The sequence below is a fragment of the Pygocentrus nattereri genome, chromosome 1, assembly GCF_015220715.1.
Source record: "Pygocentrus nattereri isolate fPygNat1 chromosome 1, fPygNat1.pri, whole genome shotgun sequence".
In the NCBI taxonomy this organism is placed as follows: domain Eukaryota; kingdom Metazoa; phylum Chordata; class Actinopteri; order Characiformes; family Serrasalmidae; genus Pygocentrus; species Pygocentrus nattereri.
Genome location: NC_051211.1, coordinates 20,590,538 through 20,653,543, shown reverse-complemented (window position 1 = coordinate 20,653,543; position 63,006 = coordinate 20,590,538). Strand labels below are relative to the sequence as shown.

The window sequence follows — 63,006 nt, the reverse complement described above, 5'->3', positions numbered from 1 at the left end:
CTAGAACTCACTGAGCTCCTGAGGGTGACCCATTCTTTCAGAAATGTTTGTAGTAGCAGTCTGCAGGCCTAGGTGCTTGGTTTTATACACCTGTGGAATGAAATGATTGGGACAAATGAATTCAATGATTTGGATGGGTCAGTGAATACCTTTGGCAATATAGTGTATGAAGGTGGTGTATGATTGTGATTTGGAAGACACTCTGACCCTAAGTCCTAATGTCTGTAACTTCTCAGCTGTGATCTGTGGAGATTCTGTCCACTCAAACCATCCTCCTCAGCGTGCTTGGGGTCAATATAGACATATGTCATCTTCCTGGCAGATTCCAAACACCTCTAGTTGGTTTAAACTTCTTAATTATTGCCCTGATGGTGGAAATGTCCATTTTTAACTCTTTAGCCATTTCCTTGTTGTCTGCTTTGTGCCTTTTGACATGCATCTTTGCTGTATTCTTTGGTCTTTCTTGTAACAACAGATGACAAGTACAAGCCCAATTCCAATGAAGTTGGGACATTGTGTGAAACATAAATAAAAACAGAATACGATGATTTGCAAATCCTTTTCAATTGAATACACTACAAAGACAAGATATTTAATGTTCAAATGGATAAACTTTATTGTTTTTTGCAAATATTCACTCATTTTGAATTTGATGCCTGCAACACGTTCCAAAGAAGTTGGGACAGGGGCATGTTTACCACTGTGTTACATCACCTTTCCTTTTAACAACACTCAATAAGCGTTTGGGAACTGAGGACACTAATTGTTGAAGCTTTGTAGGTGGAATTCTTTCCCATTGTTGCTTCTTGTACAACTTCAGTTGCTCAACAGTCTGGGGTCTTCATTGTCATATTTTGCGCCTCATAATGCACCACACATTTTCAACGGGAGACAGGTCTGGACTGTAGGCAGGCCAGTCTAGTACCCGCACTCTTTTCTACAAAGCCACGCTGTTGTAACACATGCAGAATGTGGCTTGGCATTGTCTTGCTGAAATAAACAGGACGTCCCTGAAAAAGACGTTGCTTGGATGGCAGCATATGTTGCTACAAAACCTGTATGTACCTTTCAGCATTAATGGTGCCTTCACAGATGTGCAAGTTACACACGCCATGGGCACTAACACACCCCCACACCATCAGAGATGCTGGCTTTTGAACTTTGTGCTGATAACAATCCGGCGGTCCTTTTCCTCTTTGGCCCGGAGGACACAATGTCCATGATTTCCAAAAACAATTTGAAATGTGGACTCGTCAGACCACAGGACACTTTTCCACTTTGCGTCAGTCCATCTCAGATGAGCTCAGGCCCAGAGAAGCCGGCGGCATTTCTGGGTGTTGTTGATATATGGCTTTCGCTTTGCATGGCAGAGTTTTAACTCGCATTTGTAGATGGAGCGACGAACTGTGTTCACTGACAATGGTTTTCTGAAGTGTTCCTGAGCCCATGTGGTAATATCCGTTACAGAATGATGTCGGTTTTTAATGTAGCGCCGCCTGAGGGATCGAAGGTCACGGGCATTCAGTGTTGGTTTTCTGCCTTGCCACTTACTTGCAGAGATTTCTCCAGATTCTCTGAATCTTTTGATGATATTATGGACTGTAGATGATGAAATCCCTAAATTCCTTGCAATTGCACATTGAGAAACATTTTTCTTAAACTGTTGGACTATTTGCTCACGCAGTTGTTCACAAAGTTTATGTTCCCTTTCAGGGATGCTCCCTTCATATCCAGTCATGACACTCACCTGTTTCTAATGAACCTGTTCACCTGTGGAATGTTCCAAACAGGTGTTTTTTGAGCATTCCTCAACTTTCCCAGTCTTTTGTTGCCCCCGTCCCAACTTCTTTGGAACGTGTTGCAGGCATCAAATTCAAAATGAGTGAATATTTGCAAAAAACAATAAAGTTTATCTGTTTGAACATTAAATATCTTGTCTTTGTAGTGTATTCAATTGAATATAGGTTGAAAAGGATTTGCAAATCATCGTATTCTGTTTTTATTTATGTTTTACCCAACATCCCAACTTCATTGGAATTGGGGTTGTAGATGGAAATTTGGCCTGGGTGTTTATACTGACTCATATTTATACCCCAGTGAAACAGGAAGTCATGACTGAACATGTAAGTGCTCCTACTCACTCGGTTAAACTTTAATACATAAAATATGTAATATACTTAAGTTACGTTTTACTCACAAGGATTTGTAGAGGTTCCAACAAATGTGGCACAGACGGTGATTTAGGGAAAACATTTCATGAGATATATATATATATATATATATATATATATATATATATATATATATATATATATATATATATATATATATATATATATATATATATATATATATATATAGACACTGTACCTTACTAAGCAGAACATTTAAAGACAGTAAACTACAAATTTGAATTAGACTACAATACAAAAGATTCTTTCAGTAATTTCTTCAGTTTATTCTTGTAATGCGCACAATCACAGGAAACACCACACTTAAACATAATAGTTGAATAAATAGCATGAGAAGCATAAGAAACAGGGCAGTGAAGTAAAAAGGATTCTATTTAATTGCATATTCATGAAATGTGGAATGTCAAAACATGAATTTCACCTTTATTCAGGACTAACACTAGAACAACATTACCCAGAATGAAAAATATGATATATTTTACTGTACTTTAGGGTAATATTTAGCTTTTGACTGACATGGGAATAACATGGATATGCAATCAATCAATCAATCAATCAATCAATCAAGCAATAAATAAATAAATAAATAAATAAATAAATAGTTACTTCACTGCCCCACATTCTATTCTGACAAACTAGAATGACACTGAATAGGGATGACTATATTTTCCAGTGAGATTCTGGTTCTTCTGTCCTTTTACAGTCCTTCTCTACGGCAGTGCAAGTTTGGTGCAATGTGAAGAATCTGAATAAGAAAGTAAAATTATGAAACAATGCTGAACACAAGTATAAAACGCATTAATTCAAAGTACACTCAGCAGCCACTTTATTATTTACACCTAACTTTATAGCTGTACCTAACAGGCTGCCACACATCTTACAGTCAGTTGTAAGGTGTGAGTGGGTTTACAAATGTACAAAGACGTCCTCTGTTAAACTCTGATACAGTCAAGTAATGCTGGAATGCAAACCACACAACACGCCACATCTTAAACCTGGTCTCAAATGCCTCTCAAATGTACAATTTCCTGATATAATATTCATATACCTTTTCGTTTCATTTATAAAACACAACTGCACTGCTCAAATAACCTACTATACAAAACATCTGATGAATGCATATAACAGAATACAAGATCACACCACAACAGAAATAACTGACCAAACTCCACCAGCACTCTCAGTTTACCTTTCTTGGATAAATTCAGGATATTCATGCTAGTTTTCCCTGAAAGCTGAGAAAGGATAGATGTAGAGGAGATTGTTCTTATTGATTTTCAAAGCTTTCACACACATACGCCCGCACACACAGACAATAGGCTCTAAGCTGGCATTTTGAAAGTGGATAGGGAATGGGTTTGGGAAGGTGGCCGAAAAACAAAAAGGGACAGAGTTGGATTTCCTAGCTTTAGTGTCCCATATCAATACAGGCTGGAAAGATGGCTCTACAACTTCCACTGGAGGATCGGCTGCATGTTCAATTGGTAAGGGGACATTCCAAATGAGAGGGGTGTGCCTGCATCCCATAAGACACACAAGACATGCCTACATTATAGAATTTACAACCAAATCAGCTTCTTCTTTACTCTCTGCCTTTGTTCATTGTCTGATGTTTGCTAGCTTTTACTAAACGTGTCATTGGTAGAATCCTTCTGGCTCCCTAAAGAACAAATGGTTGATTCTTTTTAATGGCCCAGCATAGTATTTGTCCTCCTAAATGTTATATCATCAAAAAGCCTGTCAATTTATTCATACTTTTGCTTCAGCACATTTATTGTGCACTGACTGTCTTCAAGTATTGTAAGATTTTTTTTTTCCATATCGCCCACCCCTATGTCATACATAACACTGTCTACAGCCAATCACAGACTACACTAATATAGATGGAATGCGACAGCAAGGCGACAGAGAAAAAGGAAAACACTCACTTTTAAGGCAATTTTTGGGAAGGTAATAGAAATATACAGAATTGTCTATGGTTATTTCTTTTTGATAGACATTAAAAAGCAACTGTGCTGGGACTTAAAGAGCGTAAACATGTTGTAATGAGGTTCTTGTAGTCTTATGGGGTGCACATAGACAACCTTGGTCAGGATTCCCCTAGTACTAGACCGTACTATTTAAGCTTGCATGCTGGGGTGATGACAAAGTCAAACTAGAGACTGTGATTCTCCAGATTTCAGATGTCATATGATCCACTTGTGCCCCAAGAGTTGGGTTGAATGATGCAAAAATGCAACAGTCAGAAACATTCTAGGTGAATGGAAATAATAATTGAGAGACACTCAAGCAAATGTACTTGAGAGTTGCTGTTTCTTTTGGTGGACCAGTGTGACCTGGTTATGCAAGGCGCTGGAAAGCCAGAGGAAAGCAAAGGAAAAAGAAACCAGTAGCTGGAGGTTTGAGTGAAGCGAGTGATTAAGTAGGATATACCTAAGGCTGGGTTTTTTTGGTTTTTTTATTGTACCAAATCCAAAACAATTCTAAATGCAATCAGAAAACCCCACAGAGTTCTCTTTTTGGACAAAATGGACTCTTAATAATTAAGATTAATTAATTACAGATGGCCTTTGACCAGTTTGCCAAAGTATTACAAAGCTACAAAGACTGATTGAGTCATTCTTGCAGTTACTGCTGTGTTGCTTGCATGTGGTGTGTTGTGTCTAGCATGATGATGAGGATGGGGACATGGAAGCCATGGTGCTTCTCACAGTCAAAGTCTCTGCAGCTTTTTTAACACAGATGAATTATCTAGTTTTGAAAGCCAAACTTGAGGCCTCTTTGGTTGTTTTTCACTCTCCTTGCTCTGTGTGTCATTAAAGCCTCATAGAGAAACCAGGCTGAAATGACAAAAGGTTTGTTGGAGTAGCAAATTTGCAGTGGCCCACATATTTATCAGAGTGTAAAATCTACTGAAAACAAAACATAATTAAATAAATACATAAATTTATGCATCTTTGTTTTGGTCATACAGATTTGATTTGAATAGGGTCTTTTGAGGACCAAATATCATAACCCAGCCCTAGTTATACCTTTAAAAAAGGATCTACAATGGCTACATTTGCCCACATAATATATAATCTCTATATTTCAAAATTACAGGTTCACAGACACTCATATATAAACGCATAATCTGATATCTGATCCTCTCAGTCACTCCTTCTGGCTCAGTTATTGCCCTGTGCTTTTTCGCCAGAGGACAGAATGGAATTGAGAGACGGCTGTTTTGGTTTGGGTTTGACAGACATGAGCGAATCGAGGTCCACCAATGAGGCTCCTTCCCCAAGGAAACTGCCAGGCTTTTTGCCGTCCCCTGTGGGCACAGCAGAGTCAGCACATATGAGTGAATGAGTAAAAAGATGGACATTTTAAGAGCTGTAAAGCTGGAACAGTGATTTATGAAGCACAAGGACAGACAGAGACATGTTGAAGGAATAGCTGGACCGAAGAGGCTAAAGTGGCCAATAAAAGGAAGTGAATAACCAGTCCTTTAAATAATAAATGAAACAAATAAACTGGACACAGCTAAGTGGACTTCATTAAGTGACATCATTACTCTGGATCGAACTATTAAAAGGCCCTACGCAGACAACATGTAGTAAAGGCAATTAGTAAAAATGCGAGGGAAAGAAACTTGTTCTTACTCTCTGTAGAAGTTCCCCAGGCACTTGAATTTCCTCCATCACCAAAGGGATCGTCTACTGCTGTGCCATGAGGGGGAACTGCTGGAGCACCCCAGGGATCGTTAGCAGGAAGTGGTGAAGCTGAAGGTGGGAAAGGAAAATACTTAATTACTCCAGAAATGTAGCAGTAAAGTATGACTGAGTTTCAATATCATGCAATTGGAAAAGGATAAAATAATTATTTAAAATCAAATGACCTGTTTTGTTGATTTTCTACATGACAATATGATAACACACCCTACAAAGAGCGCAAAACCTTTTCCCATATTGGGGGGAAAAAAAACAGGAAATGTGGCCTTGGCAACAATTTATATTTATTTTTTCCTGATAAACTCAAATGAACACACATTGTACACTAAAATTAACAGGAAAATGCCATATTAATATATAGTATATAACAACATGAAAGCAATCTGCTAGTTATCAGTCACAAAATGTAGGAAGTGGAGTTCAGGCAATTAAACACAGAAAAGGTTGATTTTTTTCAAGCGCTGTAGAGAATCTTGAGCATCGCCATGGGAACACGGCTATTAGGCAGCATTTTTACTTCTATACCGTCATCATAACCATGGAAACAGCAATTTAAAGAATGCTGAACATGACTTGTCATTTACATGCGTCTAACCTGAGGGTCTAGGCTGTTTTCATGCACTAAGAAATAGTTTATAATCACTAAATTCCAATCTGATAACGAACCTTTAGCTGGGTCTGTCAGTCAGCAGGCTTAGCATTATGAAAGCTTACTTTATCAATACGAATACACCTGCTTTTGAAGGCATGCTAAGTGTTTACAATACAAGAAGCTATGCCTTATCTGTATAGTATCTGATCATGTTTATAGTCAGCTCCTGATGTTTTAGAAATCCAGAATTTTGAATATTTTAAAGTTATGGTTACAACTGTTACCAAATTTTGAGGCCTTTGGAAGTATCTGGATCTCTGCATGAATGTCTCCTAAGTATGATCCAATTTAGCCAATAATAATAATAATAATAATAATAATAAATAAAGGCTAGTTTAACAAAAAACACTCACAGCCATCATGTTGGGCCATATTTGTATTGTGATTGTCCTTTTATAAGTCCTTTTATATGACGAGTAATCAAAATGGTGTGTTTCATAAGGCATCAGGGCTCGTATTAACAATGTTATTTTAAAAGAACATTTTGGCGAAAAATGAACATGATTTATCTCTTACCACAAATGCAGTTGATCAGCCAAGACCTGTTTGGTATCTGAAGTTTGCTTCTTTAGTTCACAATGGGAGATGCTAGGCTAATGATCAGGTCACTGACAAACACTGACCAATCTCCATAAATACACACACAAAAAACACCTCCCAACCCACTCGAAACACATCCAGATCTTCAATTGAACAGTTTATTTTCAAAAAAGTAATAAACGTCATCCTCTAATCTCCTAAAAAGCCATCAGACGTCTGGCCCTTTTTTAATACACACGTCTACGGCCCAAGAATCGCCCAGCCAGTTTGCACTCAAGCTACAAAACATGGATATTCTGGTCTCCATGGCCAAAAACATCAAGCCTGGAGCTACAGAAAATAGTTGCCTCTTGAATCTCAGTCACAATATTGTTCAGAAAAATCCTGCTTAGATATTTCCCCAAACCACACCTTTGTGGAACATAAGCAAAAAAGGTGGCTCATGCAGCCCAAAAAGTAAAAAAAAAAAAATAAATAAATAAAACACAAAATTAAATAATCTGTTTTGTAATCTGTGTTTTCTTGTCTTTTGTATTCCATGCCCCCACATCACTCTTAACATCATGTCTTCAAAACATTCTACAGCATTACATTTTCTTTCATACTATGGGACAGCTTACTTAACGGTTGTTAAATGAGCCCTGGGAGGGGCGAGGGATGCCGTAAACACCAGTATCGGACAAAGCTTTTAAGATAATAAGATAAGCTATAAGATACAGCAAAAAACAACTTTAAAATGTTTAATATTTCAAAACCATAACATTCAATTTACTGGACTTAAAGTTACAAACTACATCTGTTATACACAACTACTGATGTAACTTCATTTGCTAGTTGCCTCGTTGGCATGCTAAAGGCTAAAAGGCTGACAAAAACAATAGACAGCATTGCAGCACGGTTCTACTCCAAGCAGCATGGTTCTACGTACGAACGTCTTAAAAACCGGTTGCATTGCAAAGTTGGATAGCTGACTTGGTGAAGGGCGTCTTTTCTCAGGATGCAAGTGACAGTTATCATCTGAGGCTAATCTTGCCTCATCCCCATCCACTGCAAGTGGCCACTTGTGTAACACAGGTGACAGACATTTGAGATGTGAGTTGAAGTGGTTGAAGGCAAGTTAATAAAAATAACAAATAAACAAACAAACAAACAAATAAATAAATAAATCAATCAATCAATCAATCTTATACGGAAGCATGGTTTTGGGCATAAATGGTTTTGAAGTCGTGATTACATATGGGGGAAAAAAAATTTAATATAGGCAGAACTAATAGTCAAGTCAAGCTTTAGCCATTTTATTACTGAATTTCAGGGGAATGTCTTAGACCACATCATATATCTAAGTATTATCATCACACTCAATAAGAAGGTCTGGTTTGATGCTTAGGTCTGAAATGCAAAATTAATATTATACTGATGAAGATATGATGCTAATAGTAGATATGATGATAACCGTCACTTGCATCCTGAGAAGACACGCCCTTCACCAAGTCCTATTTCAACATGCTCACAATCATCCCATTCATCCACTTGAGATGGTCTGAGGCACAGCCACCATTATAAAATGTTCTTCCACACATTGCACACAGTTACACATATCCACCAGGGAGGTCTCCAAATCTCCAACTCCTATATAGTGTAGTTTTGACAAGAAGCATTTACAAGCAGTTCTACAGCAAAAACAACTACAACACAAAGTTATCCTGCAATGGGCCATCATATTGTTTTTAGGCAATAGACAGGGAGCAGGATTGGATGATGGCATATTGCACTTGACTGTTTGTATGGCACTTTTCAGCACAGACTGCTTTTTGAAGCACAATACAAGGCAGTGAATCAGAACAGATGTCATCTACATTTATCAGTCCCAAAGTCAACATGAAGATAAGATAAGAAAACTTTATTGTCCATTAGATTTGCATAAAATGGAAATTTGTCTTTGGCAGTCTGGGACAGAAATACATGCTTAGACACATAAAACACTTAAAAGCACTTATAGCAACAGTGCACATGAACTATGTAGAGTATTACTTATTATGTCCTTCAAAATTCAAAATGTTCACAGCAGTGGGCACAAATGAGTTTTAGTACCCATTCTTCCTGGCTAGTGGGACCTTAAGTCTCCTGCCTGATGGCAAAAACTGGAATGATGAATGAAGGGGGTGGGTGGGGTCCTTGTAAATTTGGGTTGCCTTAATGGTTGCGGATCAGAGGTTTAAGTTCTGGAGTGACTGTTGCTCATCTCCAATAATCTTGCTGGCCTGGTTGACCACCTGGGTCAATTTATTTCTTTGCTTTATTGAGAGGTTCCCAAACCAAGACACGATATTGAAACTGATAATACTCTCTATAGATGATCTGTTGACCATGGTCAGAATGTGTTTGCTGGTGTTCAAACTCATCAGCCTCCTGAGGAGAGAGAGTCTCTGCCTTGCTTTTTTATAAACATAATCTACATTATTCTGAAAAGTGAGTCTGTTGTCGATAATTGTTCCCAGGTATTTAAAGTGATCGACTTACTCCACTTTCTCCCCATTCATGATGATTGGTTTGAAGACAGATCCTATGCTGTCTGCTGCCACCCTTCCTCCAAAACATAGCTCCTTGGTCTTACTGACATTAAGATCAAGGAAGCTACCATCAAACCAAGTGGCTAGATGGCTGATGCACTGAAAGTAGGAGGGGCTGGTAACATCTTGCAGGCAGGAAACAAGGGTCATATCATCAGTGTACTTTACAAGAGAGATGTCTTCACTGTTATATTTAAGCTCATTTGTGTAAATGGAAAATAAAATGGGAGATAAAACACACCCCTGTGGTACATCAATGTTCAAGACAACTCCCTGATCCACGAGACAAGGCTACTACTGACATTCAGGTCACACAGACGTTGCAGAAGGAGATGGTGTTGAACTGTGTTAAAAGCAGGGGAAAAAAAATCCAAGTTGTCCAAGTGGCCAAATACTTTATCCAGAAGAATCAGTGTGGCATCTTTCACTCCTCGACCAGCTCGATAGGCAAACTGCATGGGGTCCATGTGCTTAGCTGTTTGTGATATAATCTCCCTGCTCACCAGGCACTCCATGTATTTGCCTAATAATAATGTAAGAGCAATAGGTCTGAAATCATTCAACGATTTTGTGTGAGCTATTTTTGGCACTGGGATGATTGTTGCCGTTTTCCAGGCTTGGGGAACAAAACTGGTATTGAGGAACATCTGGAATAGCCAGGTTAAAACAGATCCCAGTTGGATGGCACATTCCTTTAAGACCCTTCCCTAAAGCCCATCAGGCCCATTAGCTCTATATGGGCTGACTCGTTGTAGGATTGCAAAGACTTCTTCTACTGTTAGGTGTCATGGGAGCAGGTGTCATTCCAGCACAGGGAGAATCACACTCATCACTAAAATCATGTCTGTCAAATCTAGAATAAAACCTATTTGGGTTGTTTGAGAGGTGAATAGGATCCTCATAGTGAGGGGGTAATCTGTGTTTCCTTCCCATCATTGTGTTTAATCATCTCCAAGCATCTTTTGCATTTCCGTTCCTCAGTTTATGCTCAACCTTGTCTTTATACACTGCTCAAAAAAATAAAGGGAACACTTAAACAACACAATATAACTCCAAGTAAATCAAACTTCTGTGAAATCAAACTGTCCACTTAGGAAGCAACACTGATTGACAATCAATTTCACAGCTGTTGTGCAAATGGAACAGACAACAGGTGGAAATTATTGGCAATTAGCAAGACACACTCAATAAAGGAGTGGTTCTGCAGGTGGGGGCAGGTGGGGACCACAGACCAATTCTCAGTACCTATGCTTTCTGGCTGATGTTTTGGTCACTTTTGAATGTTGGTGGTGCTTTCACACTCGTGGTAGCATGAGACGGCCTGCAACATCCATCAGCATGACTGGTTTGGCAGTGGGTCAGTAATGGTGTGGGGTGGCATTTCTTTGGAGGCCCACACAGCCCTCCATGCGCTCACCAGAGGTAGCCTGACTGCCATTAGGTACCGAGGTGAGATCCTCAGACCCGTTGAGAGACCATATGCTGGTGCGGTTGGCCCTGGGTTCCTCATAATGCAGGACAATGATAGACTTCATGTGGCTGGAGTGTGTCAGCAGTTCCTGCAAGATGAAGGCTTTGAAGCTATGGACTGGCCCGCCCGTTCCCCAGACCTGAATCCGATTGAGCACATCTGGGACATCGTGTCTCGCTCCATCCACCGATGCTTTAGGCAGATGCTTTAGTCCAGGTCTGAGAGGAGATCCCTCAGGAGACCATCCGCCACCTCAAGTGGTACTCAAGAGGTACTGAGCCTCATTTTGACTTGTTTTAAGGACATTACATCAAAGTTGGATCAGCCTGTAGTGTGTTTTTCCACTTTAATTGTGTGTGTGACTCCAAATCCAGGCCTCCATTGGTTAATAAATTTGATTTCCATTGATGATTTCTGTGTAATTTTGTTGTCAGCACATTCAACTTTGTACAGAAGTAAGTATTCAATGAGAATATTTCATTCATTCAGAGCTAGGATGTGTTAGAGTGTTCCCTTTATTTTTTTGCTTTTTTGAACATCCCTCTTATTTCTTTCTCCAGATCTCTCACTTTTTGCTTGTCTCCCTTCAAGAAAGCCATTTTCTTCTGGTTTAAATGATATTTTAGTCCTTTATTGATCCATGGCTTATTATTTGGGTAGATTCTGGTATTTTTAGTTTTAATAATAGAGTCAACACAGAAGTTTACATAGCCTGTAAGAAGAGGAAATCACAGTGCATTTTCTTTCTGTACTGACATATTTCTGAATGAAGCACAGTATCGGGTAAAGGTTCTGAGGTAAAAAGATCCATTTCAGGCTGACTTTTCAGACACAGCAATATACAGTAGTTAGAACATGAATTAAGACATAAAGCCCTTGGCTCCAGTGGCAGCGTCACTGGCAATCGGTGTTGTTCAGCTCCACATGTCTGAGACCCTCAGCAAAAATAGATGTCTAATGGCCATTTTCGATATCGATTTACATTTTCTTTGAGTAACTGACATGTAAATAAGGTTAACTCTGATCTGTACTTTGGCAGATTTGATGTCATCTATGCCAAATTTAGTCCCACCCGAGTCAAACTAAACTGAATTAAACAGCAGAAAAGTCATTTAAAAAATCTCTCAACAAAAACAAACAACATCACCCATCCTCTGCCAGTTGACAGTTAAAACACCACAGCAACTACTGATAATGGTTAGAAGAATATAATGGAAATACCTGTTGTGCCCCATGGGTCGTTATCGGCTTTAGCCCCATCACCGAATGGATCAGTGGGTGACACCGCTGAAGTTCCTACATCGCTACTCCATGGATCTGGCTTGGCAGCAGATGGTTCTGAGCCTGATGGCTCAGAACCAGGAGCAGACTCTTCAGGAAAATCTGTTGGTGAGCCCCAGGGATCCGACTTTTGCGGTTGTGATTCTACTGGCAAGTCATCTGATGCACCCCAAGGGTCGTTACTAGCTTGACCTTTGTCTTCTGTGGGCTCTGAAGATTCTCCCCATGGATCATCCTTGGCAGGGGATGATTGTTTCTCTGCATCTGCTGGACCACCCCATGGATCACTGGAGGCAGCAGCTGAGTCTTTTTTTCCATCTGCTGATCCACCCCAAGGATCATTGTTAGCCAAATCTGAATCTTTGGAATTGTCCGATGGGGCCCCCCAGGGATCGTTGGTGGCAGGGCCTGTATCTTTCAGAGAGTCGGAGGGTGCTCCCCAAGGATCAGAGCCAGATGGAGGGCCAGTGGTTCCTGCTTGTTCCCATAGGTCAGGATCTCTGTCGCCTTCCTTCGCCTGACAGAAATTTGCACATATGTAGTACATACGAAAAACATATAACCAAATGGCAATGTCTTATACTGTATTGTTAATCTCCATCATAGATTTTGAAAGAATACAGGCATATAGTGTAGAAATGTAGTGTTGTCTAAATTTGCCAAATGAAATGTTTTGCCGATTATATAGTCATAGACTTTGGTCCCGTCAACTTGTTTAGCTCTGCTGCCAGAGGAGTCTACATTTTGTGCGCTTCTGTGTTTTCTATCACTGTATAAAAGATGCGTTAGGCTTCTTTCTTTGTTCAATGTACTGTTGGATGGAAGCCAATGGTGGTTTACTGCAGAAAGTAAGTATAGCTTAAAGGCTGATGTTTGAAGTATGTATATAATATATACTTTATTAATTAAGTTGCATTTAGTTAGTAGTTAATTTTACAGGCAACTAACAGCTCCTGCATTAGAGAGCTGTTCCTTTTTGCACATGAACGAAATTTTGGCAAGTTTGTTTGACCAATAACCAACTTATTTCTTAATTAATCGATTATTAATTGTTAACTAACAAAACTAAATCCACAGAGCCGCCCCATGAAAACATCACATGCAATAACGACTTTGAGCTCTACTGAATTAAAAAAAAAAAAAAAAAAAAAAGCAGCCTAACGTCACAGATATGACAGTAATGTAGTCTATATATTTACCACATATTATTGGACCATATTAACAACATTTATGTCCTGACTGTGGCTAGCTTGAAGTTCATATGAATAGTTTAACCAGTCAACATGAAGTTGGTCACTCACAGCTGTGAAGCTTCTTTGTCATGTGACTAACTACACAAGCTAACCGTTAGCTAACAAAAACATTTGCAGTCTATAACACAAGGCTACACTTAAGAGCAACATGACCATTTTTAAAAAAGTCATCTGTACTCAATCTTAGCACTGCATCAGTTCAGAAGTGGAGAATCAGACTTGACTCCAGAAAAACCCAATTATACTTTACTTAGTAGGGCTACTGGAACAAGTAGAGCTGTTGTGCCTTCATGCATAGCAAAAAAAAAAAAAAATCCACTTTCTTGCATTGGCTTTAAAGGGTTAAAGTCTTATGTCTTCTGTTTTGTACTGTATGGTTGATATTTCGGTAACACCTTATTTAGAAACTGAAAAGGTTATGTTGTGGTGTAATAAGTGGTGTTGGAAAGAAGCAAATACCTGACAAAGTGATATTTACACATAGGAAACTTGGGATTTTAAGTGACACACCGGCGGTTACTGGCAGTGAATGTGAAAATTTTGTTTGTTTTTAAATGTAGCAAAGACAAAAGGAAAGTAAGTGTTCTCTGGAGCTCCATTTCTTCTATGTGGGGGACACATCTTTTAACAAGCACCTGATCAGAGAGACCTTGTAAAGTACTAATCAACCTCAGATATCTTTTTCATATAACCTTCTGATGAGCACCCAAATGCTACAGAAATCCCAGTAACAGCGCTGCAAACGTTGTGACGCAAGTGTAGAATCATTATTACTTAAAATAATTTGATAATGCAAATCAATGTTTTCACCATGAAAAGGTCACGTATTAACCAAACCATATAAAACTGACATTCAACTTAAACAATGGTACATTTTTGATTATTTATGCATGCACTCTTTGGATAATTATAGCTGACCAATATAAAAACAAACAAATAAACAAAAAAAACAAAACAACAAAAAAAAGGAAATTGCTAATCTTCATCAAACAACACTCACCCTTCTTTCTTCTTCTTTCCTCTTTTCTTCCAGGCGTCTCTGCTCCTCTTTTTTCTTTGCCATGGAGGCAGTTAAATCAGCCACGGAGGGGATGTTGTCCAAAGACGGCAGCCCCGTATATGGAGGAATCTCAGCCTTTGCTTTCTCATTTGGGTCTACAGAAGCTGGATGAAGATGAAGAGAAGCAACAAAGTTGACAATGAATGAATCAGGACCAAGAAACTCAAAAAAAAAAAAAAAACCCAACAAACAAACAAAAAAAAAATGTTACATTCATGTATAACCTTAACAATTGAAACTCTAAATGGTTGTCAGTTATTTCTTCTGATTTACGATTACAGAGCGATGCATTTAAATATCTGTTTAAATCCGACAGGACCAGAGTGTATTTTTCAAAAATGTGTCGGGTCAGGTTCAAACTTTACATTCAGCTTCTCACAACCTGCCTCTCTTCTTACTTTATTCCTCTTCTCTACTTTCATTATATTAAGCAGATTTTTTAATCTGGCATGGTGGATCCATCCACCCAGCATCGAAGTTCACAAGCCCACAACTTGTAAGAAAACCGAGCACTAGGTAGGTAAACTGATTCAGTAAAGGATAGTTTGGTATAGCCAGAAGCTAAAACCCTGCAGAAGGCTTTTAATTTGAAATAAGCTACAGGAAGTGGACAAACACTGAGCAAACAGTTAGAGCCAAAGTTACGAATTACACAGTTGTCAAAGGAGTGGACTATTCAGATGATTTCAGCAAGATGTATTTAGTGAACTGGCCAAATTAGCACACCCAAAGGCGTTTGACTTCACCTTATTTTGCAATGTTAATAAGTTCAAATGGACATTTTGCGGACTTTTACGAACAGTAGTGGTCTGTAATATGAATAAAGTGGGTCAAAAGGAACCTTACGTGATTGTTGTACTGTATAAATGCTAGCCAGTAGGCGAGCTACTGTTAGGGATGGTATATTTTGTTTGTTTACAACATTACATTGAGAAAATATCCTGAATGAAACGTGAGACTGACAGCCTCAGCCTGACCTTCAATGCCTGATCAGTAAAGAAGCTGAAGGGGGCAGCTAACTTTGGCTATGGTGACCCAGTGTAACCATGAGATCTGATTGTACTTTCCCAGCATATTGTAAAAGATAACAAGGCATTCTGTTAAAAGTAGTCAAACTCCATCTTTGACCACCTCTGATTGTGTTTTGAGTGATCCAATCACTGCTGGGGGTGTTTGAATCTTAAAGCTTTACATATGGTCAAGTGAAATCTGAATGAGATCCAATCACTGACGCATTCACATTAACACAAGACATAAACAGGCCCAGAGTTTTAGGAATAAAGCATAGCAGTAGAATAGTGCCAGAATAATCAAGTTTGAAAGGCTGTTTAAAAGCATTACTTGATGAATAAATGAACTGAATGTAGGATTTATATTAAAGACAGCTGATTATTTAAACAGATGATATTATTTTATGTATTTTTCAATTTTGTTCTATTTTACAGCCATCAGATCAACGAACCTTTAACATGAGGGAGACCCTCATTTACAATGTAGCTGAGAAATTCAGAAATCAGGGATTGAGAAGTTAGTAAATAGAAATAAAATGTTGTAAAACCCTAACTTTAATAATAAGAAGGTACTAATTAACCTTTAAATCATTAAACCCTTAAAATTACAATACAGTAACCTGACAAATCAGGATAAAATAAAAAGAAATAAGATGTAAGACAATAAATTAACAATAATAAAATAAATAAAAAAGTAACAAATATAAAAATAAGTAAGACGAATACTAATAAATTAAATAAAAGGAATAAATAGAATAAATACCTATTATTGTCACTACACAGTGTCCAGCACGATCCTGTCAGGTTTTAGTCAATATTGGGCCACTTCAGGACAGTTTCACACAGAATGTTGACTTGGGTCTGTTTTAGACTGAAAACCTGATGATGCGGTTTGGGCCGGGTCAGGTTTGGCCCGACAGGACATTCTTGGTCTTTATTCAGGGTCGGGCCGAAATATTAGGCCCGATTAAAGCTCTAATGGCAACTGAAAGTTTCTTACCGGTTGCCAGCTTGTCCTTAGTCTTCATGGCAAAATCACGCTCCTCTTTCCGTTTCTCCTCATTCTCAATAAGTACCAGCACTATCTTGGCCTTCTCTCGAACATTCACTCCCTGAACAAAGCAAGCAGCCTTTAAAACTGCACAACTGACACTTGCAATAAATGTTAGCACTTAGCATAAAAGCACTTTCAGATCTGACAAGGTTTGTATTTGAATGCAGGAGTAGTATGATTTTCATCATACCAACAGACTTTCTTTTAAAAAACTTTATATAACTGCAAGTTTGGGCAGACATTATCTATTTGACTGTGATGCATTTTAGTTTAATCACTAGGTAGTTAATCATTAGGTATCCTTTGTATGTCTAGAGTCACAACGTTGTAGGCGAGAAACAGTGGTAAATGAACAATAACACGCAAGCATGATATCCATATCTATGCAGCTTCTATGAGAATCAATGGTTGGTTGAGAACTGCATGTGAAAATGATTGTTGTCACTATCGCAGGGTTTATGTTTGGGAAGGATAACAAATGCAAAACAATCATTTAAAATAATACCAAAAATATAAGTTAGAAAGTACCTGGTCTTTCCCATCCTTGTCCATGAAGCGATACTCTGTTAGAGCTTTCACAGTATGAATGTTCTCCTGACACTGCTTTGGAATACGGTCAGAACCCGTTTTCAATAGATACTCCAGCAGAGTTAAAGACTGCAAGAGAGAGAGAGAGAGAGAGAGAGTGAGAGAGAGAGTGAGAGAGAGTGAGAGAGAGTGAGTGGGAGAGTGAGTGGGAGAGTGAGTGGGAGAGTGAGAGAGTGAGAAAGTGAGTGAGAGAGTGAGAGAGATTTTAAAACATGAACATATCTACACAGTGTTTTTTTTTACTGTATAATACATTTTTATTGTATTTAAATGACCAGTATTCTACATTTTTTTCACTTTCTCTGAGCTCCAGTTTTGTTTTTATGTCCCAAGGAATATTGATATCATTTTACCTGAGAAATTCCTAATCTCCCTATATCCCTTAGACTTAAATAGAGTGCTGTTATTGCTGACTTTTTCACAAGTGAAATTACATTCAAAAACTAGTCAAAGCTGAAATATACATGACAAACTGCTAAGTTCAGATAGAAATCTGCAGGGACATCCAAAAAAAAAAAAACCTTCAGGAACTCCTTTAGGATATCCAAATTGTTTGGAAGGAAGAAATGATGCATGTGCTTGCCAACAGCCATGAACAGCACAACGTTAAATAGTTTTGTTTACATTTTCCAAGCCAATAACTCTGCTGCAGATGGTCTACAATACTTTAACATGAATGGTTGGGCTAAACGGAGGCACTTCAGAAAATTAAGGACGCAAGAGTAAATCAAAGGAAGCACCTCCCCCACCCAGTTTAGCCATTTAACCACACTTATTTCCCCCAGATAAGGACAGTCACCCAAATAAAGATTTACAGGTCTTTAAGCAAGCCTACTTGAGGTTATTTAACAGCTTGACATAAGCTTGAGGCAACTGAGTGATGATTTAGGCATGCAGGTTGGACCATGGTAATTGGTGGGGTATAAGCTTCCATTGCACTAGCTACATTAGCATTATAACTTCTGAAATAAGCTAAACTAAAGAAGCAAATTTAGAACACTAAACACGGCTTCGCTGACTATGTTTGCTATAAGGGCAAATTCGATTTTTGGCCCCTTAAAGATCTCCTGACGGCAGTCAGGCGTGCGCCACCAACACAGAGCTAATTCTCTGCTTTTGGTCTTTAATTTCTCTCTCTTTATTAGCCTTTATTCAGCTCACTCACCTTGTAGACATGCCTCCAATTCTTGTCATCATTGAGGCGCTTCCACAACATGCCCATAATCTCACCGCATGCCACCACATTGTAGGTCAAGTCTGAGATGTCGGACATTTGCGAGCTGGATGGTCCCCAGGGGTCATTGGAGGTCGCCTCCCTTACCTAGGAAATAGGAGCAGACAGGAACCGTAGTGCCCTCACTAAAGCACACAAACTGAGCCCAACAGAACTGTTGACTTAACAGGCAGGAATCCGACAGGCCTTTCAGCCTTAATACGTACAAATATATCCATGTGCATCATGCAAGATATATTTTACATAACATGTATAGAATAATTTTGGTGAAAATTAACTATTGACGTTATGTGGGGGGTTACAGACATCATTCTTCTTTGGCCTTTCTCGATCCAGCGATTTTAGCTGATGATTAACTGCCATATAAATATTTGCAAGTAACAGTTTAAGAGCAAATACAGTCTTAAGACTATAAATAAATATATAAATATGTCCCGTTTTCTTATATTTACATAATTCTACCTCAAGCCAATGGACACAAACATACTGAAAATGCACTTGTCTTGGTTGCAACATAAACATAAGATTGTGACATAACACCTGTGAAAAATACCAGCAATCAGCTCAACTAATTACGATCAGGCGAATTTGTCATGATCGTGACCTCCCTGTTCTCATTGTTTGCTAGCTATGGTTCACCCTGGCTCTGGCTAGTTCTTACTGTAAGCTGTTTATGTGCTTCAACACAGCGACTAAGAGAGAATTCAAACAGCATAGAGAGTCTTGGAGAAATTAACAGACTCTCACACTTAAAAATGATGTTTCTTCAAGGGTTCCTTATTAAAGAAAATGGTTTGCTACAGAACCATGAACACTTAAAAGAACCCTCTGCATTGTGAAAGGGTTCTTCAGATGGATGAAAATGTACTGTAGATGGTTCTATATAGAAACTTTTCAGTAAGGGGTTTGTACAGCACTTCTATTGTAACAAGCCAGAAATCATAACAACAGAAGAGGCCTTGGTGCTACATAGAACCTTTTAAAGAAAGGCTTTTTTTATTTTTCAACCATCTACAGTACATTCTCCATCATGCAAAGTCCAGACCCCGACACTATCCTATTCTGACCTGGACCTATAACCGATAAACTATGGAGAATTGTTTAATTTCGACAGGGTAGTCCTATTTTAATCACTGTAACTTTTCTAGCCTTTACCGTAGCTTCAGCGGCCTGGGAGACTCTCAGACCAATCGCATGCGTTGTACGTATCACATGTGACGCTACTCGGTCAATCAGATCTGTGCATTAAGATGAGCACTGAGACTGTGAGAGACATGACTGAATTGTACTTTTTTAATTTGCCATTCCGTTGTTGACTGCGTAAGATACTAAGCTACTTCAGTATTCATTATATTATATTCATTACGTTATGATGTTCTGGACCTTTGCTTGAGGACACTTTCTCTAATTGGACCTTACTGAGTTCTAATTAAATAGCCCTTGTGTAGACGGTGAAGAGCTACAGAATTAGTAAAGCACAGAGGCCAGAGGCATATAATTACATCTATAGCAATAAGATAGGAAAGTTTTTGTATAGCAAACACAGACAAGTCAGAGCGTGAGGCACAGTAAACATCAGACTGGGTAAAAGTGGAGTGGTGAAGACTGTGGGATGCTTATGCATTGCAGGGTGGGATACGTTCTGCAGCCAACCCAATAGCCATGTTGTAGAAGGTAGAGATAAGCTCAGAAACACCCTGTTTGCTTTACATCCTCTTTATATGAGCAAACATAGATCTCCTTTAGAGGACTCATCTAAGCTATTAGTCTTCAAGCATTACTGGAATTATAGCGCAACAACAAACAGAAAACCAGCAAATGATATTAGAGAGGAATCAGGGCAGCTCCTGTTGAGTTTTCAGGAATAAGGTAGGGCAATGCATTTTGGATCTCACCTTGACCTCAGCTTCAGAGAAATTCTGAACAAGGTTCTTCAGTGTTCTGCGTAGCATTGACTGTGTCATGGTGCTGGATGTGTGGCCTACAAAGAGCTGATTAGAGAAGGCAGAAGGATAATAAGGAAATCATTACAAACACTAACGAAATAGTGCTAACAGGAGTGATCCATTCACAGCACAGGACATGGATTGATGTTTCTGCAACTACAGGCACTTTTAGGTCCCAGGAGTCGCATGCGCTGTGGATTTTCTAAGAGAAAGTAAGTTAAAACATCCTCTATAGAAAAAGAGCAAACTTTGGTGCACAGTCTTTATTTACTGGCCGACCACGCAAATAAATAAATGAGACATTTTATAGCAGGAAGCAGAGAAAATATACAATTACTGTCATAACACAATATCAAACACAACATGGGTGGTAACTGTAATATGTTACATAATATAACGTAATATAACATGTAATGAGCTAATCTATTGTTTATGATACACTTTATATAAAATTGATATACTTTACATAAAAATGTATATAAACATTATCAAAACATTTTTCAACTAAAACTGCACTGTATAAATATTAAATCTTACCCTATTTAAATAAACACTATTGCTAATCAGTAGTCATTTATAGCATCGTTTCTACAAATACTGTCTACATGTTTTTCAAAACCAAACAAACACAATTTAGCAAAAGAGCACAGCCACAAAGTGTGGGAATCCTAATCAAAGTGCCCCTGGATTCACAGAAAAGTACAAATCTTTTTTTTCCTTCTATTATTTTCTGCATGTTCGTAAAGGTGCAGCTTACATCCAATATGTTTGGATTTAGACTTTTACTATGAAATGACTTTCGTATTTATACAAAATGGTGTTTATACTTAGAAAAATGTATAAAAACAGGTACATTTTTCATCCATCAAGGCACCAACAATGTAAATGTATCCTCCAGCTGTGTACCTTAAATTCATTTTTCCCAGATGAAAAGTACATATTTGTGTCTTTTCATAACCCAATGTTTTAAAACAGAGCAATAACATAAAAAGCCTGGAGACGAGACGGGGTGTGTGGAGCCAATACAACTTACATACATGATTTGAGTGGATTATGGTACAACTATGTTTCCTGACTAAAGGTACTGAGATGTACCCTCAAGGGTCCTGCCCCACTGACAGTTTCGTACTGTTATTTCTGAGAGTGTTCAGTAGAGGTTGTTACATTCCTACTCCTTACCTCAACGACTTAAGAGTGTTTATACAACACATTCAGTTCATATGAAATTTTAACGTTAAATTCAATTGACAATTTTAAAATTGATATGCAATTGTGTACAGCCTATAATTTATGTTACAGACCTTCATACGTAAAATACATATCAGGTCCATTTTCAAAAAATCCAGACATTAAAAAGCACCCACAGTTGCAAAAACACCCAGACATAACCACGCTTGTGTGAGTAAATGTATGAATATTACTCCTATTATTGCAAACTATTATGACTCCAAAACTCACGCTGTTCCTCTCACCTGTTAAACAATGTCTTATGGTAATTAAGGCTTGTTCTGGTAGATGGCTGTAGCGGACTAATTCTCCCTCTCTTATAGATGGCTCACTCCATGTGTGTCTCTTTGTTGAAACACCTGCTCTTCACATCAGAGGTGAGAAGCGATGTCCTGCAAAACCACAAAGCTTCCATTACAGTTACACTGTCTGTGGAAACAAATGAAACCAGACAAAAGCTAAAAGCAAAGGTTCAGATCTGTGATAAAAGTAAAGGCAGCTTAAAGGGGAACTCCACTGATTTTTCTAAATTTCTGAATGACTAAACGGTTCAGATGGATACATTTCAGAGAAACTTACACAGTCAGAACTGTTCACAGTGGTGGTGATGGGAACCAGACAGCCAATTTCAATCTATTCATAGTGGAGGGGTGGTCTAAGGCAGAACAGACCCCTGAAAACCAGTCCAGGTTTTTTTTCCCACTGTTTTACCATCATCAGCATTATATATAAAACTTAGGAGACACGTGTAGGTTCACTGATGGTTTTGAATAGTAAATAAAAAGGCTATTAATATGAGACCCTTGCCTGCTACCACTACCACTGTCTGAACACTTCTCTACTGTGAACCACTTCACACCCAACCCCTCTGACTTTGTTTACATCTTAACCACTGCACTACGCAGACGTTTGGAAAAATCGGTGGAACTACCCTTTAATTGGGCATTAGCCATATGCGAAAATAAAAGGCCTATTTTTCAGCCTATGGGCCAAATTAGACTTCCATTCGGCAAATATACAAGCCACCACTTTATCAGCTTCATTCTCCCCTGTGTCCTTTAGACGTGAGCGTATTGAATTACAGGAGGCGGCTGTGCGGGGAGAGTGAGCGCTCATCACGACAGGACTGCGGTACAAAACCGCGCACAGACGGCACCGATCAGTTATTAACACCGCCACCCGTCCCGAATCATCGCCTCAGGAACAAAACCTCAGACTGCTCCTGCATACCACCCAGCATCGCTGAACACTGACATTACCGTGATACCTGCTCAGCTGTGCTCAGCTCAGCTCAGCTAGCAGCTACACAGCACAACAAGCCCCACACTGAGAGAATAACAGGCCAGTTTGCGCGACACACGGACAGCTCGCCTCTTCTACTTCATCTATCTGCTCGCGTCATTCAGTAACAAGACTCAGCGATGACACTGAGGAAAAAACTGCAATAATTCAGTACCGACCTGGGAGAGGAGAGAGAGACGGTGATGGAGAGGCGTGAGAGGAGGAGGAGGAGGCTTTTGCCGAGCCCTGGCGGAAATTTCCGCTTCCGTTACCTGTCAAAACAACCGCCTCCTCATTGTATATGCACGAAGAGGGCGTGGCAGCGGCGCCCACAAGGCGTGGACACAAATTAATATATTGAGGCTACGAGTCATTTCTGGCCTCACTATACTAATTCTTGAACTCAGTCTAGTAAATTGTGGCCTCAATATACCAATTCCTGGACTCAATCTAGTAAATTGTGGCCTCAATATACCAACTGCTGGACTCAGTCTAGTAAATTGTGGCCTCAATATACCAACTGCTGGACTCAGTCTAGTAAATTGTGGCCTCAATATACCAACTGCTGGACTCAGTCTAGTAAATTGTGGTCTCAATTTAGTCATTTGTGACTCAATACATTAATTTGTGGCTTTAATATAATATTTTTTGGCCTCATTATATTGATACATGGTCTCTCATTATATTGTATAGTCTAGTATAGCAATCAGTGGCCTCAAAATATTAATTTGAGGTGACAGTCTATTCATTTTTGACTTCAATATAGTAATATGTGGCCTCACTATAGTAATTTGTGCCCTAAACAAGCTCAGTTTTGGCCTACACCCATTGATTTGTGGTCTCAATATATAAATTTACGGCCTTAATATAGTCATTTGTGGCTTCAAAACAGTAAATAGTGGTCTCAACGTACTGATTTGTGGTCTCAATATTTTAATATGTGGTGTCAGTATATTATTTCGTGGCCCCAGTATAAATTCGTGGCCTCAAAATAGTAAATAGTGGCCTCAACATATTGATTTGTGGTCTCAATATATAAATTGTTGTCTGTTTCTTATTAAAAACATAACCTCCATGTCTCTTTATGGGCTCTGTGGTTTTCTAATATAGCTAAAATGATATAAATGTGGGTTTTGAAGGCGCTGTTGTGGAATTCTCCTCTCCTGTATGAACGCGTGCCTCTCCCGCTGATCTGTATATCACAGGCCGGCCGGAGCTGTGAGCGCCTCTGCCCATCCGCGCGCTGTCAGATCGAGGGAGACGTGCTGCGTAGCTTTTAAGCTTGGAGGTCTCCAGTGTCGTCAGCGTCACTGACGTCGCTGTAAACGGCTGGCCAGCAGAAGCCGAATCGGATGAAGGCTGATAAATGACCCGCGTCGAATAGGCTTCTTTCAAGATGACGACCGAGGGGGAATATGAGTCGGTTCTGTGCGTGAAGCCGGATGTCAACGTTTACCGCATCCCGCCGCGGGCCACGAACCGCGGGTACAGGTAACGTTAGGCTACCTCGTTTACATCAGACGGCAGCGGGCCTCAGTCAACCGACAGCAGGTGTCCGCAGCACTGTCCGCTCAGCGGCTACCAGCCTCCTCTCTGAGGATGTGCGCGGTGCGGCGTGTTGGAGGGCAGCCTGTCTGTCCGCGCTGTGGGCAGTTTTAATGTCGGGAGCAAACCGTTTCAGAGAACCGAGCAGCATCTCGAGCCGCCCGTCTCGTCTCTTCACTCGAGCAGGCTGGGCTGTTTTTCCTGTCAGGGGTTTCTGAATGTAACTGTAATGGAGGCCTCACGCTTCTGGAGTATTGAAGGGAATTTCTCCAATTTTTCACAATTTCTGCATAATTCCGAGGCTGAGAGGTGAACAGAGTCATTCAGAATGTTTTATTGTGAAATGGTTGGTTGTAGAGAAACGTTGGCTCGTTTCTTTCCAGGGGTAGTGACAGGAACCAGGAGTCGCAACGTCTGCAACACACGCACGGCCATTTATAACATGACTAGTGAACCTGCACGTGTCCTATATATGAACTAGTAGTAAATCTGACCAAATGTAAAAAACTATTTTGCCTTAAATGTCCTGCATGTCAGTGCTTTTAGAAATACATATTAGGCCAAAATAAATCAGTCTTAAGCATTATATTAATAACCTATATATATAGATAGATAGATAGATAGATAGATAGATAGATAGATAGATAGATAGATAGATATGTATGTGTTTGGCCATGACTTAGTAAGGCATGGGATTGAGATCCTAATTTGTGGCCACGACTTCGTAAGACATGTGAACGAGATCCTAATGCATAGCCACGACTTAGCAAGGCTTGGGAATGAGATCCTAATTCATGGCCACAACTTAGCAGGGCATGGGAACGAGATCCTAATGCATGGCCACGACTTAGCAAGGCTTGGGAATGAGATCCTAATGCATGGCCATGACTTAGCAAGGCTTGGGAAGAAGATCCTAATGCATGGCCACGACTTCGTAAGACGTGAACGAGATCCTAATGCATAGCCACGACTTAGCAAGGCTTGGGAATGAGATCCTAATGCATGGCCACAACTTAGCAGGGCATGGGAACGAGATCCTAATGCATGGCCACGACTTAGCAAGGCTTGGGAATGAGATCCTAATGCATGGCCATGACTTAGCAAGGCTTGGGAAGAAGATCCTAATGCATAGCCACGACTTCCTAAGACGTGAACGAGATCCTAATGCATAGCCACGACTTAGCAGGGCTTGGGAACGAGATCCTAATTCATGGCCACAACTTAGCAGGGCATGGGAACGAGATCCTAATGCGTGGCCACGACTTCGTAAGACGTGAACGAGATCCTAATGCATAGCCACGACTTAGCAAGGCTTGGGAATGAGATCCTAATGCATGGCCACGACTTAGCAAGGCTTGGGAATGAGATCCTAATGCATGGCCATGACTTAGCAAGGCTTGGGAATGAGATCCTAATGCATGGCTACAACTTAGTAAGGCGCAGGAATGAGATCCTAATGCATGGCCACGATTTAGTAAGGCGCAGGAATGAGATCCTAATGTATGGCCACGATTTAGTAAGGCGCAGGAATGTGTGGTTGCATGATCTCGTTCTTACTCCTTGCTATGTGGTGGCCACAACTTAATTATCTCATTCCCATGCTCTACTAAGTCTTGCATTGTTTTTATTGATATGCGATGTCACCAGCAGGGCTCTGTAAATTTGATCACTTGTCTTTAACTTTAGCTTACTTTTCTAGACTACTTGTCATATTGAGGGGCACAGCTGTATCCTCTGCTTGCCAGTCAGTTGTAGCGGCACAACTGTGCGTCTGGTAAAAAGCATGTTAAACACTAAATAGATTCAGTGATTTAACACTAAAGTGGGTGCTACTCCACCATGGATGAGAAAAGAAAAACAAATGAACACAAACGGTATTTTTTATCATTATTATCATTTTTTTTATCAATGACATTCATTTCTCTGATGCTTGTTTCCCTTTTCCTCTATGTTGTATTCTCTCTTTCTCCTCCCTGTTCTGTTCATCTTATCCCTTCTTCTCCATGCTCTGACTGATCTTTCACTTCATGAGAAAGGGTTATTTTATTGTCTTAATTGTTTACATTTCATTTTATTATATTGTCACAGACATGCAAAAAAAGAAGAAAGAAATTGAGTGTGACTGACGTATTAGCCGTTCAAGCTGCTGGGGCAAGTGTAGTGCAGTAGTGAATTCTGGCGTGTCCTGTAGTTCTGCTTAGCAGTCCAGGATAAAACAGAAAGCTTTGTGGTTTTCTGATTGCCTTCTTACCACCATGACTTTAGTGGGGCACAGCAACATTTGACTGGAGCATGTGTCCTACTAAATTAGGTCTAATGATGCCCCTGAGGCACAATCTCATAATCACAATTTTCTAAGATTGGATACTGGAGCAGACAAAAAGCACTAGTAGACAAAAACACCTTAAAAAAATTGAGTCCATTCATTTTATTTTATTTGGTTAAAGTTTCACACTCTGTGCTTCACTAAAATCTTAAAAGTGCATCATTCAGTTTGCTGAATAGTTTTTGTAAAATGCTATGTTTGTAGATTGCCTGCACCGGACCTCAGCTGGTCCTGGAGAACAACCTCAAATGTGTGGAAAGGAGTTCTAGCTTTAACACACACAGTTTAGCTCAGTAAGGGGTTGTTGATTTGGAAAAATGCTACAATGTGCAGGGCAGCGATTCTCCAGGACCAGGGTTGGGAACCACTGGCTTGTAGAGCGCCACAATATGGACATAAAATGCAAAAAAGCTGTTGGCTATCATGATGGTGATCTTAGAAGTGATAAATAAAGTGATAAAGTTTTTTCCTATGTAAACAGCAGTGTAACCAACCTGTCCTTTAAAGAAAAAGCTAAATAATCCCAAATAACCATTCATTATTGAGCTAAATAATAATAAAACAAAATACCTTTTGGGCATTGTAAGGCTGAGCAAGGACACCGTGTCACACAGCGACGCATTAAAAGCTGTATGACTGCTAAAGACGTGGTGAATTAGTAGAAATTGTGTGTTCCACAAGGTTTTCCGGTGTAAAAACGAAGAGGATTCCCTAAACGGCTTTTCTATTCAGGTTTGCTGTTAGGATACAAACAAATGTGTACTTTTTTTAATATAGGCCTATAAAAATAAATAAACATATATTTAATTTCTTATGATGATGCAGCTTTATTGTGACAGTAGCCAGTTTTGCTTCATCCATTTTACCCTATAGATGCGTCCCAGCTCTGCCACCAGGGCCCCTAGATGGTCCACATTTTTGCTACAACCCAACACGCAACACATGAAGAAGGAATGTGGGCTGTGCGGGGGCCCCTGAGGACCGGGCATTTGACACACAATACTGAGAGTACGAATAGTCCTGATGTTTGAATCCTGGTTAGTAGTTCAGGATGGAGTAGTTTTTGGGGTGTGCTCGAGTGCTTTGTAATTGGCTGTTTAGCTAAATGGTTAAGTTTCTTGCTCTTCTTGCTGGAAAGCTGGCTTTAAGCCCAGTGCAGGGAAGTGCTCGCTGAGCTTCTGAAGCCACGTTTCTGCAAACCTAATTACATCACTTTAGCACTGTGCGTGTGGTAATTTGATTTGTTCATTGCAGCACTTAAAAATGTATTTATTTATTGCATTTATTTATTAATGAAATGAATCATGGCCAGTGAATAGAAATATAGATTATATATCAGATATATAGAAAGATTTTTGATGTGTGAGGAAACAAATAAGATGCACCAGCAATGTGTGCCGAGCCATTACTGGCCTTGTCAGCCTGAACTCTGGTGTTATGTTTTTGGCAGGGCAGCTGACTGGAAGTTGGATGCTCCTGATTGGACAGGCCGCATGCGGATAACAGCGAAGGGGAAGGTGGCATATATCAAACTGGAAGACAAAGTCTCAGGTAAGGGAAGAACTGTTCTGTAATAGAACAATCTATTGTGGCACTGTCTTTGTAGCACCAAATTAGTCTTCTTCAGGTTGAATAAGCTTAAGAAAATATATTCTATGAGGCATCAGCAATTTTAAGAATAACTGTCCCAGAAAGGTGTTTTTGCGTGATCCCATGGACAAAGCACTTTTTAGTTCCCTACAAATCATTGCAGTGGATGGGGCTTAAAAGAATCATTCTTGTAAATGAGATATGTGTGTGTGAAGAACTCCTGCTGCCGCAGGTTTTCATTTAAATGGCAATATAATCATCAGTCTAATGTGTGGCTGTATGAAGTTCTCTCACATCCGGTCCTCCTAGGCTGGTCGATTGAGCCTGCTTTAAGCCCTTTGAAAGTTCTTCATATTCTTCTTCACAAAAGTTTTTTTTTTTTTTTTTTTTTAAACTAAGAACTAATTGTGGCGCCTTCTTTTTTAAAGAATGAGTGAAATGAACAAACAAAAAATAAATACATAGAATACATATCCCACTTGCTCGTTTTTAAAGTCTGTACGACTGCATTTGACAAATTGACCATTAAATCCAGATATTTAAGCCTTGTTCTTCTCCTGTTCTTCAGGTGAGCTGTTTGCTCAGGCGCCAGTTCAGGAATATCCAGGCATTGCGGTGGAGACAGTTAACGATTCCAGCCGTTACTTTGTGCTCCGAATACAGGACGACAATGGTGAATATATGCATACTTTTTTCAGTATCAAATCTGAACTCTTCTAATGCCTGACTGATGGCACTCACTGTAACCACTAGATTCATCTGGAGTAGCATTACAGAGAAATGTAACATTTCTTGATGTAGGGTTCCATTGTCATTGTGCATCCATAGTCCTCTATTTTTCTTCCATTTCTTTGGAGTGCTGTTCTTTTAATGATCTTTTCTGTGATTCTCTTTTGTTTCAAAATCTTGTACATTATCATTTGTTTAATATGCCTCTTAAAAAAGAAGGTTCTTCAGGAATTCTTTAGTCAAGACAGTGGTTCCTTATAGAACCATAAACACTCAAAGAACCATTTAAGCATTCAATGTTCATGGTTCTATACAGAACTGTTGGCTTTACTAAAGTCCACTTCAAGAACCATTTTTAAAGAGTTAACCTTATAGAGCTTTTATGCTGTAAAGGCTTGGTACAAAGTAAAGTTAGAAACATGACAATGCAGTCAGCAAATGAACAGCCCCTTCCTGGTATTGCAGGTCGCAGTGCTTTCATTGGAGTCGGTTTTGGGGACAGGGGAGATGCATTTGATTTCAATGTTGCTTTGCAGGACCACTTCAAGTAAGTCTCTCTCTCTCTCTCTCTCTCTCTCTCTCTCTCTCTCTCTCTCTCTCTCTCTCTCTCTCTCTCTCTCTCTCTCTCTCTCTCTCTCTCTCTCTCTCTCTCTCTCTCTCTCTCTCTCTCTCTCTCTCTCTCTCTCTCTCTCTCTCTCTCTCTCTCTCTCTCTCTCTCCCTCCCTCCCTCCCTCCCTCTCTCCCTCTCGTTCCATTAATGCATGAGTTTACATTTTGAGGTAGGATGTTAAAGGCAAACTGGATATTCCAATGTTTTCAAAGGAGCAACGCCGGAATATTCTGCCATTGCAATGTACAGCAGCAGTCAGCAGAATGTTCTGTCAAGAGTTCAGTTTTCCCAGCTTTTGCCATCCACTGCAGAGTACCATGGATGATAAACATCTATTTGTTGTCTCTATAAAGTTTTATATAGCAAAAAAAGAGCATTCTCTTGCCTTTTTAACACCTTAATTACAAATATTCACACTGCTAACTCCTCTGCTAATCATCCATTTTCATCCGTAATGCTGTCATCACTGCTGCGTATCGCTGTGAGGCACAGAACGACTTCTTTTAATGTAACATGTTAACACCGCTTAACTGCAGTAACTGCAGTCTAAGACTTTTTTCCCATTAATCGCTGACATGCATTGTTCTGTAATAATAATGTTCACCAGCCTTGCTAAAACACATCTTTAAAAAGCGTAAAAATAACATTATCATGGTCGCTTGTGCCTTGAACCAGAGGGGCGCTCTGCTATAGGCACAGATGAGGTGTATGATAAGTCACAGCATGCAAATCAGTCAGTCAGTGATATGCTACTAATGTGCCCCGCCCATTTTAAAAAAGTAATTTTTATTTTTAGCAATTTTCCAAGTTGAGCCGGGGTGGGGTACATGGAGTTAAATTTGTGCCAAAATGTTTGAGAGAAGATCCTGATGTTTGAGAGAGGAATGTTCCGGTTTGAGAGGACGGCAGTGCTCTGAGCGCACTGCTAATGAACTTCAGTGCCCTTGTCAGCAAGTGTGCAGGTAAGCGCCTTCGGATTTGCTCAACAAAACACTCTGGTTTCATTCAAAACTTGAAAATTGGCACAACGATGCCTCCCTTTCAGAGCTCGTATGTGCAAAACACTCCGGTTCAGCTCCACAGCACGCTTCACATCTGCTCGCTGCAAAATGTCTGAACATTTGTGTCAAAACTCCAGCCAGTCAGAGCTGTCGAGGGGCTGTTCCGGTGAGTGCACCAATCATGCCATCTTTTCTTAAGCAGCTTTATGCCAGTTGTTCAAGGTACGTTCGTGGCTGTTGTTGGCACAAAATTAACTCCATAGGAGTTACCTGAAAGTAGTGGGGTGTAGTTACTCTTTGAGGTAAAAGTAGCATGCCATGTCCTATGCTGGTAGTAGGAAGGATGCATGAGGCACTGGTGACCATTGCAGCAGATATACTTTATTTTACACCAACACAAACCAACAGTCGTCAATGGCCTTTACTTGATTTTCACTCCATCTCACTGCTTGAGTTTTTCAGCTGTCTTCTTTCTACTGGCCATTTTTCTCTTAGCCTCTCTTAGGTTTCAAGTGCCGGCCTCACATGTCTCGTCAGCACTTGGGATTGGGCGCCAGCTTCACAGTTCTGTTATATAACTGACAAAGTGTGGTTCTGGCTCGTGCTAGTACAGCCTGGCAGTCTGCTGTACTAGTTACAAAAACTGTAGATGCATTGCATGCTGATGTTAAGGTAATGAGTTGTGTGTTCACTCTCTTGAAGGTGGGTAAAACAAGAGAATGAAATCATCAAAAACGCTCAGGCTGTGGACTCTGGACCCAAACTAGATCTAGGATTTAAGGAAGGACAGACCATCACACTCAACATCGGGGTATGAGAACAGTTCTCTGTCTTTACACAGGGGCTTGAAACCGGAGTAGATTTAATATGGTGAATATTAGCCTGTATATTGTTCATTAGAGGACTGTTATGTGTGAAGTTTTTGTAATTTTCTTTCTGTTTTTGTTTTTCCAGCAAGGCAAAAAGAGGGATAAGCCCCGTCCCCAGAGCTCAGGGGGCCTTGGCCTTCTCCCACCTCCCCCTGGAGGCAAAATAGCCCCTCCTCCTTCCTCTTCCAATCATAATACAGTACAGCCGTCAGTAGGGGTAACACAGATTGGTATGTTTTTTTTGGGTTTTTTGTTTCTTGTTTTTTTTAGATCAGGAATTGATCGGTCTTTAAGAAAATTCCTGGGCAAATTCAGAAAAAAAGGTAGAAATATTAAAAAAGCACCTGACGTTCACTTAATCTGAATGATGGAAAGTGCCTTGACATGCATACCAGCTCTGATCTACAGTCATAAGCCTCACTTGGTTAAATGACATGTTTTGTTGATTTTCTACGTGAAGATAAGTTATTCATCTTCTACAGAGAACACACATCTATACATTTGCTGAATTTAACATTTTGGTAAAAAAAAAAGAAAAACAAACATAGTCACATAGCAAAATGTGCCACAATGTATTTTTTTTAAGTGTGTTCTCTGTAGAGGCTGTGTAAACTTTAACTTAGAAAATCAACAAAACGTCATTTGACTCAATTCAAATGTTTGCATACAACTGTAACTCATTAGCTTCAGGAAAAAAATAGAATGGAACAATGTTCTAGAAAACCCTATAGGCGAACGCTTCTAGATTATAGCATGTTCCATAATTCCATTGTAGAGTGTGGAAACATTCATGTGAACAACTGGGTGTCCTAGTTGTTGAGACTACCAACCCAGTAGGTATAACAGTTTCAGTACAATATTTAATTCTGAGATCAAGATGTGAATTTAGTTATGTTACCCAGGTTAGTTTGTCTCACATAAATAAAAGTTCTCAAATAGAAAATTTTCTCTAACGATTCTCTACAGTTTATAAGCAACTTCAGATTAAGAAAATAGTCACTAGAGTGGGGGGGGTGCATAGTACCAGCATTTTGTACTTTAATAGTAGTTATTATGATATATATATGTGTGTGTGTGTGTGTGTGTGTGTGTGTGTGTGTGTGTGTGTGTGTGTGTATGTATATTTACTACATCATTACATCCTTAAACATGATATGTGCTCATTGTGCACCACAAATTTGTATTTACATAGGAACCACTTGCAGTATAATATTTGTATAATATTTAGTGAAGGTGCACAGTATAACAATATTTTATTGTGATAAACAGTTTGCTTCTTGGAGCATGTTGTAGATATCATCCATACATAAAATCTTTGACCAACTGCATGTTTCATTAAAAAGAGAGCATCCTTAACCCTGTTTAATTAGATGTCGTGCAGTACCGTATATGACATGTGAAAGAAAATGAATTGTACCCATTGTTTTTGATGTGGCACTACTAGCTTATTCTGTTAATGTTAAAGTATTGTTTTATGCAGATCACGCATCATGAAAATCTCTTTAAATAAAGCTTAAATTTTTTATATTTTCTGTCACAATTTTTTATTTCTAATTAATCAGTGTCATACCAAAATTATGTCATAAAATTGAATCATGATAATCTCTGAGGTTTTATGATGGACTATTATTAGGATTTTTATTAGAAAATCAAATCATTATGGGGTTAGTGATCCCTAATCCATCCCTTATGTAACCCCACAATCACAGATCTACCTTCCTGCAGACTCTACTTGACTACCACTTTCTGCTACATTGCTCAAAATTGTAGACAGAAATAGAAATGGTTAAATCTATTTATCTAACTTCTTATTATTTTTTTCTCATCAGGCTGTCTGTTAGAACTGGACAGTAGTAACTCCAATACAGTGGTTCAATCAAACCCGAGTTCGGAGCTTTGGGGGGACTTTTCAGCTCCTGCAAGGTAACAATTCATTCAGTTCTTTCAAATGAAATTCCACCAATTTTTAAAAAAATGTCTGCATAGTTAAATGTTTAAAATGTAAACAAAGTCATTGAGAGTTTGATATGAAGTACTCTGAGTCTAATACAGTGGTCTCCAACCCTGGTCCTCAAGATGTACCTTCCTGCAGACTCTGATTCCAGTCACAGTATGCTGCACCTGCTCCAGCTAATTGACCCCCCCCCAAGTCCCCGACTGGCTGGTTCAGATGCAGTAGTGTTAAGGATTACTAGGCAGTGTATAAAATGCAGGTTGAAGCTAAACTGTGCTGGAAAGTAGATCTCAGGAGGAGGGTTAGGAAACACACTAAAATGTGAAACATGTGAAATGATTACAAGTACACTGCCTGATGCTTTCTCCTAAACTGTAAAAAGAGATTGAGATTTGCATGCAGTAAAAACTGTATGAATGCCCATGGCTTCTAGTTGAATTGCCTTTCCTATGCCTCATGCACTCTTCCTTATAGTATTGATCTTCTGTGTCCTTTTGCAGTTCTGTTCCTCCTTCAGCATCACGGCAAGATCCTACTTCTGGGAACTGGGTGCAGTTTTGAGGCAACCTCATCATCTTCTGTCTCTTCTCTCCATTTCATGAGATACCCCATAAGTCTATCACTGACAAAACACTGTAAATAAAATGTATTAGATATTCATGAGGACAGTTAGAGAACCTGTGTGTTAAGATTGTTATCACCAGCTTATCTTGCCGAGCCATATAATACAATTAAAGTGCTCTGATGTTTTTCTGCCTAATCTCCGTTTGCCACATATGTGTTGTTTAGTCTCTCATCAGACAATAATTTTGATGCATATCCCGTACTTATCCCTGGGTAAAGCACACTTAAAAGCTAATGGGCACTTGATTCAAGCCCTGCCCATTTTCTTCTGTTGTAAGTTTGTTTTGAGTCAAGAGATTAGGTTAAATAATGCTAATGTTCCTTAAACTTCATGTAAATGCATGTTATGCCTATCGCACAAAAGAAGCAAAATGACCTCTAGTGGATGTTGAAATGCAGTGCTTTCAACTGATTTTCAGACGCTAGTGGCTTAGGTTTAACAACTTTGCATTGGTGAGAAGGGTTTAAAAGAATGTTTGCAGCTCTGTGACTGAGTGTAATGTTAAATGTAGTTAAAATGGAATCTGATGTATTGTCACCAGACAATATACTGTACATGAATATACATCCAATATACTCACAATACCTATTATATGGAGTATACTCACACAGGGCAATTTAAACAGCAGTAATATTTCTCATATTAATAAGTACTACAATAATAAATCTAAACCTACCTGAAGTGGTAGGGACAAAATGTCAAATTTGTAACCTGTAATCACTGCATATTCATTATAAATCCATCATGCATTTATGTGACTAATCACTGGTCACTTACATATTAAACCAGAATAAAATATTCCAAAGTAATGGTGAAGTTTTTTTTCTGATTGCTTGTAAAATAAGACATAAAGTGATGTGTATAATTCATAAAATCTTCAGAAATAAAGCCTGTTACTCCACTGCAGCACATGGAGGAAAACACAGGACAAACATTAACAAAAATTGTTTAGTCATAATAAAATTAAAGGGATTTTCTTAAAACCAATTAAATGGTTTCCCCTTCTGATCATGAGTTGATGTATTCCATTGTATGCAAGCTTCTGCTCCTTTGAGGATGCTTTTGGACCCAAACTAGGCCAGTTTTATAGATGGGAGACTATTAAGACCAAGAATGAATAGGAGTGTAGGGGAACTGAACATAGAGTCAGATACAAAAATTTAACCAGCCTTGGTCAAATGAGAGGTTTTTTGGTTTTGTAAGTGAAAATAACACAAATATGGCATTGTTGGGAAATTGTAGTGTAGCTGTGCAGATTTAAATATTTTTCAGGAGAAAAATGCAGTATATAATTGATATTAAATGTGAGTATTAACGCTTGTAATTTAAATTACAGTAATTTTGGAAGCAACAAAAGAAAAGTATTCTTCATACACATTTTAACACATGCTTACTTTTATAGGCAAATCTTGGGCCTTTCAACTTTCCGACTATTGCAGTAATAATACTCAGTACAGTAATACCATATGAACCGAACACCCCATGTCTTGCCTTTGAGATGGGAAACTATGCTGATATGTGTGATAACATCCTCCTCTCAATAGGACTGAATAAAATGCTAGTTATTGATGCTCATCTGTGAATTTCAGTATGTTTCAAGTTTTTAAAAAGTATCCACACTATCATATATCACATCCAGGAGACCATTCCAAACACTATAGACCCTCTTCAGTTTGCATACCGTCGGAACAGGTCCACAGACAATGCAATGAACACTGCCCTTCACTCAGCCCTCACACACCTGATGGGCAAGGACATGCATGTCAGAATGCTCTTCATCGATTACAGCTCAGCATTTAACATGGTCATCCCACAAAAATTCAGAAAAGCTCCTCACCCTCAGACTGACACCTGCCCTCTGTAACTGGGTGCTGAACTTTCTACCAGACAGACCCCAATCAGTCAGAGTCAGCTGCTGCACATCCAGCAAAAAGAACAGTGAGCACAGGGGTCCCCCAGGGCTGTGTGCTGAGCCCGCTTCTGTACACACTCCTCACTTATGACTGTGTGGCCTCCCAGAACAACACCAGCATCATCAAGTTTGCTGATGATACTACAGTCGTTGGACTGATCACTGGCGGGGATGAGACCTCATACAGGAAGGAGGTGGCTGAGCTGGTGGCCTGGCGTTATGACAACAATCTTTCCTTGAATGCAGACAAGACCAAGGAAATTATTATTGATCCAAGGAGGAAGCAGAAGATGCACACCCCCCTGTACATAGGTGAGACAGCGGGTGGAGGGAGTGAAAACCTTCAAATTCCTTGGCATCCACATCAGTGAGGATCTCACCTGGTCACACAACACACACCTCATCATCAGACTGTACTTTCTAAGAAGGCTGAGGAAATTTAGCGTGCCAGCCAAAATTAAAAAAGTACGATTGAGAGTGTTCTTACCAGCTCCATCATGGTCTGGTATGGAAACTGCACTGCTCAGGACAGAAAGGCTCTACTGTTTACTACTGTTTACAGTTTACATCTATTACCTGCACAGAACAGTATTGTTTACTGTTTACATCTATTACCTGCACAGAACAATATTGTTTACTGTTTACATTTATTACTTACACAGAACAATATTGTTTACTGTTTACATCTATTACCTGCACAGAACAATATTGTTTACGGTTTACATTTATTACTTACACAGAACACTACTGCTTACTGTTTACATCTATTACTGCACAGAACAATATAGCGAGGAGGGCCTGGGTTCGATTCCCTGGCCGGGTGACCGAGGTCCTCTCTGTGTGGAGTTTGCATCTGCGTGGGTTTCCTCCCACAGTCCAAAGACATGCAGTCAGGCCAATTGGACATGCTAAATTGCCCCTGGGTGTGAGTGACTGTCTGTGTCTATTTGTCTGCCCTGCGATGGACTGGCAACCTATGCAGGGTGTATCCTGCCTTCCGCCCGATGACCGTGGGATAGGCTCCAGCACCCCCCCGCAACCCTGATGGAGAAGCGGCTTGGAAAATGGATGGATGGATGCCTGCAACATGTTCCAAAGAAGTTGGGACAGGGGCATGTTTACCACTGTGTTACATCACCTTTCCTTTTAACAACACTCAATAAGCGTTTGGGAACTGAGGACACTAATTGTTGAAGCTTTGTAGGTGGAATTCTTTCCCATTCTTGCTTGATGTACAACTTCAGTTCCTCAACAGTCCGGGGTCTCCGTTGTCGTATTTTGCACTACATAATGCACCACACATTTTCAATGGGAGACAGGTCTGGACTGCAGGCAGGCCAGTCTAGTACCCACACTCTTTTACTACGAAGCCATGCTGTTATAACACGTGCAGAATGTGGCTTGGCATTGTCTTGCTTAAATAAGCAGGACGTGCCTGAAAAAGATGTTGCTTGGATGGCAGCATATGTTGCTCCAAAACCTGTATGTACCTTTCAGCATTAATGGTGCCTTCACAGATGTGCAAGTTACCCATGCCATGGACACTAACACACCCCATACCATCAGAGATGCTGGCTTTTGAACTTTGCACTGATAACAATCCGGACCGTCCTTTTCCTCTTTGGCCAGGAGGACACGACGTCCATGATTTCCAAAAACAATTTGAAATGTGGACTCGTCAGACCACAGGACACTTTTCCACTTTGCGTCAGTCCATCTGAGATGAGCTCGGGCCGAGAGAAGCCGGCAGCATTTCTGGGTGTTGTTGATATATGGCTTTCGCTTTGCATGGCAGAGTTTTAACTTGCACTTGTAGATGGAGGGACGAACTGTATTCACTGACAGTGGTTTTCTGAAGTGCTCCTGAGCCCATGTGGTAATATTTGTTACAGAATGATGTCGGTTTTAATGCAGTGCCGCCTGAGGGATCGAAGGTCACGGGCATTCAATGTTGATTTTCTGCCTTGCCGCTTACTTGCAGAGATTACTCCAGATTCTCTGAATCTTTTGATGATATTATGGACTGTAGATGATGAAATCCCTAAATTCCTTGCAATTGCATGGTGAGAAACGTTGTTCTTAAACTGTTGGACTATTTGCTCACGCAGTTGTTCACAAAGTGGATGCTCCCTTTCAGGGATGCTCCCTTTATACCCAATCATGACACTCACCTGTTTCTAATTAACCTGTTCACCTGTGGAATGTTCCAAACATTTGAGCATTCCTCAACTTTTCCAGTCTTTTGTTGCCCCTGTCCCAACTTCTTTGGAACATGTTGCAGGCATCAAATTCAAAATGAGTGAATATTTGCAAAAAACGATAAAGTTTATCCGTTTGAACATTAAATATCTTGTCTTTGTAGTGTATTCAATTGAATAGAAGTTGAAAAGGATTTGCAAATCATCGTGTTCTGTTTGTATTTATGTTTTACACAACGTCCCAACTTCATTGGTATTGGGGTTGTAAAAAAGCCCCTGTATTAAGTTATGTAATATGTTTACGTCATGTCTTCTTCAGTGAGTCTATTGGCTCGTTGCAAAACAGAAAACGGATTATTCTCTGACTCATACAGACCCGGAGTATCCCATTACCTGATCACTCAAGTGCATGTAAACGTGCTGATCGGATTACTGACAAAATCTGATTTTCTGCAGTTATCGGATTGCCGAGTGTATGTATACGCCCTCACTGACTGAACTCAGTTAGATAACTCATTCTGCTGGCTAAAGAAATATGTCTTTGTTAACTCATTTGATTTCAAGTTAAACGTAATGATATGACTAGACACTAAACCACTCTTTACGAAGGAAACCTACCGATGTCTTTGCATGTGAGAAAATGGGATGTCTGGGGAGTCAAAACAAGCTATGCAGCTTCAAAATTATGGACCATTAAGTTATGGAGCAAGATGACAGATCCGTTCTCTGAGGCTGGAGTGTTGAACTCGGTGCAGATATCTGTACATCGGACAAGTTTCAATTTGACTCGCAGTTATCCATCCATCCATCCATCGTCTAAGCCGCTTCTCTGTCAGGGTCGCGGGGGGATGCTGGAGCCTATCCCAGCAGTCTTCAGGCGGAAGGCAAGATACACCCTGGACAGGTCGCCAGTCCATCGCAGGGCAGACAGTCACTCACACCCAGGGGCAATTTAGCATGTCCAATTGGCCTGACTGCATGTCTTTGGACTGTGGGAGGAAACCGGAGAACCTGGAGGAAACCCACACAGACACAGGGAGAACATACAAACTCCACACAGAGAGGACCCTGGCCGCCCGGCCAAGGAATCGAACCCAGGCCCTCCTCGCTGTGATTTATCCATGCACCATGCCGCTTGACTCGCAGTTATTTCATTTAAACTGAACACTAACATTTTCTGACAAATAAAATTTTCAATTTAGAGCTAATACAATTCTAATATTTAATATCTAGTATTTCTAATATCTAGTATTTTCAGACATATCACAGTATCATGCTGTGCTGAAGTTTAACGTTAATAAACTAGTGTTTACAGAGTTTCCTTATATTTATGGAGCAAATGTTTTAAATATAAACTATTAAGGACTGCATGTAAAGTGCACAAAATTTAATGGTCCTTATCTATGAAATAAATCACTAAAAATATCACTAAAACAGGAAAGGGCATTTCGGTATCATGGCGTACCAGTGAAGATGATATATATCCCCTGGGGCTATGCTAAATGTTTGGCATGGAAATTGAATTTTGTCATTGAAAAGTCATGCACTTCCACTGATTAAAAAGTGTATGTTGAGCTACAAACTTGAGCTTGCTTTAGTGTGACCTGTAACGGGGAGCGATGAGGCGGACGCATGTGCGGAGGTAAGCGACTTTTATTAAGGGCAAATCCAGGGTCATAGTCGAGACAGTCCAGGTTCATATAGCCAACACGGACAGATTGGGGGACAGACATGACAAAAGGAACAGTGCCTCAAACAAGAGTCAAACAACAAACAAACGATACAACCTACAAAGACCAGCAAACACAAATAAGTGCTGCAGTAAAATTAACAAGCTAAAGCATGTTGCTGATATGCTAGAGTAGCTTGCTCTAACTTATCATTAACTTATTATTAATAACATTATTAACTTATCTTTAAAAGATTCAGAGAATCCAGAGAAATCTCTAAAAGCAAGGGGCAAGACCAAAAACCAATACTGACTGGCTGTGATCTTTGGGCCATCACATGAAGAAGAAGAAACCGTATATAAACAGACTGGAAAAACACCACCACATATTCTGGGCCAGAGCTTGTTTAAAATAGATGGAGGCCAAGTGGAAAAGTCAAAATTTCATCAAAATTTTATAAATAATAAAAAAATAAAAATCTAAATTTTTCATTCTTTTTGGAAATCATGGACACCGCATCCAAGACCATTCAGGTTGTTATCACACACAGTTCAAAAGCCAGCATCTGTGATGATATTCAGATGCATTAGTGCACATGGTATGGGTGACTTGTACATTTTACATTTGTGAAGGCACCTGTAATGCTGAATGATAGTACATGTTTTGGCAACATAGGTTTCCATCCAGATGACGTCTCTTTTTAGGGAAGGCTTAGCTTATTTCAGCAAGACAATGCCAAACCACATTCTGCATGTATTACAACAGCAAGGCTCCATAGTAAAGAGAACTTTACTAACCTTTAGTCCAGGCACTTTATAAAAAAAAAATATTATAAAGGAAACCCTGAACTACTGAGCAGCTGAAATCCTGTATCAAACAAGAACAAGAAACCATCACACTTTCAAAACTGCAGCAATTGGTCTCCTTAGTTTCCGAATGCTTACAGTGTTGATAATAGATGACGTGATGCAGCAAAGTGAAACAAATGCCTGTCACAGTTTTTTGAAACGTGTTGCTTGTGTTAAATTCAAAATGAGCATGTATTTTTCAAAACACAATAAAAGTTCTCATTTTGACCTGTTGTCATTGTACTATTTTCAATTAAAATAGGGTTTAATTAGGGTTTAATATAATCGATAACTATTCTTCTGTGTCTTCTACATGATTGATTGTATTCAATACTAGCAGCACACAGTGACAGATCTGTCTAAATTTTAAATAAATGATATAATTGCTTAGCCTGCAACTCATCCCAAAGATAGTCAGATATTTCTCCTCACTTACTGCATAGAAAAGAGAGATCATCGTTGCAGTTGAACGACAGCACCTACAAGTGAATAGAATGCTTGTGCTGTAAGAATGCCAGATGTGCACCATGGTCGTACTGTTTGACATTTCCACAAAACACTACAATCATGAACAAGTGCTGCTTTATTGATGTCTTATATTCAGAGGCTGAGGCGTTCAAGAATGTCTCTGCTGTGCATTTGTCTTGCAGCAGGTAGATTTTCAGTAGAACATACTGAGGCAGCTGACCATGTGCAAATGTAATCCATTTAAATGAGCAGTATATCCCAGGAGCCTATTAGAGGACAGCAAAGTTGTAAGCCTCTCCATAGCCTGCTTCCCGCATGTATTTCTCAATGTTCAGTGGTTCAGGCACTCTGAGCACCGCTGTGTCATTAGCACTTCTCTCACCCAGCCAGAGCTTTGAAGTCACTTCAGCCAGTGAGGCTCGATCTTGTGGTCTCCACTGGCAACATTCCTTCATTATGGAGTATCTGTAGAGGTTAGAGTGACTCACAATTAGGCTCTAAATCACAATTAATTATAGGTAAATACCGGGGGTGTAATGATTCTACAGATCCACAGTTTGGTTCAGACCTCAATTTTTGAGCCACATTTCGGTTCATGCTTTTTTTCCCCCCCCGAATAGGATGGAGAGCATATAAGAAATAAAGAGAATAACACTAAAGAATGTGATATACAGCCTGCACTAACTTTAAATAGAATAATCATTTCTTGATTTACATGTTACAGCGTTAATTGTGAAATAGAATGTGAGTTTCTGTCATCCAGAACCACAACACAACACCACACGGTTAGTTTCAGAATCCTTACGCCCCTACTAATTATACTTTTAATTGTGTTTGTAGATCACCAGTCGTAGCTATGACTGTATTAACATATGATAATATGATGTGATGCACATGTGTGCTGTGTCTTAGTTGCTTACTAAAGCATAATATTACAAAGCATGTAGGGCATCCTGTTACCCCCTTAAACTGACCATCCTGCTGGCGATCTATTCAGAGAATTTGGTAGCAGTACCTTAAACTCATTTAAATCTGCTGTCAGAAGAGTAATGAAGAGTGCATGTCCAAATTGACCAGAGTGAAAGGTAGCACTCTGTAGAATCACCGTGTTCTGTGAACTACCGTGCTGTCTGTCATTGTATAGAGGTGCACAAGGCTTCCTTTATTTTTGGATGCACTGTGATTTTCTTTTTCTTTCAGAGCACATTTTGGATGGATATTGCACTTATTTTTGTATTTGTTGTTATTTGTTTGATCAGAGTAACTTGGCCTGTCACAATGATTACATAATTGCCTAATTGCAGTTATTTGAGCTGACTGAAATCATTGTCCACAGTCATTAGATTTCTCAATAATATTTAGCTGTAACAAGCAAAATATCTATTCAGTGCTCTGAGTAGAGGCAAATGCAGTAAATGCATTCATTGAGACAGCATTGAGTGCATAAAGACAAGCAAATGTTCTAACTTCTAATTTGGTGCTCTTACATATTTAGAGGGCAGTGGTGAGTAATGTTCGTTTATATGTTAGCTGTGTAGCTAATACAATTACTTATGAAAATCATTAAATCTCTAGAATTTCATGGTTGTGACAGCCATGAGTGTAACAATAACTGCTCCTATTCATGCATTTTCTTGTTCAAAATGTTAGTCTGTAACAAACTGAATTTAATTTTTTATCTTTGTTTAGTTTTTTATATCAGCTCTGTTCGACACTATTGAGAAATCACATGATTCACAGAGAAGAGTAGATTAAATATCATAAATAACGTTAGCTTATGGTATATAAGCTCTGGCTAAATTCTTTTAGTGAGCTACACTGCTCAAAAAAATAAAGGGAACACTCAAATAACACATCCTAGATCTGAATGAATGAAATATTCTCATTGAATACTTTGTTCTGTACAAAGTTGAATGTGCTGACAACAAAATCAAATAAAAATCATCAATGGAAATCAAATTTATTAACCAATGGAGGCCTGGATTTGGAGTCACACACAAAATTAAAGCGCCAGTGGCGAATTTGCCAGTCCTGGTGTTCTCTGGCAAATGCCAAGCGTCCTGCACGGTGTTGGGCTGTGAGCACAACCCCCATCTGTGGATGTCAGGCCCTCATACCATCCTCACGGAGTCGGTTTCTAACCGTTTGTGCAGATACATGCACATTTGTGGCCTGCTGGAGGTCATTTTGCAGGGCTCTGGCAGGTGTTCCTCCTGTTCCTCCTTGCACAAAGGCAGAGGTAGCGGTCCTGCTGCTGGGTTGTTGCCCTCCTACGGCCTCCTCCACGTCTCCTGGTGTACTGGCCTGTCTCCTGGTAGCGCCTCCTGCCTCTGGACACTACGCTGACAGACACAGCAAACCTTCTTGCCACAGCTCGCATTGATGTGCCATCCTGGATGAGCTGCACTACCTGAGCCACTTGTGTGGGTTGTAGAGTCCATCTCATGCTACCACGAGTGTGAAAGCACCTCCAACATTCAAAAGTGACCAAAACATCAGCCAGAAACCAGAAAGGTACTGAGAAGTGGTCTGTGGTCCCCACCTGCAGAACCACTCCTTTATTGAGTGTGTCTTACTAATTGGCATTGATTTCCACCTGTTGTCTATTCCATTTGCACAACAGCTGTGAAATTGATTGTCAATCAGTGTTGCTTCCTAAGTGGACAGTTTGATTTCACAGAAGTTTGATTTACTTGGAGTTATATTGTGTTGTTTAAGTGTTCCCATTATTTTTTTGAGCAGTGTATTACTCAACTTGTTTTCTAACTTTTTACAGCTCCTCTCGTTATTCTTTGCATTGCAAGTATACTCAAATTTGGCATTTGTGAAATTCTACGTAGTAAGTTATATACTCAAGGTAAGCACACCAACAGAGTTTGTGTGTGTGTGTGTATGTGTGTGTGTGTTTACTTACAGTGAGTTGGAGCAGTTAGCTGGTCTCTTTAAAGTGTTTCCTCTCTGGAGGTACTGCAGGAGTTCACTGGCCATAATTCTAGGGAATGGAGGCTCTCCTTTGGAGCAGACGGAAGGAGACGGTTCATCTTTTCAGACAAATCTAACCTAGTCTTTGACTACATGAAAATATGTGGGAATTCTTGAAAACTGCAGTGTTGAAAACAAGGGATGTAACAATTTACAGAATTCATCATTTGGTTAATAATCTTTCTTATATATGTTAATGTTTCCATTTACAGGCCATTAGAGCAAAATAAAAACTTCTACAAAAAACTCTACAGTTATCCAAAATTTAGAGAGTACTCCACAAATGACTAAGCAAGTCTTTATAGCTGCTTCAACCATTTTCTTTTTATTTTAAGACAGACATATTTTGCCTCATGTTGTCTTCAAAAGCAGTTTATTAGAGCTTTCAGCATTAAAAAAAATTACAGTATTTTATAATAGTGCAGTAACCACAAGCGAATATATACATAGAAGAGGAGTCTGCATTTCTTTCCTGCTCTCGATTTTGAGGGAAAGGGGGAGCAAAGTTTTCAGGGGAGAGAGGGTCTCTCATATTGTTTCATTTTTATTATATTTCATGCATTGCAGTTATTATTTAAATGAGTACTTGTGTTTATTCCAGTCAGTTAAATTCATTGTTACCTGTGTGTTAAATGATACATTGTGTGTTGTCTTGATACATTGTTAAAAATGAGCAAATTTTCTATTGAAAACCTAATTATTTCATAAAGAAATGACACATTGTTAGAAATACACTCACCTAAAGTCACCATTTCATATAGCAAGATGCCAAACGACCATCTGCAAGTGACAGAGAACAGAAATGAACATGAAAACTTGGTAACTTGATTCTCGCAACATAATAAAAAATGTCCAGCACTGCTTACATATCACTGCTGTAACTGAAAGGTCGACGGGCTAACACCTCTGGAGCTTGCCACTTCCTCATCTCCATTTCTTTTCCTGCAGAGCTCTCCTCCGTCCTCCTATGGTAAGCTGGGCCAAAACCCCACAGCTTCACTGAAAGGTCTTGACCAACCAGGACACTTCGTGCCCCAATGTTGCCATGGATGCAGTTCTTGCTGTGCAAATACTCCTACAATTTCAAAGTCACGTTTAAAGGTTAGTGAATGGTGCTATATTGTCTTTAAAGTGTTTTGAAGCATTGATTCGCCATATTGTCAAAAGGGCTCCCAGAGGTAAATTGGCTCAGAACATTGATGGGCACTTTCTGGAGAAGCTTGTTGAACCCTCTCAACATCCTACCCATAGCATTTGGCTTGGTTGACAGTGAAAATGCAATTGCAAACAGGGTTGCAAATACATTTTCATTCTGGCAGAGCTGGAGCGTGTTGATCAGGAAATGCAACTCAAACGGCCGATTGCTGTTCCATTTCTAACATGTTGGAGTCAGAGAGGTAGTTAGTTAATTAGCGTCACCAGCCTCAGAAATTAAATGTCAATGTCAGTTAAATGTCTTTTTCCTGCTATTATACCCATAAGTGCTAATACACATAATGCACATGCACATGGGATGTAGCAGTTTATACAGTATTAATGTTATTATTGCTAGAACCTTAGATGAGGGTGTGGGGTAACCTGAATTTATTTGAAGTCTACAGGCCAGGGCATGAGAGAGAAACACTTGGACCGAGGATGCTTCAATAAAAGGGATTTTTTTTGGCTAAATATCAAGCTACCTTTGGAGTACATTAAATAATAGACAAAAGAATATAAAACAAAAAACACCACAAAAAGGATAAAAGTTAAAAGCTTGCATAAAGTGGTTCACAGTTAAATGATATGAGGCAGTGTGGTTCTCGGGAAGACGCAGGAGACTTGAAGGAGTCTCTATAGAGAATTAACCTAAGTATGGACAGGAGTAACTGTATATAACTGAGTTGGATTTACCTATTAAAAGAGTTGGATTTACCTATTAAAAGTTCTTTATTAAATAACTTAGCGTCAGGGCCCTGACTGCAAATTGATGGAACCAGCTTACATGGGAGTCGGGCTGACTTCCGGAGGTACCGTCTTCGCACCGGCTTGCTCGAGGCCGGAGCTCAGGCGTTGTTTTGTCTCCTAGCTAGTCGCAGATGCTGCATCACCATGCAGGTATGCGCCTTCCCATCAGTGATTGGTGAAGGTGTCTCGTGGCCGTCTGAGGGTGGCGCTTGGCAGCCTTTCGCTGGTCAATCTGCTCGCAGATTAGTGCGTTGCTCTGGGTGTGATGCCAAGTCTCAGTGGCTCAGCCCAAACTGCTTCCACTCCGCTGGCAAGTGTACAATTGTACTCAGGGTTTTGAGGCTGTGGTTGTGACGCTAATTTAAGTAACTACCTCCCTTTAACAGACAAGAAACATCTACCTTCCTTCTCTGAGGGTGGTTTTAACTTAAGGTCTGTAGACGAACAGACAAATTACAAAAACAACAAAGGTTTCAGATCTGATCTTGGAGCATTCTAGCTAGCTCTGAGCTGTCTCTCTGACTAAGGCGGCACAGACTTAGGAGTCAAGCTGTCTTCTGGTTGAGAATGCAGACTCCAACTCACTGAAAGTTCCATGCAATAGAGTTTTATTCGATATTATTTACTCTTGACCACTCCCATTTGGGGTTGAGCAAGGATGTTGATAGGCTTTCCTACCTAACGGGTAATTAGCTATTCCTAGTTCTGGATTCTGATTGGTTGTGCATAATTTTAGGAACGCCTTCCCCAGAATCACTGCCTTCTTTGTTTCAGTTAGTTTTAAACAAAGAAAAAGGAACACATATCATCAAATTGGCTTAATCTTCCAAAATCAAGGAATGAACACAATTAACTGTACAATAAAATCATCAGTTCATTTCTTTTAAAATATTTTTAGTATTTTTTCAGATTAGGATTTGTACTTTGGCATTGGTGTAGCAAAAAATGGTTTAAATATTATTTGAATTAAATATTCTGGAGCAGGGGTGTGAAGTTGGATTCCTTCTTGACCAGAGCTCTACAGAATTTAGTATTATGCCTTTCTAAACACATGATTCAACTCCTCAGTTCATGAGAGTTCATGAGAAGCAGCAAGTGCTGTGGCCCAGAAGGAACTAGGTTTGGCACTCCTGTTTTAGAATGTTCAGGAACCACAGGTATCGTACAGGCTTGTGTATAAGGTTTATGCTTGCATTATAGCTGTAATATAATGACTGTGAAATCAAGTATCACATGATTTGAGGTAGTACCAACCAGAGCACTGGCAATCTGTCCTGCCATTGTGAAAATCCTTTTCTCCGTCAGGTCACATGGTTTTCCCACACCTTGGTGGTCCTATGAGGGTGTAAGAGAATAAAAGAATGAGAATGTAAACCACCCAGTACATGGCAATAAAACATATTCTTTGACTGCTGCCCAGGACTCTGATATGAATATGTTTGGACGTTGTAATAAAAACAATATACTTAAATGAAAATGTATTGGACTGGCAAAAGAAAAGCAAAATCTCGTCCTTTGTAAGCAGTATTTTGAAGGTCTAATTGAAAATGTAAATGTGCTGCATCTATTTTTTTCCCCTGCTTTGTAGATATAAAGTTGCAGAATGTAGTCCAAGGTTTATAAAGTCTTGTTCGCAAAAGGGCCGGTGACAGATTTACGTTCATTAAAGCAGAAGCACACCTGGTGAGTTGTCTGAAGACTGAGACCAACTGTTGAAACAACTGAATGAGGAATTGAAAAGGAATGAAAACCTGCAGCCACATCTACTCTGTGCTGAGAAGATTGGACACCCCTGTTTTAGTCTATAGGGCTGCAAGAAGCCTAACACAAACTGAACATAGAAAAAGATACTCTGTGGTTTCTAACCACAAAAGAGTGCGCAATAAGTGTATATGGCACCTGTCTGCATCTCCATAAGAAGCCTAGCAGGTCTCGGTTTTCCAGTTCCTCAAGCACCATGATAAGTGGTGATCTTACTGTCACCACTCCCAACATAGCTGGCAGGCATGCATGGGGCCCTAATTCGGACAGGAAGTGGGCAAAGCCAAGGAAGTTTTGCTGCTCTCTGTCATTGGCTGTTTCTGCAGTAGAGAAATAACATAAGGCAAAAAATAAATAAATAATATTAATTTCAACTCAAAACATATGAATTAGGTTGCTTGTTAAAGGTGTAACAGCACACTTTATGCAAATACAGATATGCAAACACAAACCAGAAGTAATTTTTTAAAAAAGAAAATAAATTATTTTTATTATTTATATATTATGTCTTTTATAGTTTTACAAAAATACGTTTTACAAAATTGATGCAAAACAAAGCAGAAAAAAACACCAAGTACAAAAAAAAAAAATCATTACTAATAAGTGAGTATATAAGCATGTAAATGGCAAGCAAGTTAAATGTAAACATCAAGAGGAATAACTTCAACTTCAACTCAGATGGACTGTCCCAGTGTTACGATCTCTATCTCCCAGGAATCCTTGGGAGAACACGTGACTTCGAAGTCCCTGGTAGTATTGGAGTCTAGAAAGGCCTCCATTAACCAGGAGCCTGCAGGAGATCACATGACCAGTGACGATCGGTCACACACCTATCAGCGTTCCCAGTCACCGGATTATTGACTTGTTTCACCTGTATTTGTCATCTTATGACCTGGTTAGGATAATTTATAAGCCTGGGCTTTAGCTAGTGATATCTGCAAAGCACTGTTTCACCTATGAACTTGCTGAGCGTTTCTTCTGCCTGCTGTTTGGTTCTGACCCTGTACTTGTGTATCTCGACTCTGATTTTTGCCTTGCCCTTTTGTTTCTGGCTGCTCGATTTTGGATTTGTGTTTTTGACCACTCTGCCTGTTCTCACGACTTTGCTTTTTGGATTGGCCTCTTGGTTTCGTTTGCCTATTGAGATGATCACGTGATCATCTGTGCTCTACTGCTTTTGACCCCCTCATGCACTTGGACATCGACTTTACCTTATTTAAATAAACCCCTTCTTTTTACTATTTTCAGCGTTCAACTATATTTTGCTGAACCCTCGCAAACTTGAAATATTTAGCTGTCTATCGTAAATCACAGTGAATTGTGCCTTACCTAGCTTTTCAAACAGTGCTGCCTTTGTTTCTTTGTACATCTTTACCACCACATTTGCACTGAAATGTGGTGTGCTTGGAATTTCATACTGGGACTTGAGCACATTTAACAGTGATTGGAATCACTTGTTCTGTACAATTTGAAATGGTTGCATATAAATAAAACTTAAAGCTCTGAAGCTGAAACTGATATAAACCTTTATTGTTATTACTATTATTATTACTAGTAGTAGTAGTAGTAGTAGTAGTAGTGGTGGTAGTAGTAGTAGTAGTACCTATTGCAATAAATCAGCCTTTTGCATTTGTAATTGGTTGAGCATGGTCAACCAATGGAGTTACAGGAGAATTGCTCAAACATTGCTGCAAACGGTAGCTGTACTCTTGGTACCCTGTGTGAACCGAACACAGAGCAGGATGCCGTCTTGGTGAGACAAAAAAGTTGCAGTTCACACCATGTGCAGCATGAGCCAAACTGTAGACTGTCAAATCTCAAACCTTTAGTTGGGACAGACGCTCGCCCCACGCACTGATCACCCCTAACTAGTAGGCTTAACTGCAACTGAAATGTTAAGAAGAGCTGTTTTGTCCTTTCAACTAAAATCAAGCCACCTTGGTAGGCACAATGTTTTATGTCTGTTTTACCATCTTGGCTGTAAATATATCTCAGTATGTGCTGATAGTACAGGCTAAAATATAAACAAAAACACAGACTTTACTTTCCTCTGCTTTAAACTTCAGCTCAGCTGTAGCTGCTTTTCTCGCATCTCAGGAAACTTCTCCATAAGTTTCTTGTAAAATGTCTCTCAATGTTGACTTTTTACAAGGTTGAAGTCGCTTCTCATTCTCCTGCTCCTCATTCGAATTCCCCATTCCACCTTAACTGGTGCCTGAGGATGAGATTGTCCTGCTACGCCATTTAAGGTGGAACAGGAGAATTTGAACGAGAAGCAGGAGAAAGAGAAGCTGACTTCCGCGAGTTGCTGCAGATTTAACGTATCAGCAAACCAGAGTGATTATAAATGTAAATAAGTCCATTAATTTCCAAATTATCGATGTTCATCTCTCTCTTTGCTGTTTCGTTATCTGCATTGCTGTGTGTCCAGCAGTCTGTGCATCAGTCTTCAGCATTAAAGGTTGGTGAATTAGCAGTTCTACATTAACTCCAGTGTTGAAGACCATTTATTGTGAAAACTGTATTAGAACTTTGTTTTTACGGCAAAGGAGGATTATTATGTTATTTTACCTAGAAATCTAGTTCTGCTGTGGAGCCGCAGCAGCTCTGCAGCAGCGGAGAGATTATTCAGGCATGATTCTCACCCCAAACAGAGTCAGAGTCAATGATGAGGATTTTGAGGCTAAAGTGTTACTGAAGTTTAATAAAGACTCTGAATTTCATGTCTGTTCATGCATGATTAACCTCCCTGTTTCTACGCTCATTGTCCATTTTATCAGCTCCACTATATAGGTGCACTTTGTAGTTCTACAATTACAGACTGTAGTCCATCTGTTTCTCTGCATACTTTGTTAGCCCCGTTTTACCCTGTTCTTCAGTGGTCAGGACCCCCATGGACCCTCACAAAGCAGGTACTATTTTGGTGGTGGATCATTCTGAGCACTGCAGTAACACTGATGTGGTGGTGGTTTGTTAGTGTGTGTTGTGTGGATCAGACACAGCAGTGCTGCTGCAGTTTTTAAACACTGTGTCCACTCACTGTCCACTTGATTAGACGCACCGTCATTGTCGGTTCACCCTGTAGATGTAAAGCCAGAGACGACAGCTGTTGCTGCAGTTTGTGTTGGTCATTCTCTAGGCCTTCATCAGTGGTCACAGGACGCTGCCTACAGGATGCTGTTGGCTGGATGTTTTTGATTGGTGGATTATTCTCAATCCAGCAGTGACACTGAGGTGTTTAAAAACTCCAGCAGCACTACTGTGTCTGATCCACTCAGACCAGTGCAACACACCACCACCACATCAGTGTTACTGCAGTGCTGAGAATGATCCACCACCCAGATAGTACCTGCTCTCCATGGTGGTCCTGACTACTGAAGAACAGGGTAAAAGGGGGATAACAAAGTATGCCGAGAAACAGATGGACTACAGTCTGTAATTGGCAACGCTTTGCACAAAATTCTCTGGTTTATATTCAGTTATTTTTGTTGATTTTTGTTTGCATTTAGTCTTAATTTTTGCTGGATATCATGCATTTGGGTGTGTAAGTTTAATTGTTGGTTACACCTTTTGGTAATCTTGCATATTTGCAGCTTTTCAGAGTTTCTTTCTGGCGCATGATTAAATGCAGTGTCGTGTTCACACTATCACTTGGGCTTATTCGGTGTGTTAGGTGGAGATTGACAAACGTTCTGACAATTGCACTTTGAAATTAGCTAAAAAGTAGCACACTGCTTTTCAGTAAGTAGCTAAATTGTAGCTAGCTACAAATTTGGGCAAAGTAGCTAAATACTAATTTTTCAGTAGCTTTCCCAACCCTGGTTATACCAGTGACTTCAGCTAAAAGCTTCATCTGAAATGATGAGCTAAATGGGAAAATTTCTGATAACTGAAAAAACACAAGGGATTTATCATGTGCCTTTTTCACAGATCTTCAGAAAATAGGTAAATGTCAGGTGATGTCATCAGTGTGATTTTTATTTCAAAATAAGTTATTTGTTACGCAGTAAGACCATTGACACCTCTCCTGGGGACCACAACTTTCATTATATATTTTCATCATATTTATTTGGTATTTGTTTTCTTTATGTCATTTAAATCTTACATTTCATGTGTAATTCATGTCCTACATAACCGTCTATAAAACATTCAAACTATTGCATGTAAATCATTTATGTATGTACTTATTTTTGATATCTTTACAGACTTCATTAGTTAATATAAATAGGAAAAAGTTCATTTGTTTAGTTAGTTCATTGAATATGATGCTCACTAAACAACCTTAAAAAAAAAAAACTTACCATCGCTACCAATCACATTATTGCACAGAAGTCCATAACAGTTTAATGCCTTTCAGTTACTGTCTTTTCATGTCATATGTAACTGTATGTATACCTTTGAGCACTCGTAAGACGACAGCCTTCCGGTCCATAGTGGCTCTGTACAGTGTGACATCATTGTCTTGTTTCATTGCGAAGGAGAGCGGCAGTGGGGTGATCAGCTGAAAGGATTCATGCTGCCTCTCAGTGGACAGCGGCGGTGCTGCAAGCTGGCTGCTGGGCTTGCTGTTTTGTGTTTGGGGTGTCATAGGTACCACCTCATACTCCAACGGATTTAGCGCTGGAGGGGCTGTTAGGGATTGAGAAAGAGAATCAGTTAAAAAAGATCAAGAAGTGGTTGTAGACTTAATAATGATATCTTTCATTATTTTATTATGTTACGTTAAAAGGCGACAACTATCGGAGGTGATAAAACAACAACTCAGATTGCAAGCATACAAGAGAGACTTACCGTCAATGCCCTGCAAGTGCTGCCTGCTGTGTCGGTGCTGTCGATGTGCGTGATGCCGACTGTTTGTGCTGTGTCTTTGTGCATTAAGTTCATTGTCTGTGTGGTGTCTGTGTGTATGATGGTGACTGTGTGTGTGGTGTGTTGTGACTGCATCGACCTCTTTCTTAGAACAGAGGCGCAGAAAACACAAAGTTAGAAGTGTGCCCAGGAAAATTGCCAGCAGCAAAACGGGAACTACTATGACTTCCTGTTCATACAGCTGTGCCACTGAGAGAGAGAGAGAGAGATAGATGTGCAGAGGGAGATTAGAAAACACTGTAGACCGTAAAGCCAAATATGTCACATATTAAATCAAAAATAGCCTGTAAATCAAAGTGGCACTGACAGCCACTAGAAAGATAGTATAGTCATGTTGTAATCATGTTTTATGCTGGTTTCTATTCTCATGCTGAAAGTTTGACATGCACTGAATCACATGCTGTGTGAAACACTCACAGGTATGTGAACTCTCGTAACCCCAGGTTTGTCTACGCCATAGAGGTTCCTGTCACATCACAGTAAGCACGCAAAATGCAGATAAAATACATAGAATGAATAAAATTCATACAAAATACATCGTCTTTATTGTATTCTTCTGCTGAAAAATTCAAATATCGTGTTCAAAAAGCAGAACTAGTTGGTTTATGGGCTTCCAACTTTTAAGTACTTACTGATTTTAAATGGTCAGTATGCTGTGTTTTCCACACAAAGGCTATGCTTTGGTAATGCGGCAAGGATAGAGCCACCATTTGTACATTAATATTTAATAAAGCTTCCTGACAGATGAAATATTGCCATGTTGTGATGTGAATGATGATGATTGACTTTTGATTCTAATTATTTATGTCTACATATCTTATGCACCACAACGTTTTGTGGTCTGACCCTTCCAAAGACCAAATATGATTCAAGTGATTTATAGGCTTTTAGTTCCTGTGATGTAAGGGCTTGTTATCGTGGGCTATAACGCATAATCAAGACTCAGTAATGAATTGTGTAGATCAATACCTGTATTCAAATATGGATCAAATATTAGATTTTTCTTTTTCTTGATCTCGATTTGGAATCCATAGTCGACAATGACTGCTCATACACATTATGCTGACAGTATGTCGACAATAAACCCACAGGGTTTTTACAAATACTATTGTAGCATGCCATGCGCTACCCCGAGCTCAAAGAGGACAGAAGGAGGATTCAGGGTTGCAGCAGCCATTAACAAACCAAATAAACAAAACCAAACCAAAACTATGCTGCCCACTTTTCAGTAGCTTCAAACTACAGACTTTTCAGTCCTTTTCTCTTTGGAGCCAAGCTTTTCAGATCTTTAGTGCTCAGTCTCTTCCTGCTGCTGCTGCTTGTCCCTCTCTCTTTGGCTCTGTTCCCTCTCCGGTCTTTTTAGCACCTGAGCTCTTTGGTGCACGCCCCAACTATCTATACAGAACTTGAATAAAGTTGAATAAAACTTGAATAAAAGCTACCACATGTAGCTAGAAAAGTTGAATTAGATTTTTCTTAGTTAGAAAGAATGCATAGTTGTAGTTACAATAGTGATTCATCTAATGTTTACTTAATGGATGAGTACTGAGAAGAATTTTAATAAGAAGCCGCAAAATGAGAAGGAAGAGACTCCTAGCTCGGGTACACTGATGTGTATAAATTCACAGAGAAGCTCTTTGCAGTCACTAAGCTAGCTTAAATACAGTCAGAAGAAATGTCAAGATCTTGGAGGAGTGCTTTGTCATGTGATCGGTCGATATTCATGAAAGATGTTATTCAAGTCTACAGCGTGTCTGTCACAATTGGCCCCATCCTATCTTGTCCATGTGTTCTGTTGTGTTTTGGTTTAGCCCATGTGTTTTTGTTTTGGGTTTTAGTCCAGCCCCTTGTTTTGTGACTCTGCCCCTGATTGTTCCCACCTGTGTCTTGTGATCCCTTGTTAGCCCTCGTGTGTTTAAGCCCTGTGTTTGCCTTGGTCTGTGTTGGTCTTTGTTGTTTTTTGTTCTGGTTGTGTTTATGTTTGATCATGCTTGTTTGATTCTGGTTTGTCTGTCATGTCTGACTTTAGATCTCTCTGTATTGGCCATCTGACTTTGGACCGTTATGACCCTGATCTTGGATTTGTCCACAATAAAAGTCGCTTATCCCCACACATGCGTCTGCAACCTCACTCCCTGTTACAGTGTCTTTGTTTTCAACATGTTTAACGCATTTTGCCAGCAATTGTACAGATTATGTGAACTCCATATTAATGCAGCATGTTGCTATGAGTCTGCATCTACTATATAATATATATAATATACATTATAATAGTATAATATCTACTGAGAAGAAACTACATTGCAACTACAATACAAAATAAGAATGGGTAAAAACTGGTAATACACAGTCTGTTGTGCTTTAATACTTTATTTTGAAAGTAAAAGTGAGAGAGTGTTTCCTAATTAACATATTGATAATTGCTTAGTCGGTATTTCCTGCCCTTTCAGCAGTGAGGTTTTTCTAGTTCAACTTGCTTCATGATTAAAGTGAGTATTAAATAGAGCATGTGTTAAATACATCACGCCAAGGCAGGTGGTATGGTGACAGTCCACGTTAGAATGATGCTGGGAAAATGAAAGTAGAGATACCAAGCTGCTTTGAGCCATAATGAATGTAAACGTTGTTGATATAAAAGTTACGCACACATAGGTCATCCATAGAAGCTATTCAAAACGCTAGTTAACATTTTAAAAATGGATACATGGGAAGTGTAAAGCTATTTGTATGTTGTCTTCTACGGAGCATTGGACGTCTCCAAGTAACCACTAAAATGACACTGAAAATGAAAATCTTTTTTTGTGTATGTCTGTTCTTAATGCGATTAGGTAGAAGTGATGTTTCAGTCATTAAAAAATATGTATATTTTTAAATATCCTCTACCATGTCTTTATGTCACTACTGAAACATATGCAAATAATATCCAGACTGAATCATCTTTGAACAATACCTTTCATCATATGACCAGGAAGAAACAGGAAAGTCAACATGAATTGGACACATTTTCTTTCTGTACCATGACCGCAGTGAAACGGAGGGTGTTAGCTGAGAGTTAGGAAGATAAATAGAAAACTAAATAGTATCACTTGATATTTGGTGGGCTGGTTGGGGTGTTGTTGGTGTGTGGTCATGTAATTAAAAAATGAAGTGAGCAAAAGTCATTTTGACAGAAGACTATAGAAAAATAAGTATTTTGCATTTTAAATTATATGATGAATTACACTTAATATGACATTAATGTGAAGGTATAATTGGTAAAAATTTCATTTCAGATTGACTTTAAACCTTTTACTTTATGGACAGGTGTTCTTCAAAATTTAGAAAACTGATAAAAGGTTTCAAAAAGTGAGGCCACCACACACCTTATTCATTTTACAAAATACAAAATGCCAAAAAAGTAAATTTTTTTCAATCAAATTTTACAAAGTGCTGGTTGTTAGTTTTGTACTATGTACACATTTTGAGCTATATGCACAATGATTTTGGATTATCATAACCGAAACAAATGTTGACATTTTTGTTTCAGTGCTTCAGATATTGAATAAATAAATTAACACACTGTACAACACATTAAAGTAGCATACTCTACAGGTTCACTGCAGCAAATGTACGGTGGCTACGTAGGTCATCAAATACAAAGAAGGTAGCAAATAAAATGTGTCCAGGGTTTAAACACAGATGCTATAAAAAAGCACACAGTTTCTGATCATTATAGCAATACTATTGAAAATGAATTAGTGTGCAATGTCATGTTATCAGTTTAATATTCACGTCTAACAAAAAATGTATTAATATTTATGTTGGTTACATAAATTTACATTGAGCAGCTAAAAAAATTCCTGAAATATATTGACAACTAAAACAGAGCTAAAAAAATAATAATAAATAAAAATTACACAAACAATTTGAAAGATGTTTGAATCTAGGCAAAATCTGAAAATATGTAAAGGTTCTAACACATTATGTAGAAGGACTAAGCTCAGCCCAGTTATTTACTGTATTGTGCACATAATCAGTATATCAGATGAGTTGCTGAAATAAAAAAAATATATTTTAGTAGTTTTTGGAAGTTGAAAGTGAAAGTGCTAAATCTGAGTTATGTAAAAGTTTTGAAAGTCATATGGAACACCTTTGACAAAGTGGATATAAATTAAGTTTGACTAAGACTTCAGATATGTTCAAATTTACACAGCATTCAAAATGCTGAGACTGGAAAAGCAATATTGTTGAACTGAAAGACAGGTGAATGCAAAGGTACAGAGTGAGACAAACAAATACCCAGTTAAGAAAATACCAACTAATTGAATTTAAGTTGAAAATGTAGTTAACATAGTTGTAGTTCAGATAGTGAAGGGAAATTCAACTCATAACTCATGTCTAATGATAATATATAAAGCAGGGAATTTTCCAGTGATTAACATAAATGTAAAATTTCTGAATTGGTGGAACTGAATGAAATAAAAGAAGGGAGAGAAACTAATTTCTGAGCAGTGGACAAAGATAAGAAAAACACAAATGTTGCTCACCGCATATCCTGTCCGAGGGATCGCACAGGCTGGTTGTGTTAAATGAATTAGACATGCTGCAGAAAAAAAACAAGTGTCAGTCTCATCAACTGATAATGAGATTGGTCTATAAGATCATGCGACAGACTTTCAAACAGCTCCTGCCAAAGGCTGAATTATAATTAGAAAGGCACCAAGCAGACAGTGTGCTTTTTTGTTTTTTTTTCAGTCTGTGTTGTAACTCTGGCACAGGCAGGGTGAGTGCAGACAGTATGACAGGCATTTGGGAGCCCTCTCTGAAAGAAGTCAGGTGTGGAAGCTTGGAGAGATTGCACATGGCAGGCATTGATCTAACACTGCTGCGGCTTAGGCTTGCTGCCCGGGCTTTTACAAAGGCCCTCAGACATGCATCTGTCGTACAGTATGTAATTGAATTTGCCAGCCCAAACACGAATTTCATTTTCACTGATCTTTCAAGAGTTGCTTTAACAGTTGTCTTGAATTTTCTATATGTGGGCACTACAATTTTAATATTAGAAATGAATTGGAAATTAAACTGAGACTACTGAGATTCAGTTGTTTACTGTCAGACTAAGGCTATGAAACGACTTAAATGCGATTAATTGCGATTAGTCGTTTTATTTTGTTAAGTTAATTGTGATTTGTGCTGTTTAAATGCATTTTGTAGTAGCTGTATGAGTGAACATCATTCATCTCAATGTACTTATTCCTTTCAAGAAGTCAATTCAAATTGACTTTATTTTTATAATGCATGGTTGCATAGTTCACATAAACCTGAGCATGAAAATGAGTGAATGCAACACAATTGTAGCTCACACATTCTCATTACATCTTACATCTACATTACTTTTTTTTGGGGGGGGGGCTGAAGCTTTCCACGTTGGTGTTGTTTTTGTTTTGTTATTGCCATATCAGTGCTGTGTTTTGCTTGTAATTGATACTTCAGGCTCATCGTATTTTGGTGCTAAACAAATTCAACATGCTGGAAATAACTTTCATCAAGAGCCATCATTTGAATGGACATTTTTTAAAAGGTCTATTTGAAAGAGAAGGTTCCAGTCACGGAGTGAATGAACAGCTGGGCTTCTGCCTAAACTTCTACAAATTCCGTGTCATCTTTGACACCATTCATTCAATCTGATGGACTTTTAAATGAAGCTGTAAGCGATCTTTGGATCTTGACCACCAAACTATATTTTTTTATGATATTTTAAAAGAATCAGAAATATATGCCAGTGTGGAGATGTTCTTTTGTGCCTAGAGCTTATTTGTGTCAAGGCTCGAGGGAGCTATCAGAGCCAGGCTCTACTCCAACTCACACACACACACACACCCCCACACACTTTCATTACATTACATTACATTACATTACATTTACATTTAACAGACACTTTTATCCAAAGCGACTTACAAATAATGAGGTACATAGAACAAGCATAGTCAGGCCTTAAAGGAGGCCAAAGGGTGATAGCGGGGTAGAGAAGGGAAGGAGGGCAAAAAGGAGATGAGGTTGGAACTTTCACATACACACAAACACATAAGCACATGCATATACACACTCACACACACCTACATGAAAACCTACCCACACATAGATTAGAGGGGCGACTATCACTCCAATTGACAACATTTTGACACTTATTGACGATGAGGGTCTGTCTGGTGGGGGTTATTAGTTAGATTAGAGGTTTCTGTGCCTGGAGGCTACCTTTACAATGTTCAAGGCTGTTTCTATCAAGGGAACGGGAAGATGTCACGTACAACCTTAGGCTTCATTACATCTGCACATCCAACACCCACACACACACACATCCCCAATAAGTCTGCGCATCATACACACACACACGCAAACACACACACACACAGACATACAGACATACACCTTTCACCTCAAATTATTACACTTCATCTTTAGTTTTAGGTAGTATAAAAATCAGGTATTAAGATGTTCTTATGTGTATCACAATGTATGTTTCCTAAGTGTGCAGTTGGGTCGTTCATCTCTGTAGGTCCTGACAAAGAGTGCTTGTCTCTCTGGTTAATGCTGATTGGGTGAAGAAGGTCACTTCAGATACGCAGGGTTGTTATAAATTCTTTTGGTAAAACCTTAGCAGTCAGTTCGGGTGGGAGCACAGAGAGTTGGGACTTGGATAAGCGGGAACTCTTTGTCTTGGGAGATGGGAGAAAGAGCGAACCCGAGTCCACACTCAGGTTTACTGTGGTGATGGGTGCTCTAAAGGCTCTCAAGCCTAATTTTTCCATTTTATCTAATTTTTCTTAAAATTTTCATATTTAGCATGATTTTTCTGTCTTGATTTCTGTTTTTCTTATTTCCTTCATTATCATAAAAAGCGTTTTGTCCAGCGGTTTCATCCAATAAACTGGCAAAACTATGTTTTGGACTTTTTTTTACACCACAGCGGACAATTTTTTTTCATTTTCACAATCTTACAAAGCTTATACCATTTTAACAAATCACATCATTTTGCTTTGCTCTCATTCTCATATTTTTTCTTGTTAGTGTATGGAATGTTCTTAAAGATCAGTTTATGGTCAGTTTGTAGTTTGTGTATATTGTTTTAGTCACTTGTCACAAATATTTTGTAATTTTATAAACAATAAAAACTTGTACAATTGTAAAGATGTTCAAAGTTTACACTGCAATAAAACTGTGTACTCAGAATTGTTCAACTGAAAAATGGATGAATTACATGATAGACAAGGCAACAAAGATGAAATTAATATTATATTTTGTATTAATTATGCAGTAGTAAAACTGCCAATTTCAGTTCATTCAGTTTATTTAGTTTTCCACATGCTAAGCTGAACAGTAAGTAAAGATTATGAGCACTATGGGGCTATTTTGTGTTGCACCACCGGTTCTCCTTTGAAAGTGACTGGTTAGATTTGCCTACCAAATGAGAGAACAGTGAGTTAGTGGTTTGATGCCACATGTCTGCTGTCATGGTAAATGCACCAGTGACATTATCTAGTAGTAAAAAGTCAAAGCAACTGGGCTTGTGTAATTGTAATATCAGAGTGTTGTGAATCTTAAGTTACAACTACTAGATCAGGGGTAGACAGATACAAACATTTTACTGGCCACTTGGGCCACCAAACTAATAAATTATGTTTCCAAAATTAAGAATTTGTGGCCAGTGTTATAGAAACATGTTTGTCATATATAAACTATTCTACCAAACTAGTTAAAACTGTGGGGAAAAAAGTATTCAGGCTGTATATATTTAAAAGGATTTTGTTGTAATTTGTTTATACTCAAGGCATTAATTGACATAGTAATAAGCTACATATATAGAAAATCATCATTTACAGGGTGGGCTCCATTGGGAGGTTATTGTCCCAAAGTCTAACCCATAAATTTAAACTTGTTGAAATAGACTTAATGTTTTTTTTTAATATTTTTAAATGTAAGATGTTTTCAAAAAACAGTAATGTTTGGCCTGATTTGCTTTTGCCTCACATCTTTTCATGATTTCAGATGGAAGATTTATCATTCCTGGGTCCTGTTGACCCACTTACATCTTCATCAGGCTTTAAACATGGGCCCTGCAGGTTTAATATTAGGAATGCTTAGCTTAAGAGCTTGTATTAAACTGCAGCTCTGCTTTGAAGTATTGTGTGTTCTTGTGGTCGGTCGCATGTTGTGGAAACTGGTCAACAGAACATTACATCTTTCTCAAAATCATGCTTAAGCTACATAAATTCTTTCTTCCACCCAACTGTAATCTTTCTGATAATCAAATCTTTCAGACATCTTTTTTTGTGGTAGTCATCGTCATGATCTGATTATTTTTTACTGTCAGCAGCACCACTGGCAATATTTCAAATATATAGGGAACAAAATGATTTTTTCAAGTTATCTGCCCTGAGATTTGAAAACCACTTAAAAATTCTGGATGATATTTAGTTTTATTATTACAACACTCTTTATGCAGTGCAGCTTTCTCAATCATTATGGAGTCATCTACAGCCTGATCATCATCATTCTGGACACATCTTAAATTTCAAAAAAGTAGTTGATATCTTGTGAGCTAGTTTGAAGCAAGGCTTGATTCCAGATTTCTATTTAATGCTCTTAGCCATCACATAAATCTGTTGAATTCCATCGCAAACACACTTGGCTTAACCAGGTAAATGATGCATTTCAAGCATGTCAAGATGCAGTCCGAGCTTGACCACACCTTTCCAAGATGCACTGTCATTCTAAAGCTGACATAGTTAAGACATATTTTCCGAGGTCCACCTTCCTCTGTGCTTCACCCTCAACCGGTTCATCTGCATTGTTCCTTTGAGCACACATGCCATGCTGACATTTTGGCATGTACACACACACACACACATCTGCTGTACAGGACAAACCGAAACACTCACAAAAACAAACATGGACTTGAAACTAGTATGTTGTGACATGCATTCTCAGAGAACTTGGCTTTTAATGTATGTACAAGCAGTTAAATGAGTCAAGTTGATTTATTTGATTTAATTCAAGATGAGTTATTTGATTCAAAGGGTTTCTTACACTGTGTTGTTTAATAGCTAGTGGCTTCTGTATGTCAGAACCTTGTGGCTATGTGATATTAATGCCAAGGGAGTGAAAATATGACAATTTGACACGAATGTTAAACAGTGTCCTATTTGCCTGAGTTGACGTTTATGGCATAATCAATAGCTGTGGCTATTTTATCACATTGTCGTACAGTCAATCAATCAGGCTGATATAAGGTATGTTTTTAGATGAGGATGAGAGCCTGTGATAAAATTGAGCCATATAATCATATAATGTTTACATATAATATGAGATTAAATGATCAATCATATGATTAATGATTAAGTCATTTCTTCGAATGAATATATGATTATAGAACAATTTTATGGGGTTTCTAGTGAAATGTCTGATTAGCAATATCAGAAGTGAACTTACATGTAATGTTCTGTAGCGAAGAAGCACACTGTAGGCTTTTTTCCTTATCCTGAATTGCTGTGATCGTTGGTTTTATTCCTAACAGTAAAATCCAGTGCCAAAGCCATCCTGCACTAGTTTGTCACAGTATTCACTGTTTCTACTGTCTGTACAGCCTCTCTCACCAAAAGTCACCGTCCTGTGTTTAGCCAGCCTTTCTTCTTGTCGCACAGTTCCCTCTCCAAATGTAAGCCCTGCCCTTGTCTCTGTTTCCTCCTCACCACACCTTTCCCTCACTTGTCTGATCTGATCCTGTAAGCAGGACATAGTTTGAATTTTTTAGTTTTGCTTGATGTACTTTATAACTTTATGAATGATTTAGCACCGACATGGATGAGCCCACCGTCAAGCTATTAAGATGGTGTAAGGCTCAGTATGTCAGAGATCAGATTCATTTATTTATAGGTTTCACCTGTCAACACTGATCCGACCTGGAACTGTCAAGATGAAATGAAAGAAACACTGGGATCCCAAACCATCTCTGTTTCTGTTGAAAGTGTTGAATACATACTGGTCTGAAATAAAC

At 39.1% G+C, this 63,006-nt stretch overlaps 3 protein-coding genes across 4 annotated transcripts; 1 reads left to right on the top strand and 2 right to left on the bottom strand.

Moving 5' to 3' along the window:
• Positions 1 to 2,434: 2,434 nt before the first annotated feature.
• Positions 2,435 to 23,361, bottom strand: zgc:194578 (uncharacterized protein LOC792915 homolog). The gene is made up of 10 exons (XM_017718571.2): positions 23,252 to 23,361; positions 22,037 to 22,183; positions 20,514 to 20,609; positions 18,550 to 18,705; positions 17,325 to 17,453; positions 16,743 to 16,854; positions 14,673 to 14,836; positions 12,360 to 12,936; positions 5,837 to 5,956; positions 2,435 to 5,505 (listed from the first exon to the last, which is right to left on the bottom strand). The coding sequence occupies exons 3-10, from the start codon at positions 20,580 to 20,582 to the stop codon at positions 5,360 to 5,362; spliced, it is 1,473 nt and encodes a 490-aa protein (XP_017574060.1). The 5' UTR covers positions 20,583 to 20,609; positions 22,037 to 22,183; positions 23,252 to 23,361; the 3' UTR covers positions 2,435 to 5,359.
• A 989-nt stretch (positions 23,362 to 24,350) lies between these two features.
• necap1 (NECAP endocytosis associated 1) lies at positions 24,351 to 35,329 on the top strand. Its single transcript, XM_017718572.2, has 8 exons — positions 24,351 to 24,563; positions 28,394 to 28,494; positions 29,102 to 29,206; positions 29,728 to 29,809; positions 31,576 to 31,684; positions 31,828 to 31,972; positions 33,572 to 33,665; positions 34,197 to 35,329. Exons 1-8 carry the CDS (start codon positions 24,469 to 24,471, stop codon positions 34,255 to 34,257), a joined length of 792 nt encoding a protein of 263 aa, XP_017574061.1. The 5' UTR covers positions 24,351 to 24,468; the 3' UTR covers positions 34,258 to 35,329.
• Positions 35,330 to 41,514: 6,185 nt separating this feature from the next.
• Positions 41,515 to 62,609, bottom strand: styk1a (serine/threonine/tyrosine kinase 1a). Of its 2 annotated transcripts, XM_017718583.1 has the most exons (11): positions 62,442 to 62,609; positions 57,500 to 57,555; positions 52,896 to 53,162; positions 52,500 to 52,733; positions 48,243 to 48,424; positions 47,598 to 47,678; positions 45,266 to 45,474; positions 45,139 to 45,179; positions 44,332 to 44,428; positions 41,800 to 41,882; positions 41,515 to 41,683 (listed from the first exon to the last, which is right to left on the bottom strand). In XM_017718583.1, exons 2-11 carry the CDS (start codon positions 57,552 to 57,554, stop codon positions 41,658 to 41,660), a joined length of 1,275 nt encoding a protein of 424 aa, XP_017574072.1. In that variant the 5' UTR covers position 57,555; positions 62,442 to 62,609; the 3' UTR covers positions 41,515 to 41,657. The 2 variants fall into 2 exon arrangements, with proteins under 2 accessions (XP_017574072.1, XP_017574071.1); XM_017718582.1 differs by having other exon boundaries at positions 41,515 to 41,882.
• Positions 62,610 to 63,006: the final 397 nt, after the last annotated feature.

What these genes read in the sequence shown, in the direction of transcription:
- zgc:194578 (XM_017718571.2), bottom strand. Translation starts at nt 20,582, where the DNA reads ATGACACAGTCAATGCTACGCAGAACACTGAAGAACCTTGTTCAGAAT. An exon ending in ACAAGGATGGGAAAGACCAG is followed by an intron (nt 16,855 to 17,324) that starts GTACTTTCTAAC and finishes TGCTTTGTTCAG; the next exon opens with GGAGTGAATGTTCGAGAGAA. An exon ending in CTGGGGAACTTCTACAGAGA is followed by an intron (nt 5,506 to 5,836) that starts GTAAGAACAAGT and finishes CTGTGCCCACAG; the next exon opens with GGGACGGCAAAAAGCCTGGC.
- styk1a (XM_017718582.1), bottom strand. Translation starts at nt 57,554, where the DNA reads ATGTCTAATTCATTTAACACAACCAGCCTGTGCGATCCCTCGGACAGG. An exon ending in TCCCTCGGACAGGATATGCG is followed by an intron (nt 53,163 to 57,499) that starts GTGAGCAACATT and finishes TCTCTCTCTCAG; the next exon opens with TGGCACAGCTGTATGAACAG. An exon ending in GCTAACTGCTCCAACTCACT is followed by an intron (nt 41,883 to 44,331) that starts GTAAGTAAACAC and finishes TAACCTCTACAG; the next exon opens with ATACTCCATAATGAAGGAAT.
- necap1 (XM_017718572.2), top strand. Translation starts at nt 24,469, where the DNA reads ATGACGACCGAGGGGGAATATGAGTCGGTTCTGTGCGTGAAGCCGGAT. An exon ending in ACTGGAAGACAAAGTCTCAG is followed by an intron (nt 28,495 to 29,101) that starts GTAAGGGAAGAA and finishes CCTGTTCTTCAG; the next exon opens with GTGAGCTGTTTGCTCAGGCG. An exon ending in AGTAGGGGTAACACAGATTG is followed by an intron (nt 31,973 to 33,571) that starts GTATGTTTTTTT and finishes TTTTCTCATCAG; the next exon opens with GCTGTCTGTTAGAACTGGAC.